The following is a 72089-nucleotide window of genomic DNA, read 5'->3' as shown; positions in this document are numbered from 1 at the left end:
CTGACAAACTCACAACACCTAACACTGCTTTCCTGGTATTTATCCATAGGGTAAGATGTGAGGTCACAACTGAAAACATGTAACTTATTGATACACACTTCTCACAGTGATTATGTATGAGTAATGTTTAAGGAATAAAGTAACTATATTGAAAATCATGCCTGTATGGTCCTGGAGTGAAAATGAGGTACTAGGAATCCTGTATCTGGGTGATGGCCCATTCCATTGGGAGGCAGTTGTCACCCTTCTCTGGCTAGCTGATTAAGTATGGTGTTGCTCAATTGTCTATCATTGTAACAACCCAAAAAAGTCAATGGAAAACCATCAAGGACAAATTCTAAACATCAAAACCATCTGGGAGTGCAAAGGAACACTGACAGTGAGAGGCTTGTCCTATATGTGAATAAAGACAAGACTCCACCAGTATAGTACAGGGTGGAGACTGGGGAGAGACATTTTGGTTCCATTCAATGAGGAGGTACCTTCAAACAGCAAGAGGGCGTCATGACAGAGTGGGTGCTGACTCCTCGGAGCTAGCATACATTGCAAAAGACTGAACTTTGGGGTGAGAATCTGCTTTAGTAGATAGGAAAGGTAACTTAAGTGTAGGCCCTAGTTCATGTGCTATGATTTTGTTTTGTATGTAACCATTTGTTTCCATCACTCACCCTTGTTTCTATCTGAATCTCTATTCTTTCTTAAATAAACTTCCTTTTGTTTTATTACAGTTGAACTCAAGTGGTGTATAGGATACAGCAGCAGTGGACTAAGGTAACACTGGTGAAGTGGGGTACACTCCTCCTTTGGAATGGCAAATCTAGGATTTCTCTAAGTATCCGTCGACCAGGGCTGGATATTACAGGGGGACACTTTAAAGGAACTTGGGGGCTGGGATTCATCCATTGCAACCAGCAGGGCTGGTATAGCCCAGAGGAGAGTGCTTACATGGCTGATTAACTGGTTGTGTCAGGGAGCCAACACCCAGCTGACACAGGCAAGACTTCCTCATGCTGGAGGCAGGTGGCAAGAAGGAGCCTTGCTACCCTGGGTGCCCTGAGGACCGTCACAATTACACTGCACAGTAAGCCCAAGATCTGACTTGTTTCTGCCTCAGGCCTCCCTTCTGTTCAGACACTCGGTCAGCAGATATTCAGGACCCAGGCCTTGAGAAGACTCTGGTCCCAGCCTTGTCATTTTTTGCAGTGGAGATGGAGGTCAAGCGCAGACCTGAGTCAGAATGTGTGCAATATGGATGTATTAGCACAGCTGAGACACCTGGGTCCAGCAATTAAGGCTAGGCTTACAATGCAGTGTGGACGCTCAAGTACTGGAAATAAAGCCCACAAGCTGGGTCCCCGGGGCCTGGGCATAGTCTGCAGTGTAGTCATACCCTGGATCACTTCCTAGGCCCATTTTCTCTGACCCAAATGTTTCAGCTATGGAGCAGTGTCTCTGTTGGGTACCCAGACAAAACACAAGGGGAAAATAGGAAATGTGTCCACAACTAGCGTCGGGGGGCGGGGAGGGCAGGGAATTAGGGAAATAGTGGATTAAAGTTTGTTTGCTTCCCCCTTCTCCTGCATAACAGAAATGTGCCCCACCCAGGGTTATGAGGAAAGGGTGTCACTGAAATTCTTTCTCTGCTGTTCGTAGCACTGAAGCGCTAGTATGGACCAACCTGTTCTGAGCAGGTTTAGGCAGCATTGAAAAACACTGGCTGATGGTGCATGCTGCCCTCCCACTGTTCCTAGCAGTGAAGGGGAGTTGCACTGAACCAGAGGTTCTCAAACTGGGGGTCGGGACCCCTCAGGGGGTTGCGAGATTATTAAATGGGTGGGTTGTGAGCTGTCAGCCTCCACCCCAAACCCCGCTTTGCCTCCAGCATTTATAATGTGTTAAATAAATTTAAAATATGTTTTTATATATAGGGGGGGGGGTTGCACTCAGAGGCTTGCTACGTGAAAGGGGTCACCAGTACAAAAGTTTGAGCACCACTGAACTAAAGCAACATTGGACAAATTTCACAGAACCCCTGCATGTAGAAATGGCCATCCTGCTTCCAGGGCCGGCTCTGGCTTTTTTGCCGCCCCAGGCAAAAAAGCATCTCACCGCCCCCTGGCGGGGAGCGCGGCAGGGGAGGGCGCTGAGCCCGGCCACGGCCCCGCTCTCCCCGGCCGGCGAGCCCGGCTGCGGCCCCGCTCTTCCCGGCCGGCCAGAGTGCCGGGGGGAGGGCACAGAGAGCCCGGCCGCAGCCCCGCTCTCCCCAGGTGAGCACCGCCCCCCTCCAGGTGCCGCCCCAAGCATATACTTGGAGGGCTGGTGCCTGGAGCTGGCCCTGCCTGCTTCCTTGCAAAGCAGTTACCACCTCATGCCACACAGTACACGATCATGAGCAGTAAATGTAACACTGTGCCTGGTATGATAGGAGCCAGGGTCCCCCTGGGAGTGCAGGCTTGGCAATGCTTCTTCATCAACCAAGAAACAGGCATCAAGCCAAGAGCTGAAGCCAGGAATGGGGTGTGGAAACAGGGATTTGCAACAAAGCAGAAGAGCAGCCAACCAAGAACCCACCTAGTTGCTCACACAACTTTGTGTGCCTTCTTCAGGCTCAGACTCACTATTTATGCCAATCAGAGCGGCCAGACATCTCCTCCAATTGGGAGCTTTGTGGGCAGTGCCTATGGTGAGCTCGGGTTCACCAGCCCACACTCCCTGCTGGTACCAGTGAGCTGCCAGCTGGTGGATGCAGTCTGAAGATTGCCTACAGACCCAGGCTCAAGATCCATGATCCCTCACACCAAGGGCAAATCACTTTGTTTCTCCCCCCGCCCCCTTCTATCTTTTATTGGTCTTATCTAGACTGTGAGTTTTGCAGGGTGGAGACTGTTTTAGACTGTCTGAGCACCTAGTATAATCCAGTGCTTCTATTATCGCAATACAAATAAGCCAGCGAGGAGGTGAAAATGAAGCTATGTGGTAGCTCCCATTTGGACAAGACTTTCCTACTCATGCTGCAGCAGAACTAAGCTGTGACACTGCTGGATCTGCAGTAACCGCGCGCCGCTGGTCCCCCTCCCTCCCAGGCTCTCAAACCCGGGAGGGAGGGGGAGATCTGAGCCGCTGCGGCACGCGAATCAGCTATTTCGCGCGCCGCGGCCGCTCGGGATCTCCCCCTCCCTCCCGGGTTTGAGAGCCTGGGATGGAGGGGGAGCAGCAGCAGCGGAGGTGAGTTAGGGCAGCCAGGGCACATTTTTAGGGGCGCGTCAGAATGCCGCCCCTAAAAATGTGCCGCCTCAAGCACCAGCTTGTTTTGCTGGTGCCTAGAGCCGGCCCTGGCTCTAGCAGATGCCTCTGAGCAGATCCAGTTATCTATTGAGAATAAATCACAGAAAGAAGCCTTTAAAGAGGCCTGATGGGAAGCAGGGTCCCCGTTTTTCCCCTGGGAAGAAGGTAAGAGGCTGGGAGACTAGACACTCACCTTTCCACCCTGGGAGGGAGAGCGCGCTGGGAGGGAGAGCGCGCTGCGGCACTGCTGCAGCTTCCTCAGCCTGGGAGCACTGGGAGAGAGTGTGTGTGGCGCCGCCGCAAACTGTTCCGCTGGTAGTTTCTCTCCTGAAAGGGGTGAGGAGACTAAGAGGTGTTATAAGTGTAACTCCACTGAACATCTGAGAAATCACTGCCCTAAATTAAAGGAAACCAAGCCCCAACATGCTCATGTAAATTCAGCTGCTATTAGCCCAGACACCTCTGGTGCAGGCGCCTCAGAGGCACCTACAACTTACCTGGCGAGTTTTATACAGGTTGGTTCTGCACCTGGAATTAACAATATTGGTTTTGTTAGGGGTTGGCTCTCTAGAGCCAGATAAGGGACATGTTGAGACTGTTAAAATGAATGACCGGGTGGCAGGTCCTTCCCTCCAAGAGGGACTGAGGGACCCACTGCCGAATTGCTGCTGAAGAGCCGGACGTGCCAGCCCTTCCCCTTGGCCGCCCCAAGTACCTGCTTGCTGTGCTGGTGTCTGGAGCCGGCCCTGAAGGGCACGCATTTCTTTGCTTAAACAGAGTGTAATTCAAGAAGCTGATGAGTTACCTGATGACCCAGCAGAGCTTATAGTAGTGGGTGGATCCAGGGTTCCTGTGCCTTTTGCTAAAATTCATGCGGAGTTGAGGGCCTGGAAAGCACTTGGTTGTGGGGGTAATAGGTCTCCCTGCTGACATGCTTGTTGGAAATTATTTTTTTCCATTGTGCTAAAGCTGTCTCTGTAGTAATTTGCAGCACAGGGGATGATGGTGTTCAAATCCCAGAGAAAGATCATAAAACCTTAGAATCTGCTGAGGAAGTGAGTAAAGGTCCCTCTGACTTCTCTGCAGCAAGGAGAAGCAGCATGCTTCCAGGAAGGGAGGGAGAGAGAAACAGACAGACAGACTGACTGTCTCCAGCATTGCAGAGCCAAGGGGAGGAGGCTGCCTGTTATTGGAAAGGCTGTTCAATTGCTAACTGCCAGAGTTTTGCAATTGAGCGAGGTCACACAGAGCCCATGCTAGAGAGCATGGAGAGATGTGTCTGAGAGGGGGCTCCAGAGAAGAAAAATTGAAAGTAATGTTAACTCATGAATGTCCCCACGCTGATCACTTGGGAGGGAATGCCCAGGATAGAGGGGCTGATTCAGCATCTGTCTGCCCAGGAAAGCAGACTGTGACTCAAACACAGAGAGGGAACTCTGTAACTGACCTTTCGGAGGGAAGCAGACACACTGCTAACTTCTCCAATATGCCAGTGCCATGCTGCTTTTGTTTTTCCTGCATACTTTACTTGAAAAGATAACTCCCACGGTATTTGACACACAATGCCAAATTTACATTAAAGGTGGGGGAGATACCTATCTCCACTCCTTGCTGGAAGAAACCAAGTTTCTCCCTGTGTTTGGTTTCAGACTTGAAAGCATAATATCAGTAAATATCCATAAGACCTCAGATAGCATTAATACATACATTTCACAATGGTATTCATGACCAGCATGTCACCAGCTTTTATTTGATACTGCACATGACATTTCTTATATATAAATACTATGACAGCTATGTGTTAGGTATAGTGAGTTTGTCAGGCCTGATAGGAGTTGCTGAAACACAATAATGAATGACCAATGGGGCCTCTGTCACAGAGAAATTATAAGATTCTAAACAAAGTGGTTGGTAACCTGTTACAAGGTCATAAGTTTCCTACATATAGAACAGAAGGCAACTAACCATTGTCTTTCTTGGGGACCTCCATAATGCAGCTGTCAGTGCCCCTGTGCTGACAGCAGTAACACATGTCCCACCAGACACCGTCAATGGAAAAGCAGCAGGAATATCACGTATAACTCCAGGTTTCAGATTCATCTCAATGGCTAAACAAGTAAGCCCCTGCAGATGGAACAGTTTGAGAACAAGTGGCTAGGTGCTCAGAGCCATTACAGTTTAGACACAGTAACTGGTAGTAACTTGAGTTGATTATGCTTCCTTGCTGTTGTCTTTAAAAAAAAAAAAAAAAAAAAAAAGAATCAAATGAGTAACTTCTGGATTGTTGACTGTGGACACTATCTGTCATGTGACTAAGGTAATTACTTCTGTCACCCTGTGCCCGATCAGATAGACTGGTTTACTCTTAGCAGCACTCCTGTGTATCTGTCTCCTATTACAGACATGAATTCCTGGGAGAGAGTAAGATGCATCACCTGACCTGAACTTGCCTCAGTTAAGGCGGCAAGATAATTCCCCTGGCAGTGTGAAACTTTGATCAAGCTTGGCTTACTACACTACTCCTTTTTCATGAGTCATCACCCTATGTTCACCCTATATCTATCCCATCACATAATTCTCTTGATTGTATCTTGTGCTTTCTAGCCTTCTTGGTTATTTTCTAATATATTATTCCCCACATCCCTGCACTGAATAAATAGATGTTTTCAATTTTTCCCTGTGTCAAGATTTTTCCTAGCATGTTGAGGGGGCAGATAACAGGCTTGTTTCTCTTCCTTATCTCCAGTAGGAAACCAAACATACCAAAAACCTAACTCAGTGGGTAAACCCAAGTTCCCAGGGCCGGCTCCAGGCACCAGGCACCCAAGCACATGCTTGGGGCGGCACCTGGTAAGGGGCGGCGGGGGGAGTGCGGCGTGGCATTCCGGGGGGGGGGGGGGGGGGGGGGCCGCGGCGCTCGGCGGGGGGCGGCACTTTTTTTTGCTGCTTGGGGCAGCAAAAAAGTTAGAGCCGGCCCTGCAAGTTCCCACCTGTCCTGTTATTAGCACAGCAGGTGCACAGATCAGAACTTGTTATCCAAAAAACAAGGAGAATGCCTAGCACAAGATGCCCAGCAAAAATACTAGAGAGAGAACACTTGCAATGTTCTTCCTCTTTTGCTTAGTACTATTAATTCATATTATAATTCTAAAAGCACTGGTGGTTCTGAGATCATGAAGTTCCTAAAGCCTCCAGTTTCTACTGATCCCAGCACTTGTGCTTTCAGCTTCAGCCACCATCCCAGAGTCTTGCCTTTGAAGTACCTATGAGTTGAGTTAATGCCAACTTCAGTGGAGGAAATCTGCTGACTTGTAAAGACAGCATTGCAGGTAAGCTCAAAGGGAAAACTTTTAAAACCTGCTGGTTTCTCTTACTGAAAGCATTTCCTGTGGCTACTTCAAAGGTTTCACTGGTGCCCCCTGCCACTGAAGTACACACAGGAAATGCTCTCAGCAAGGAGAAAGTGGCAATGCAAAAGAGCAGTCTTCAAAGTTAAGTACCCATAGGCAGACTTAATAGTCTTATCAGTGGATTATTAAAATGTGCCCACACATGCTTTAATGCGCCAGGCAACACAACTTTTGGTGTAACAGTTCACATGTAGGTGCATCGCCTAATTGATTGAACATGGCCTTTCTGATTTTTCACTGAAACACTCACAAATCCAAACATCTCTCCTCATCATTTTTCTTTTCCCCTAATGCCACTGACCTGGGGGAGGGGTGTATTTATATTTAAAAATTGGGAAACCTCAAAATGTTTTATGAAATATCTGTGTTTTGAACTGAAGTGCCCATATTCTGTCTTCCTCCTGAATAAACCTAGCTTCCAGCTAGTGTAGCTGCTTCTGCTGTGTCACTGTCCTAGTGAAGAGCTGTAGCCTAGTGAAGAACTGTAGTGTAGTGGTAGCCATGTCGTTCCCACCTTGTCTCTCTAGTGAAGAGCTGTCCTGTTATCTTATGCTGTGATGTAGTATTGTATTTGGGGCTTAAAAATTGCCTTCCATCCAAGAGTCTTAGAACACTCCACACATGTTAATGAATTAACCTGCACAATGCTTCTGTCAATCAAGTAGTAGTATCCCCATTTTAGATGAGGAAACTGAGGCAAAATTAAGTGATTTCCCTAAGATTACATAACAAAGGGGAGCTGAAGTGAGTTATTTTTCTGAGATAATTCATTAGATTTTGTGTAATTAGGTTAATAAACATTTATAAAGGTTCTGTTTGAAGAAGGAAGAACAAAACGCACTTTTCCAGTTTAGTTTGTTAATTTAATATCTTTCAGAGATCACAGTGGATTAGAAGATGGTGGCCTCAGAGTAGATATAAAACCTTTATTTAAAATGTCAGAATTACTTAGACATTGTCAGTGTCACGTTTTTTTATTTTATTATTTTTTTTACTAAAAATGTTCAGCTTTTGTTGGGCACTGTTTAACTACTAAGTCCTAAAATTTCTAAAAAAATCTTCAAAAAATAAGTATACCTGTTTTGTTGCTGTTGCCATATTGATGTCTCTAAGAGCCTCTTCAGAATGTGGGAAACTGACTAATTAACGTCTTGATCATGCAAACATGAGTAGTTCCACTTAATTTAATAGGAATCTTTGTGCTTAAAGTTATACACTCTCATTGGATCAGAGGCCTAGCTGTTTAGAAAGGGAAAACAGAAAAGCTGACTAGGCACAGTGCTGTCAAATGCACACAGCACAAATAAGATTAAATAGGGTTTACTTCAATTATAGTAGTTTTAATTGTTACTAGCTGTAACCATAGCTGGGGTGACATTTAAGATAGAAATTTGATTTTTTCCCCCCCGAGCTTTATGCTATTCCTTCAAATAGCTCTAGCTGGAAACTATCAAGTCTTGCAATTAGGACAGGGGATAGACTTTTTGTGGCCCTAGCAGTAGCAAGACTTGAGACAAATGGAGGAAAAGGGAAGTTGATAGTAATTAATGTAAATCAGAAGCTAAAAATTGTAGAAAATTGATAAGGGAAGCAAAGGGACACAAGGCGAAACCTATTGCCCGCAGAGATAAGGACAATAAGAGGATTTTTTAAAGTATATTAAGACCCAAAATAATCCTGGCAATGGTATTGATCCATGTCACGAAGGGCTGCTGCTTCTCCTTAGCTCCAATCATCCGCTGACACACTCAGTGTCAGTCAAGAAGGTTTATTTTTATAGCAAAGGTTAACAAACAAACAGAATGCAATCTTAACTCAATACCTGCCCCCCCAGGCTTCAGGGTCACCCCTCCCAGGGGTCTGTGGCACTCCAGCTCCTGGTAGCTTCCTTACCTCTGCCAGCTTTGGTCCCCTTGGAGCCACAGCCATGGGGTTGCTTCCTTGAGTCCCTGCCCCCCTTGCTCCAGAAACCTACCACAGGAGTTAGCTCCACTCCAGCATGGCTTTGCTCCCCAGGGCTCAGCTTGTCTCAGTCCTTCCTCCCCCAGATGCTTACTAGGTATGGGGATCATAGGCCGGGGGAGGCTAAGCCTCCCCTATCCCAGGCTGTGGCTCTGCCCATGCGTCCCCTCTCCCCTGAAGCCAGTGAGGGCTCAGCTCAGGCCAGCCGGAGTGTCAGCGGGGCGGCTGGGGTGGGCGGACTGGGGCTCCAGCTGCCAGGGGTGGGGCTCAGGGCATTGAGCAGAAGGGGTGGGGTGGGGGAGGCTAGCCTTCCCAAAGGGGGAGTTCATGCTCTGCCCATGCTAGCAGCCCTTTATAGGCCCAGGTGTAGCCCAGGCCTGGATTAGGCTCAGGCAGCTCCAGTTCAGGGGAGCTGGGCTCAGTCGAAACACAGAGACCAGCTACCCTGTGACAGTCCATTACTAGATGGAAGTGGTAGAATTATCAGTAACCGTGTAGAAAAGGCAGAAGTTTTCAATCTCTGTTCTGTAGTTGGGGGAAGGGGGAACAGATGAAGTCTCATCATTGGGTGATACCTGTGGAATAGAAAGAGTGTTATCTCAGAAGGGGTAAAGAGTAGCTACTAAAGTCGGATGGTTTTTAAATCAGCCGGTCTGGATAATTTACTTCCGAGAGTTTTATAACAGGTGGCTATGGAACTCGCTGAACCATTAATGTTGCCTTTCAGTAAATCTTGGAACACTGGGGAAGTTCCAGAAGACTGGAAGAAAGCTAATGTTGTGCTAGTATTTAAAAAGGGTAAACAGGATGACCTGGGTAACAACAGGTCTGTCAGTCTGACATTGATCCTAGGCAAGATATTGGAGCAGCTGATATGGGACTCAATTAATAAAGAATGAAAGCAGAGCAACATAACTAATGCTAGTCAACGTGGGTTTATGGAAGATAAATCCTGTCCAGTGGTGTAGCCAGATGGAGCGAACGGGGGGGGCAGACATAAAAAAAGGCGCTACCCGCTGCGGTGCTTGTACTCACCGGGCGGTGCTCTGGTTCTTCGGCAGCACTTTGGCGGCAGGTCCTTCACTCAGTCCGGGTCTTCGGCGGCACTGAAGGACCCGCCTCCGAAATGCCACCGAAGACCCGGAGCGAGTGAAGGACGTGCCGCCGAAGACCTGGAGCGCCGCCCGGTGAGTACAAGCGCCACAGTGGGTGGCGCCTTTTCTTATGTCCGCCCCCTCATTCAGAGTAAAAATTTAAAAGGCGCCAAAAAATTAAAAAGGCGCCACTTGTGCTCAGTGGGGGAGCGGCCGCTCCCCCTGCTCCCTCCCAGCTACGCTACTGATCCTGTCAAGCTAACTTAATATGTTTCTTTTATGAGATTACAAGTTACATTGATAAAGGTAATAGTGTTGATGTAATATGCGTAGACACCTCTAAGGTATTTGACTTGATACCACCTGACATTTTGATTAAAAAAATAGAATAGTATTTGTCAATTAGTGGTCCCACACAGCGACCTGGGGAGCTACACCAATCTGGCTCCATCTCTGTATTTAAATCCTTAATAGTCGCTGTCCCCTTCAGGAAAATGGGGAGTTGGAAGTTCTGGTGCCTGGGTTTAGGACCTCCTTCTCCAAAAGTCTCTGGCTGGCGTAGCTAGGAGGAACCTAGGCCTGCCCAATCCACTGGGTTCCAGCTCAGGTTTCTTGTTTGGAACAGCCGGAGCTAGTCCTTATCCATCCCTTGGTACTTCCTGAGCTCCTTGCTACTGCTCCTTCTCTGTAGACTTCCCCAGCCTCTTGTCCTGCTTCTCTCTTTCTGGAGTATGGATTTGTCTGGCAGCTTCTCACCAGTGTTCTGGAGGGATCGTCTCTCTACAATACCTCTGCTTCTCTAGCAGCTGTGCCCCCTCACCTGCCTTGCAGCCCTTTTATCCTCTAAACTGCAGTTGGGCTGCCAGTCAGTTCTGGCTGAGTAGACAGGAAGTTGCTTCTTTAACCGTTTGGCTGCCAAATCAGCCTGGGGTATAAGGATCCCATGGCAGACCTCCTCTCTTTGGATATTTGTCCTTCATATGGTTCAGCCATTTCAGCGGAGCATGTTTGGTCACTAATCCACAGCGGTTGCCTAGTTGATAGTAGAATAGTGTCTGAGTGGCTTACTTTATCGTGAGATACTCCTTTTGGAATATCGCATAGGCTCGTTAATGAGGAAGTAACTTGCAGTTCAAGTATAACACCGGATGTTCCTCCTTGTCATGTTCTTGGGACAGTAGCACCCCTGGGATGATGTCTGGAGTATAAAGGGCTTCTCAAAATCTAGAGTTCATAAAACCAGTTGACTACATAGAATCTCTTTAATTTTTTATAATGCTATTTGGGCATTTGGCGGTCTGATGTATCTTTCAGGGGCTGGAGGCCTTAGTTCTGTAAGGGGTGCCACTAGTGCGGAAAACATCAGTACCAATTTTCTAGAATAATTTGCTAGGCCTATAAAAGCCCATACCTGTTTTTTGGTCATGGGTGTGTGTGGACAGTCTCTCAAGGCCTGCACTTTATCAATTATGGGTTTGATTGCCCCATCTCCCAGGAAGTACCCTAGGTATTGGGTCTCTTTCTTGATGATAGCACATTTGTCTGGGTTCACTGTCAGTCTAGAAGCCTGGCTGAAGAGGACTTCATTCTCTAAATAGGCAGCCACATAATTGGTATGTGGTCATAGGCTCTTATGCATTAAGCGTTGGAAAGGGGCTGCTGTACCATGTAGGCTGAAGGGCATGACTGTAAATTCATAGTCCCCGGGGTGTCTTCTCCCAGAGTGCTCTTGTCAGGGGGATTTGCTGATATCTATGGTCAGATCTAATGTCGTTATATACCAGGCTTGCTCCAGGTGAGACATAGGGTAGGCATTAGACTTAGATTTGTTCACTTAACAGAAGTCTATGCAGAATCTGACTAAGTGGTTGGGTTTGGGGACCAGAACTGTTGGACTGCACCAAGCACTTTGAGATTCCACAACAACCCCTAACCTTCACATCTTCTCAACTTGTCTTTCAAGGACCTGGTTCCCACACCACTTTCTCTGGTTTGGGCTCAGTAAAACATCAGACTTGTTTGTCACAGCCTCTCTGAGAAGATGGTATTGAACTTGCTTACCAAGAGCCCAGCCTGCCTTCGTTGCCTGGGGGTCAAGCATTCACGTAGTTGGACCTCTGAGCATGTAACAGACATTGGTATTTATGGTCCTAGTTCTGGTTCATAGGAATATGGGGCTGTAAGGAACCATTCTTTGGCTGTCCAGGCTTTTAACAGATTGATATGATTTGTTTTTCCTTCTTACAGTCTGACTGCTGAAACTCAGCACTGGCCTGACCTTCCGGGTCAAATGGGCCTTGCTATTTTGCTAATAACTTAGATTCCCAGGTGAGTGACAGCACTAGTACCTGCTCACCAGGCTTGAACTCGCATAGTCTTTCTCCTTTGGTATAGGATCCTGTTCTTGGATTACCTGGGCTCTTTATAGGTTCTGCCGCACAAAGTCGTCAAGCGGTCCCTAAGTTGTAGAAAATACTGTACCACATTAAGAGTTGTATTGGCCTGTTCCTCTCAGCCCTCTTTCACTAAGCTCATCACATCTCTCAGCTGGGGACCACAGAGGAGCTTGAAGGAGGTGAAACTCATTGAGGCCCTTGAGTCTTATTATATCGTGGACAGACGGTGAGGGGAGAAAAGCAGCTCTCAGCAGTGGAGGTCAATCTTAATGAAGTGCTTGATCATTCCTTTTAGGGTCTGATTGAACCTCTCAACTAGGCCATTGGTCTGGGGATGATATATAGAGGTGTGGAAGCTCTTAGTTCACAGTAAGTTGCATACTTTTTTCATCAGTCTGGAGGTAAAATTCACACCCTGGTCAACTAAAATCTCCTTAGGTAGTCCTACCTTCACAAATATCTTAAATTCCAATGCTATCACCTGGATTGTGGTTTGAAGGGAAATAGCTTCTAGGTAATGAGTGGCATAGTCTATCATGACCAGAATGTATTACTATGCAGCAAACATTTTTCTGTTGGGCCTCTTAGGTCTATTCCTACTCATGGAAGTACCATTCGAACCAACAGAAGGGAAGCAAATGGGGCTGGTTTTACCCAGTTAGGGGCCACTAATTGGAAGTCAGACAGGATGCACAGTAGCCTCTTACATCCTTATGGATCCTCAGCCAAAAGAAGTAAGGCAACAGACAAGTGAGTATTTTTTCATGGCCAGGTATCCCACCACTGGTATCTCATGGGACAGCCTCAGTAACTCTTTTCTGAATATATGGGGTATGGGTACTGGGCATACCTTCCAGCACCCACTGGAGGTCTCATAGTTCAAACCATGGCAGTCAGGTAGACAATTCTGGTCTCATTACCTCTCAGTCTACAAGAGCTATCCCTTTCTTCATAAACATAGAAGGCATACTCATTTTGTTGCTCAAGACATAAATTAGAGGACCCCAATGGTTTCCCACCATCAGTGGGAGTTGGCTCAGGAGGTGGAACTCTGGGGATGTAGGCCACTGTGGCTCTTCCAATTCACCCACACAACTGTCTCAGTTCCTCTTGCACAAGTCTTGCCCCTCATGTCCTGTAGCACTTTTTGACCATTCGGTTTATCGGGTCTTTGTCTAGAGCCGGAACAGGTCTTTGTTCTCAAAAGGAAAGAGATCCCTAACATCTGTTCTTTTTCCTCAGCCCCTCTGTCACCCCGTTAACAAAGTCTGTCATGGGGTGCTCCACGCACCGCTTGTCTGCTGCCTCCTCCCTGTCACTCTGGAGATTAGCTCTCAAGGTCGCCGTCCCTTCCCATGGTTGCATGCCAGTGCACCGACTCTCTCTCTCTCTCAGGTCTGCAGCTCCTTTCATCCCTGGAACTGCAGCGTCCTCTTCGTGACTAAGTCCTCCAGCTAGGTCACTCAGCATTTCCCCCCTTTTGGGGTACAGTCCTTCAATTCTCTGTCACTCCCACAGTGACCCAGGCAGTCTTCCTGTTCAAAGCCCTGCTGGTCTATGCCACACCCTTGGTGGCTAGTAGGGGAACCCAGGGCCGTCTACTACTTTGGATTCAGGTCCAGGGACCCTACACCCAGCAGTTCTGGGCTTTCCTCTCCTAGCCTTAACTGCTCCTTCCATGGACTGCTTCCTACACTTCTGGTTTCCTTGATTTCTATGGGAGTACCAGCTCCAAACCTCCTCCCAGAGAGTGACTGCAGCCTACAAGTCTCTGCAGCCTCCAAACACTCCTCCCTCTTCCCACGGAGTGACTGCTCTTTCCCAGGAACAGCCCTTATCTCATGCCAGCTACCTGGTTTTATAGGCCTCACCTATTCCTGCCCAGCTGAACCTGCTTGCAATTAATTCTCAGGCTCTCCCTTCAGGTGCAGCCTGTGGAGTTAATAGGTCTACCTGAACTCCTTAACTCCTTCCAGTCCTATGTGGAGTGGACACCCCATCACAGTCTGTAACAACATCTTGAAGTGGGACCAATCCCAACCCAGATGGCCTGGGTAGGGCAAGTTTTGTGACATGGTCCTCTTGTCCACCAGCAGTTAAATGGACCTTAGTTCATGGACCACAGAAATGTAGACCTTGAAGGGACCTCAAACTCACCAAGTCCAGCTCCCTGTGCTGAGGCAAGACCAAGTAAACGTAAATCATCCCTAACAGATGTTTGTTTAACTTGTTCAAAAAAACTTCCAATGATGGGGATTCCACAACCTCCCTTGGAAGCCTGTTCCAGATCTTAACTACCCTTAGGGTATGTCTACACTATGGGATTACTCCGAATTTACAGAATTCAATTTTTGGCAACCGATTGTATAAAGTCGAGTGCATGAGGCCACACTAAGCACATTAATTCGGCAGTATGAGTCCATGTACCGAGGCTAGCGTCGACTTCCGGAGCGTTGCACTGTGGGTAGCTATCCCATAGCTATCCCATAGTTCCAGCAGTTTCCCCCGCCCATTGGAATTATGGGTTGAGATCCCAATGCCTGATGGGGCACAAAACATTGTCACTGGTGGTTCTGGGTACAGCCTCACCCCTCCCTCCATGAAAGCAACGGCAGACAACCGTTTCGCACCTTTTTTCCTGGGTGAACACTGCAGATGCCATACCATGGCAAGCATGGAGCCCGCTCAGCTCAAGACAGCAGTCATGAACATTGTAAACACCTCACGCATTATCGTGCAGTTTATGCTGAACCAGAACCTGAAAAACCAGACGAGGAGGAGGCTGCGATTGCAGCGAGGTGACGAGAGAGATGAGGACATGGACACAGAATTGTCTCAAACCGCGGGCCCCAGCGCTTTGGAGATCATGTTGTTAATGGGGCAGGTTCTAGATGTGGAACGCCGATTCTGGGCCTGGGAAACAAGCACAGACTGGTGGGACCGCATAGTGTTGCAGGTGTGGGACGATTCCCAGTGGCTGTGAAACTTTCGCATGCGTAAGGGCATTTTCATGGAACTTTGTGACTTGCTTTCCCCTGCCCTGAAGCGCTAGAATACCAAGATGAGAGCAGCCCTCAAAGTTGAGAAGCGAGTGGCAATAGCCATGTGGAAGCTTGCAACGCCAGACAGCTACCGATCAGTCGTGAATCAATTTGGAGTGGGCAAATCTACTGTTGGGACTGCTATGACGCAAGTAGCCAAAGCAATCAAAGCGGGAGGGAGGGAAAAAAAGGAGAGAAGTATTTAAAAATATTCATTTTACAGAACAATGCTTATTCTCTTTCACGGTGAACAACACTATTCACATTACATAGCACATGTGATTTTGGTACAAGGTCGCTTTTTGCATCTTAATATTGAGTGCCTGCGGCTTTGGTGTTAGAGATCACAGACGCAGGTCTGGGCAACAGAATTCGGCTTGCATGCGGCCATGATAAGCCATTGTCTTTCGGCTTCTGCAGCCTTCATAAAAGCAGCGCCCTCCTTTCCCACATACCAAGCAAAGCCTGTTTAGTGCTGCGGTTTTTCTGTTAATGTGCAGCAGCAGCAGAAACCAAACTAACACCCCCCCATCCAATTCTCTGGGATGATCGCTTTATCCCTCCCCCCACCGCGTGGCTAGTATCAGGGAAGATTCCGGCAGAAATCAAACTACCCCCCACATCCAATTCTCTGGGATGATCGCTTTACCCCTCCCCCCACCACATGGCTGGTATCTGGGAAGATCCCTGCTAGCCAAACGCGAAAAGCTCAGCGCCAATGCCCCACCCCCCGCTTGGCTGACTGCAGGGAAGGATTTCTTTTCAGCCACAGGCAAACAGNCCCCACCCCCCGCTTGGCTGACTGCAGGGAAGGATTTCTTTTCAGCCACAGGCAAACAGCCCAGTAGGAACAGCCACCTCTGTCCCCTTAATTAAATTTCCGTATTTCAACCAGGTTACCATGAACGATATCACTCTCCTGAGGATAACACAGCGAGATAAAGAATGGATGTTGCTTGAATGCCAGCAAACACCGGGACCATACGCTGCCAGGCTTTGTCATGCAATGATACCAGATTACTTGCTACTAGCATGGCGTGGTTAAGTGTCCTACCATGGAGGACGGAATAAGGATGAACTGCCCAGAAACCTTCTGCAAAGGCTTTTGGAGTACCTCCAGGAGAGCTTCATGGAGATGTCCCTGGAGGATTTCCGCTCCATCCCCAGACACGCTAACAGACTTTTCCAGTAGCTGTATTGGCTGCGAATGCATCCCAAATCCTCAGGGCAAATTAATCATTAAAAAACACTTGCTTTTAAACCATGTTTTATATTTACAAAGGTACACTCACCAGAGGTCCCTTCCATGGCTTCATGGTCTGGTATACTGCCTTGGGAGGGTTGGGAGGGTACTTCAGTCAGGCTGAGAAAAAGATCCTGGCTGTTGGGGAGAACGGAGTGCTGTGTGCTCTCCGCAAGCTCGTCCTCATCCTCATCTTCCTCATCTTCCCCATCCGCAGAATCCTCAGGCATGGCTGAGAGTACCCCCTCCTCGGAATCCACAGTCAGGGGTCGGGTAGTGGTGGTGGCCCCCCCTAGAATTGCATGCAGCTCAGCGTAGAAGCGGCATGTCTGAGGCTCTGACCCGGACCTTCCGTTTGCTTCTTTGGTTTCTGGTAGGCTTGTCTGAACTCCTTAACTTTCACGCGGCACTGTAGTGAGTCCCTATTGTGGCCTCTCTCCATCATGCCCTTGGAGATTTTTTCAAATGTTTTGGCATTTCGTCTTTTGGAACATAGTTCTGCTAGCACGGAATCGTCTCCCCATATAGCGATCAGATCCAGTACCTCCTGTACGGTCCATGCTGGAGCTCTTTTTCAATTCTCAGACTGCATGGTTATCTGTGCTGATGAGCTCTGTGTGGTCACCTGTGCTCTCCACGCTGGGCAAACAGGAAATGAAATTCAAAAGTTCACGGGGCTTTTCCTGTCTACCTGGCCAGTGCATCCAAGTTCAGATTGCTGTCCAGAGCGGTCACAATGGTGCACTGTGGGATAGTTCCTGGAGGCCAATACCGTCGAATTGCGGCCACACTAACCCTAATTCGAAATGGCAATGTCGATTTCGGCGCTACTCCCCTCGTCGGGGAGGAGTACAGAAATCGATTTTAAGAGCCCTTTATGTCGAAGTAAAGGGCTTCGTTGTGTGGATGGGTGCAGGGTTAATTCGATTTAACGCTGCTAAATTCGACCTAAACTCATAGTGTAGACCAGGCCTTACAGTAAGAGTTTTTTCTAATATCTAACCTACATCTCCCTTGCTGCAGATTAAGCCCATTATTTTTGGTCCTACCTTCAGTGGACATGGAGAACAATTGATCACTATCCTCTTTATAAGAGCCCTTAACATTTTGAAGACTGTTATCAGGTTCCCCCTCAGTCTTCTTTTCTTAAGATTAAACATGTCCAGTTTTTAACTTTTCTTCATAGGTCAGGTTTTCTAAACCATTTAGCCCTTTTGTTGCTCTCCTCTGGACTCTCCAGTTTGTCCGTGACACCCGGACTTGGACACACTACTCTAGCTGAGGCCAGCCTCACTAATGCCATGCAGATCAGAACAGTTACCTCCCATGTCTTACATACGACACTCCTGTTAATACACCCTAGAATGATATTAGCCTTTTACCAACTGCATCACATTATTGACTCATATTCAATTTGTGATCCACTAAAATCCCCAGATCTTTTTCAGAGGTACTACCACCTAGCCAGCTATTCCCATTTTGGAGTTGTACATTTGATTTTTCCTTCCTATGTGTAGTACTTTGCACTTATCTATCTTGAATTTCATTTTGTTGATTTCAGACCAATTCTCCAATTTCTCAAGGTTGTTTTGCATTCTAATCCTGTCCTCCAAAAGTGCTTACAATCCCTCCCAGTTTGGTGTCATCCATACATTTTGTAAGCATTCTCCCCACTCCATTATTCAAGTAATTAGTAAAAATATTGAATAGTACTGGGCTCAGTACTGACCAATGTTAGACATCACTAGATACATCCTCTCAGTTTGACAGCAAACCATTGATAACTACTCTTTGATTATAGTCTTTCAACGAGTTGTGCATTCATCTTGTAGTAATTTCATCTAGACCACATTTCCCTAGTTTGTATATTAGAATGTCATGTAGAACTGTGTCAAAAAGCTTTACTAAAATCAAGATACATCTACTGCTTCCCCGCCATCCACTACACCAGTAATCCTGTCACAGAAGGAAATTAGGCTGGTTTGGCATAGTTGTTTTTGACAACTCCACGCTAGCTATTTCTTATAACTCTGTTATCCTCTAGGTGCTTACAAATTGATTTAATAATTTCTTCCAGTATCTTTCCAGGTACCAAAGTCATACCCTATGCCCTCTTCCCTCCCCCCCTTTTTTTAAACATAGGTACTATGTTTGCCCTTCTCCAGTCTTCTGGAACCTCACCCATCCTCCAGGAGTTCTCAAAGATAATGATTCTGAGATTGCTTCAGCTAGTTCATTAAGTACCCTAGGATGAATTTCATCAGGCCCTGCCAACTTGAATACATATAACTTATCTAAATATTTAATCTGTTCTTTCCTTATTTTGGTTTGCATTCCTTCCCCCTTGTTGTTATTAATAGTGTTGAGTATCTAGTCACCATGATCCCTTTTAGTGAAGACTGAAGCAAACTAGGCATTAAAACACCTCAGCCTTCTTGATATCATTGGTTATAAGCTTGCCTTCCAGGCTAATTAAAGGACCTACACTTTCCTTCATCTTTCCTTTGTTCCCAATGTATCTAAAGAACATGTTCTTACTGCCCTTTATGTCCCATGTTAGATGTACCTTTTTTGTGCCTTCACCTTTCTGATTTTGTCCCATGTACATGTGCTATCCTTTTGTACTCCTCCTTAGCAATTTGTCCGTCTGCACTTTTTATAAGATTCCTTTTTGATTTTCAGGTCATTAAAGACTTCCTGATAAAGCTATATTGGCCTCTTACTATTCTTCCTATCTTTCCTTTGCATCAGGATAGTTTGCCAGTTGGGCCTTTAATATTGTCTCTTTGAGAAACAGCCAGTTCTCGAACTCCTTTATCCCTTAGAAAAAAGAAGAACAGGAGTACTTGTGGCACCTTAGAGACTAACAAATTTATTAGAGCATAAGCTTTCGTGGACTACAGCCCACGAAGTGCGGATACAGACTAACATGGCTGTTACTCTGAAACCTGTCTTTATCCCTTAGATTTTTTTCCAACGGACCTTACCTGCCAGTTTTGAATTTGTCAAAGTCTGCTTTTATTTTAAAATCCATTGTCCTTATTCTGCTGTTCTCTTTTCTTCCTTTCCTTAGAATAACGAAATCTAACATTTCATGGTCACTTTCACCCAAATTGCCTTCCACTTTCAAATTCGCAACCAAATCCTTGCTGTTGGTCAGAATGAAGTCTACAATGGCTGTTTCCCTTGTTGCTTCATTGTCTTTCTGGAACAAAAAGTTATCCCCAATGCATTCCAAGAACTTATTGGAAACATGGTGTTGTGTTGTCATATAACTTTTCCAACAGATGTCTGTCTGGGTAATTAAAGTCTCCCATTACAACCACATCTTGTGTTTTGGATATTTCTGTTGTTTGTTCTAGAAATGCCTCAGCCAGTGCGTCTTTCTGATTTGGCGGTCTACAATAGTTCCCTACTAAATGTCACCCCTATTTTTCCCTTTTATGTTTACCCAGAGATTCTGAACTGGTCTGCCTTTCACCTTCTTCTGGACCTCAGAACAAGTATATATATTGTTGATGTATAAGGCAACCCCTTCTTCCCTTTTTTCCTGCCTGCCCTTCTGAACAAGCTATGCTCCTCTATACCAATATTCCAGTCATGAGATTTGTCCCACCAAGTCTCTGTGATGACAGTTAAGTTCAATTTCTTCCTGTTTATTCCTCATACTTCTTGCATTTGTGTATAGACATCTAAGATGCTGAGCAGACTCCCCTGCTGATTTCCCTCTTGTTGTTCTTTTGAACCTATTGTAATTTTCCATGTTGCCTTCTCTCACCACCACCTCCCAACATCTAACCTTCTATTAAGGTTGTCTCTTGTTAGGCTTAACTGTGGGCTTTTTGTCCACTGCCCCCTTTTGAACCTAGTTTAAAGCCCTCCTCACTAGGTTCCTAAGTCAATGAGAAGTGGTCAATGAGAAGTAGTCAGGTGGACCCCATGTCTTTTCAAAACACATCCTTCCTGGACCAGCATCCCATGGTTGAGGAAGCTGAAGCCCTTCCATCAATACCATTTGCACAGCCATACATTAATCTCCAGGATGTGCATGTCCCTGTCTGGACCCTTACCTTCAACCTGGAAAACAGACTAGAACACCACCTGAGCCCCTGACTCCTTCGCCCTCACTCCCAGAGCCCTGTAGTCACTACTGATCTGTTCAAGGTCATATCTGGCAGTATCATTAGTGCCCATGTGGATGAGCACCATGGAATAGTGGTCAGATGGACTGATGAGCCTCAGCAACCTTTCTGTGACCTCTTGGATGCAGGCTCAAGGCAGGCAGCACATCTCCTGGGACTTCATATCAAGTTGGCAGATGGATGCCTCGATTGCCCTTCAAAAGGGAGTCCCCAAGCACGAGCACCCTATGCCTCCTCCTCTTGCATGCAGTGATCATGAGGCTCCAAGTCTTGGAAACAGATGACCTCTCCTTCTCTGCAACTGGAGTTTGCTTTTCACCTCTTGTTGCCAGTACAGCTTACTGGTCCTTGACAGAGATGGACGGGGGACCCGGGTGACAGGTGGAGCACTCTCTACTGGCCAAGGTGACCAGCAACTAGTCTTCTCCCCATAGAGCAGAAGGTTTTCCTCTGTCTTCTAATGCCAGTGTAGTCCTCTGTAGTCAGCTAGCATCCTTCAACCCAGATGTTTCCATGTGCATCCTATTGAAGTCCTCATGCTCCTGGATGTTATGCAGATGAGCCCCCTCTTCCTGCAGCTCTCTTGCCTGTTGCCTGAGGAACTCCTCCAACAGACACTTCTCACTCTGTGTGGTTCCCCTTGCCTGGCTTTCGTCAGTGGGAACATGCAGGCCATATTCCCAGTAAGTCAAGACCAGGGCTTGGGTGGAAGCCTCCAGGGTCAGGATGCCTGTTTGGTGGGCATACCACAGATGCAGGCAGAGGAAGTGGCGCTGGCAACATGTTGTTTTCCTCCCACTGTGGGTTCTTCTTTGTCGGGTACCTGCAAGTTAAGGAAAGGGGGGGAAATAACACAACCCTACCTCCATGCCTTTCTCTACTGGCTAACTCCCTTATCTTCCAGCTGCCTTCGTCTCACCAGCCACTCAGAGCCTGCATGTTTTTTAAAGCCTGGGCCCTACGCACAGCTGGTATAAGGGACTGGGCATAGATAGTCTGACTAACCGTCAGAGGTGGGCTGGGGTCTGCACGTTAGGGGCAGTAGTCACTGGGCAGGAGTCGGAGGAATCACAAGAGCTGAGTTCAGTAAGCAAGATTCTGAGTCAGGCCATGGTCAGAGAGCAGAGGTCCAAGGTAGTACCAGGCTGGAATCAGGAGGCAAGAGTCAGGGTTGGAATCAGGCTAGGATCAGAGACCAGAAATCAGGAGACAAGGTGAAGTCTGGAATCTCAGCAGGCCAAAGTCTCTGTGGTTGCCCAAACAACTTCCCAGGGCAATCCCCAGGGTTAAATAGAGAGCTAATAACTAATGACACCAAGAAAACGGAGATGTTTAATGGTTAATGAAAAAGAGGACCTGGGAAATTATAGTCAGCCGAACTTTGATACCTGGAAGGATATTGGAACAAATTATTAATCAATTTGTAAGCATCTGGGGGATAATAGGGTTACAAGAAATAGCCAACATGGATTTGTCAAGAACAAATCGTGCCAACCCAACCTAATTTCCTTCTTTGACAGGGTTACTGGCCTAGAGGATAGGAGGGAGTCAGTATATGTGATTTTTAATATGGCTTTTGACACAGTCCCACATGACATTCTAATACCCAAACTAGGAAAATGTGGTATACGTGAAATTATTATACGGTTAGTGAACAGATGTGTGAAAGACTGTACTCAGAGTAGTTATCAATGGTTTGCTGTTGAACTGGGAGAGCATATCTAGTGGGTCCTGCAGGGGTCAGTCCTGGGTCTAGTACTATTCAATATTTTCAATAATATATACGTATGTTTTAAATGCATTAGAGGCATATATAATAATCCACATACTGTATATAGCTTATGATCCCTGCACATAAATAATTATATATGAAGATCAGTGACTTTTTTCCTCAGTTGAATTACAAAAATGTGAACTAGTTTTTTTATACCCAAGTGCATCTTATTGCATAATACTGTAGTAACACTACTGAAATATCATTGGAGACACAGAGAGATTCCCCTTATGATGGCATGGAACTCCCAAGGAAACTAATGCCAACAACTGTGGAGCGCTGCATTATAGTAGAAAATGTTTAAAGCTGGATCTGCCCTAAACTACTTTAATCCTTGAATAGAGAGCTAAGATCTTCTAAATTCATTCTATATTAACAGCTTTGCTTCTCTCATCGTATCATTCTGGTATGCTCTACTTTTCACTGACCACAGAATTCTTCTTTCTTTCCCACTACTACTTTCTCAGAGAAACATCAATAGCAAATATAATGAAAAACAGATGGATGAATAAGCTGAAAGCAATAAGTGATTTAAAAAATTCCTTAGCATAATTTATGGTCTCAATTTTGAATGGTTTCTCAAAAAGCCACATGCAGCCATTTTCTCTGTATCTGTAAAATAACGACCATCGCAGTGTCAATATTCCCTATTTTTCATCTCATTTCTAGCATTTAGATAATATGGTTGGCTAATATATCTAGCAATTGAAAAGTTGGTGAGCTACAGCAAAGAACTGGGTAATTCTCCAAAAGGAGGGGTGATGTAGTGAATATGTTTTGTGTGGTTATGAAAATAATTAGTTCCATAAATAACACAAAAATACAGCTTTATGAAACAGAAGGTGTGCACTGAGTAAGTAATCATACTTGGGTAAATCAAAAAACACTAATAATATATATGTGTATTGTAATTAATATCACAGGTGCAAAATTGCACTCTGATGTAGTAATAGATTTATGTTTCTGTCTGCTCTGACAGAAACTAGAGTGTCAAGAACACTTGTATAGAAGAAACAAGTGTGTGTGTAGATAATCATATACAGTAGCTTAATAGATTCTAAGGCCAGAAGGGACCACTGTGATCCTAGTTTGGCTTTCTGCTTAACACACGCTATAGGAACTAGTGCAGTGGTTCTCAAGCATTATTTGTCCACATTCCATCTGCTTAAAAAACTGATGTCTCCTTTTTGTGCACGTCCTTTTTAAACATCTCAGATGTTTAGATAGTGCCTCAAAGAGAAACAGGATGAAGCAACCGTTACTACTCTTCTACTACTTTTATGTTACTATAATGGCAAGGAGCAGATGGCGCTGTGATCTATTTTGATGAGCACAGCTGAACTACGTTCAGATTTGACTTTAACTTGTTTTTTAAGTTGGAAGTTCCTGCTATTTCGTATCCGGACCATTGCTGAACACAAGCCAGGCTTGGCTGGAAGGGGCGATTGTGGTGGGGAGGGGTCTTTACTGGGATCTTCACCACCCGGAGCCTCTTTGTTAGTATATAGGCTTGTTTGGCAGCCTGAGATAGAATTTTGGGTTTGATGTTTTGATACTCATATCTTATACTAGTATGTGTGAAGAACAATGAACAAAGAGACTGTATGTTGCATTTCCCACAATCAGATGGGGCTTTTAGTACAATGGGAAAAAATAAGGGTTACAGCTAAAGTGTTACTGGGCATGGTGGGAATGTAATATATGAGCGCACACTTAGACTACCTCAACTCCTTATCTCAAGGCAAGGTCAAGCAACCAGTTAGGAGGGGCAAGGAGGGTTGGGGGGAGGCATAAGAAACACTAAAAGCTGAAGAAAGGCTTGGCCTTGGCCAGAACACAATCTCACTCCTTACCCCTGCCAGGGTACAAAAAAAGGGTGGGACGAAGACCCCAACTCATGACCCTCAAAAATGGAACAGAACTGTAAGTTGTAAGGGGGCTGACTAGGGGTGTGTACTGCAGATAGGAGGAGGTGGGAATGGGGAACAGGGACACAGGCAAGGCTCAGAGCTGGGAAGAGGGACACGGGGTAAAGGCTCTGTGGCATCATAGCTGGGAATGGAACACTGGGAAACAGACTCTGCCGGCGTGTAGAACTATGAATATGCTTGCTTGGAACTAACCCCGATAAACATCGAATTGCCTGCACTTCAGACTTCTGGTCTTCTGCTTTCTGTCTGTGTGATAAGAACCGGGGGAGAGGGTCAAGGGAAAGCCCTCTAACATCTTGGTGCTGTAACTTGTGACAGGTAAGTAGCAGCCAGGTAAGTCCCCCTTCCCAACTGTCTGCACAGCTGGCAGGCTCTCATGATGGTAGTTATGGGTCCATGCAAGCTGGGGTCAATCTGGGATGAGATTAAAAAGGAAGTGGGGACGATGTTACAGGACCTGGAGGGGTGGGGGCTGGCTGAGGAGCCCACCCTCTTTGGTAAATGGGTAGCAGAACGAGGTCTGTGCCCATGGGGACAGGATGCCTTCCAGGGAAAGGAGGCACTTCAGTCCATTTGTAAGAGGTTTGAAGTAAATACCTCATTATGGGAGGCTGCAAGTAATCTTTCAAGTTCAGTGCTACTCCAGCAAAGGCAACTGGAGGATTGTAAATTAGAGTTAGGGGTGGCTAAAGAATAATTTTACAAAACAGTTTGGAGTCAGAAGCAGAGTTAACAGACCACCTTAAGAAAGGGGAGCTGTGACTTGGTTGTATGGAAGTGAAGAAAAAAAAATTTCAAAGTGAAAAGCAGATAGTGAGCCAGTTAACTCATGGAGGTGCTTGGAAGCAGTTAATTGCAATGGAGAAAGGCACTGCTGCAACTCATTTGGGGTGCAAACAAAAGAAACAGATACTGGGGGAACAAATTCAGGGTTTGCAGGAGTGGGTAACAACCCCCACTCTTCTCTCAGAGCCAGGATAAAAATCTAGGGATAAGGGTTCCCAACTGTTTTAGCTGTTAGCCTGTACTTTAAACTAACCTCACAGGGTTAACTGGTTGATTTCTACCCCACCCGCCCCTCTCACACTTTTGGTTTCATGAAATTTTAATGGAGGCTACTTTGGATACTTAGTAGAAAGTTCTTTTGGACAAAGCATGACAGAAGTCTGCTTGATTCCATTGAAATTTTTGGAGTAAAAGACCCAGGGGTGACCATGGAGACAAATGTTTTACTGCCTTTTTAAATAATCCCAAGGTAAAGGAAGCACAGGGTAAAGCAGCTGTGTCACACGGGTTACAGGCAAAATGTATCACCTTAAAGAATTGAATGCAGAAGTAAGTGATTTAAAGCGAGTGAAGAGTTACAAGTAGCTTTTGCAGAAATTAATGCTACAGAGTTTGGAGGGAATTTGAAGGAAAGTAAACAGTTGGGAGTTGTGGAAATGTTAAAAAGTAACGGTTGTGAAGATGTTAAAGAGTAACAGTTGTGGTGTCATAAGAAGGAAGTTTTTGGTTTGATAATAAAACCCAGTTATGGAAATATAAATATATGTTCCACTTGGTACAGTCATATTGGGTGGAACCCTGGTAGTTAAACAAATTATACAAGGGGGTCAGGTGGCTACTACAACCACAGTTTTTGTCCCCAGAAGCCTTTATAGCTATTCTGAAGGAAAACAGGCTCTTTTCCCACAGAAATAGTTTGTAAATATGATTTAATCAAAATCACTAAATAAGTATAAGGAGTTTCCACTGAAACTTGACTGTCTCCGATTGTACAAGATGGAAATGTAATCTGGATACAGTTGTGTAAAAAAAAAAAAATGAAAGCAGTGCAAGGGGTATTAGGCAAAAGAGAATTTGTGTGTGTGTGTAAATATTTTTGTATAATTATGTAAGGTTTTAAGGACCTAAACCAGCACTCATGGTTTGTAAAATCCTGTTTGTAGGTTTAAGATAAATTGGGTTGGTTTTGTTTTTCAAATTAAAAAAAAAAAAGCCAATGCCACTAAAACTCCATTTGAATCTCTCATTCAAAGTTGCAACACTGACAGACCCTTGTGCCAGACAAGTGTGATGTGGCTTTGGTATTTAGCATTTAACCCTTTGGGTACTTCCATGTTTTTATAAAGTTTAATATCTTTTAAAATAAAGACCAGAGAATGTGACCCTGGCTGGGGCAGCCAGAACTGGGAGAATGGGAGAATGAGATTCTGGATCCATATTTTGGCAATAAATAGCAGCTCAGAACTGCAGGAGGGGAACAAAAAGTTAAGACAGTGCACCTCTGAAGCAAAGGTAGGGGTGAAATGTACAAAGAAGCAATGTCATGACATGACATGCTGTTTCTAGGAACTTTATTAAATTGAGTGAAACCTCTGATTATACATATTTTACAAAGCAGGCATATCTATCAAATCTTAGTAATCAAAGAAGTTGGACAGGTGCTGGGCTTTTCTGAAGGTGAGTGTACTTTGAGTACTGAATAAATGATAACCAAATAGCAAAGTATCTATTTGTCCTCTGTCTATTTTGCTGGGTATGTAATTGGTGCATTAATTGTTCCATAACTACCTCTCATATTTTAAACATTCCTCTAGAGTTGGACTATTTGTTTTCCTGTGAGAGGCTACCAGTAGCCTAGCAGCCACTAACAGATAAGAGATTAAGTCTTCATTTTCTTTTATGTGACCATTTCTGCTAGGAATCCATAGGAGAATTACCCAAGGATGATGATAATAATATTTGGTTACAAATAGCATTCCAGTATTGTCTAATGATTCGACATGTCCACCATATATGCATAAAATCTCTTTCTCCTCTATTTCTCCAACACTTACCCCCATTCAATCTCTCTGTATATATATTTTAAGCTTATCATGCACTAGTGTAAGATACCATTGAAAGAGTATCTTAAATAAATTTTCTTCTTTTGTGCTACAGACTGAGATTGCCAGTCTTCTTTTCCAGATCATATCCTATACATCTGGGGTAACTTGTCTGTCCAGATCCTGTTGCCAGCATGTCACATATGGACGGGGGTGGTGGAAGAGGTTGCTTGTTTTGCTAAGAAAGTTGTCTTCAAAGATTGATATAAACTAGTAATAATTTTGTTTCTTAATTAATCTTAATCTTGGATACCATCACTTCTATTAAAGTTGGCTTTCTGTATAAAAAACTTTCCTTGAAAGTTGAGAAACATAATGTCTAACTTGAAAGTACAGGTGCCAAGGGAGATTGGGCCAGTTAAAGTTAGTTTTTATCTTTCAATAAGTTCAATAAGTTAGAAAAGTTTCTCAATGGCTGGTCAACTATTTGCATTCCATGGCTCTGCCAATCTTTAAAGTTGTCTGGTTTGTGCTTTGGGTTAAGGTCTGGATTATTTGCAATATGTGTCATGGGCAAGGGAAAAGAACTTGTCTCTAGTGCTAACCCAAACCCATAGAATAGACTTTGTTATGTGTATGAATATCTGGGTGTGTGATATATAATCAATCCATGGTAGCCTACCAAAGTTGTTTTGTTCAATAAAGACCCAATGTTTACCTGGGTTAGAGTACCCCAATCCACTACTGCTTTGAACTGGCAGTGCCATGTAATTAGAACAGCTAGTATACCCTGCACTTACTCTTGGCCTTTCATTATTCCATATAAAGTCTAACACCACCCTCTGTATTCCTGATAAGATTTTATCTGGGATGAATACAGATCAATTTTGAAACAAGAAAGATATCCTTGGCAAAATGTTCATTTGGACAGTGGCTGCTCTTCACAACCAAAAAACTGCATGCTTCCCCAAACACTCCAGATCTTTTTTCATTTGCTGAAGCAGTGGTTTGACATTTTAATCATAGAGCTCTTCTAGGTTGTTTTGAGATTTGAACTCTCAGGGATCGTATAGAACTTGTTGCCGATTTGCATCCAAAAGTTTTCTGCGAGAATGACTTCTCAGAGTTTGGCAAATTAATAGCTCGCATTTCAAATTTGGGATAATTTACTGTGAATCCAGATGTTTTCCCAAAGTCATGGATTTCTTTCGTTATTAATTTTAGGAAAATGTTTGCATTAGATAAAAATATTAGATGATAATACTATAAAGTTGTTTTCTGATGTGTTCCTGCAAGGTTTATTCTTTCAGTTTCATTGTTCCTTATCCTCTGGCCATGGAGCCTTTTGCACAATGTAAAAAGTAAACGAGACAGTGAACATTGCTGCCTAGTCCCTCTATGTAACTCAAAGAGGGGGAGCTGTAACCCCATTAACTTGCACAGCTGCTTTTGGTATAAAGAGACTCGCTGGACTCTTTACTGCCCTGAAAGAGGAGAGACTCTTAACAATCCATCCAGCAAGCTGGAGTCATAGTGAGCAACTACCAGACAAGGCGCTAGTTGGTGATTGGCTGAATGAAAAGAAAACTGAGGCAGACTTGCATTAACACTCACTCAGCTTTGGTGGCCATCTGCAGGTAAAAGCAATCCTGGACATGGGCCTTTGATCTTGGGACTCCTTGGGGCTGCAGGTTTTGCAGCTGTTCTGAACCAGCCTTGTATGCCAGGGGTGGGCAACCTGTGGCTCTGGAGCCACATGCGGCTCTTCGGAAGTTAATATGCAGCTCCTTGTATAGCACTGACACTGGGGCTGGAGCTATAGGTGCCAACTTTCCAATTTGCCAGGCGGTGCTCACTGCTCAACTCCTGGCTCTGCCATAGGTCCTGCCCCCTCTCCACCCCTTCCTGCCCCCTCCCCTGAGCCTGCCATGCCCTTGTTCCTCCCACTCCACCCCCCGAGCCTCCTGCACACCACAAAACCGCTGATCAGGAGATGCAGGGAGGGAGGGGGAGGGCTGATTGGCGGGGCTGCTGGTGGGTGGGAGGTGCTGGGGCTGGCGGAGCTGATGGGGGGCCTGCTGACATGTTACTGTGGCTCTTTGGCAATGTACATTGGTAAATTCTGGCTCCTTCTCAGGCTCAGGTTGGTCATTCCTGTTGTATGCACATATCTTCTGGAATGAGAGGAGCTCTGGCAGTGCGATACGGACTTCGCAAGTTCACCTCAGTATGTTGCACTGTGGAATTGAGCGCCCAGCTGCACAGCCATAGCACACAATACACTGCTAAATAAAACTACTATGACTATGGTCAGTGAGTGTTCACCGTTATGGCTGGAAGCAGTCAGGAAAGAGCATCGTACTTCTGGGGCATTTCCTGGTATGCTGCAGTGAGTGCAATGAGTGAAACTGAAATGTCTGGTTTTGGGTTTTTTTAGAGCTTTCGGCATGCTACTTCCAACAAACCCATGTACCAGCAATGGTGCACATGCCACAGTTTGGGAACCTCTGAACTAGAGCATATGATTTAGACAAACATCCAATTTTGATTTAAAAATTGCCACCACAACCCTTTGTAAACTGTCCGAATGATTCATTACCCTCATTGGTAAAAATTTACACCTTATTTCCAGTCAGATCAAAACAAGAATTGTAAGAGGAATCTGCAAAAATTGCAGTATTTCTAGGGAGATGGAAGGTTGCAGTTACTTCATGAAGGTGGCCATGTTTGTGTGAAAAGGATGATTTAAAAAACAAAACAGGAAAAACAGAAGATTTTGATTGCTACTTACTGGCTTGCTACTGCTCTCATTGAAGTCAGTGAGGATTTAACTGCTAACTTCAGGGGGAACAGGATCTAGCGTATTAACACTCAATCAGCCACTTCTTTAGCATGAAAGACCGTCTTCTCATCTAGGGTGACCAGATGTCCCGATTTTATAGGGACAGTCCGGATTTTTGGGTCTTTTTGTTATATATAACCCCCCACCCCGTCCCGATTTTTCACATTTGCTGACTGGTCACCCTATTCTCATCATACACACTTAAATATAGGTTGGAACTTACCTAAAAGTGCTCAAAGTTGATTGTCTTCCCCCACAGATGGTGTCTGCCTTAGTGGAATAAGTCAGCTTTCCTGGATTTCATTTTTTTTTAAGTGACTTTTTTAAAAAAAGGTTGGTTCCATTTGTCTGAACCTAATGTTAAAAGACAGCTCAAATGACTTTTTTAAATGTTTCCCTGTGACTGAGTGCTGGTACAGTAGGTCTTTAAAAACCCTGTTGAATTTCATTTTATTAGCCAACAAACACTTGCCAAAAAGCTGTTTCAAAAGTTTCTTTTTATATCCGTGTTAGAACAAAACTCTCCCCATGAAATCTGAAACCAGACAAGTTGAGTTCTGATACTTTGTTAGAAATCAAAATTCAGGGTAGTTTTCTGAAAGGTTTATGAACCTTCTGGAGAGTTCAGGTCCAAATTTTATTGGTCATGAGCAGATTTATCAAAGAGTTGGGCAAATAATAGATTTTTTTTTTCAGTTTGCTGGCTGAAGTGAAAAATTGGGGAAAAAAATACAAAAAACCCTTCCAAATTGACCCAAAACAAAAATTGTTTCCTTTTTCTTGGCAAAACAGAAAACTGAAAAGGTTCATGTTGGAGCAAATGACATTTTTTGTTTTGATTTTAGGCATTTTTAAACAAAGGAAAGGACATTTGGAAATAACATTGACAAAAGAGGAGGAAGAGGAGGTGGGTATATATCTGTCTATAGACCTACAGTTAGTGAACTCACCTAGGATATTTGAGACCTAGGTTCAAGTCCCCACTCTCCCTGATTTAGAGTAGAGTTTTTAACATGCATCTCCCATAAAGTCGTGAGCACCTAACCAGTGGGTTATACAGTAATCTGGGGTAGGTCTTTCTCAGTGTCTTCTATAGAACTTGTATATAACATACATAAATAGTCACTGAAGCAGGAACTGGAACTCAAGTGTCCACTCTCTCACATGAGTACCCTTAACTACCAGGCTCTAGAGTTATTCTAACTCTCTCTGGCCCAATAAGCCACCCACCACCACTTCCAGTGGTTTTGTGAATAGCACCTATGGTCACATCTATAATGCAAAGAAAAACCCACAGCAGAGAGTCTTAGAACCCACGTCAGTTAACTCAGGCTCTCAGGGCCAAGGCTGTAGACCTAAAAATAGTAGCGTAGATGTTCCCTGAGACCCTCCCCACTCGCTGGGTTTTAGAGCCTGAGCTCCAGCCTGAGTGAGAAGGATCTACACTACTATTTTTAGCTCTGCAGCCAGACCCCTGCAAGTCTGAGTCAATTGACCCAGGCTCTGAGACTTGGTGCTACAGGCTTTTCTTTGCAGTGCAGACATACCCCAAGTCCCCTTGTGAATCTATGCCCTCCTCCCCCAAATTTTTCTCTGAAGCTATTTGGCAGATTTATGTCAAATTTACAGTTTCAGTGGATCAGAAACTGCATTTTTTGGCAAATAAACTGTTCACTTGAAAAACTGTACCTAGGTCTGTTCATCTCTTCTGCCTCATAGGTAGGTGGAAGTCAGCACACCTATTTGAACTAAGGTCAAAAGTTCATGTGAACCAAATTAGCCACACTTTCCATAACTCTGAGTGCAGTGCTGGGGACCAGTGATTATCTCCTAATAAAAAGTCACATCTCTGAGAGACCTAGTTAAGCTGGATAAGCCACAATATAGATGGTGCTAGGTTGATGGAAGAATTCTTTTGTCAACCTAGCTACCACCTCTCAAAGAGGTGGAGTCAGGGCCGGATTATGACATTTTGAAGCCCTAAGCTATGCCAAGTGCAAGAGGCCCCATACCATAAAAAAAATGAATTTATTATTTTCACAGAAAGGACATTGGATATATAAAAACAAAAGCTTTATATCTGCTTATATACAAAGGCGAAGTTGTAAAAATAGAATAATAATCTTCATTTTCAGCAGCCCTCTCTGTAATGATGACATCATGACAGAAATAAATGTTAGACAAATTCTTTGAACTAATTGCCTATGTAAGTAAAGTAGAAGTAAACAATACAATATAAAAAAAATAAAAAATAAAGTAAATAATACAATTTACTAGAAGAGTTCTGAGGAAATTTTTCTTCTCTATTGGGGCATCTAAATTGTGGAATTTCTTGTCTAAATACGCAATGAGACTCTGAGAGGATATAAGATGGCAATAGAGGATACAAGAGGCAATAGAGGATATAGGATGCAGATAACCCACAAGCTTAAAGCTCAGCTATAACTTGTATAGATATGAATTACACCCAGGTAATAAGCAAACCATCAGAAAATTGTATGTGAATTGTATTTTTCTAATAAATTGATTTGTTTTGTTTTTATAGAAGGTTATGCTGAATTACCTAAAATTAGTAGCAGAAAGTGTTTATTGAAACCAGTAAAAAAAAAATTGTATATTATAAATATTGAGATGTATATATCTTACAACAAATAATATTTTATATATATATTATATGATTTAGATGCCCCAATAGAGAAGATACTCTAAATATACAATTATTTTTTATATATATATGCCAAAAACCTGTGTTATTTTACTAGGATATTTCTGTGAAAGTTAGTGCTATTTTGTCTGTGTTCTCACAGGAAAACAAGAGAGGATATATAATTTTTTTACACCATGAATAAGAAAAATCGTCCTTCTTTTCATATGAATAAATGAAAAAAGTTTGATTAATTTTGTTAGGGAAATACAAAATTTATCCAGACTATACATAAAATATATTTACAAATTTTTATTCCAATTTAATTTTTGCTACAAAACAATGAATTGTTTGGATTTTTCTTTTGCCATACTATACAAATATAATGTATTGTGCATATGGTATGTGATTTATAAGTCTATATAAGAATTTTTACTTAGCATACTACCTATAATAAAATATCTTGCGCACTCCAAACCCACCAAGCAGAAAATCCTAGTCTTTTTTCTAGGCAGACATCTCTCTTCGCATTTGTTTCTCTATCCTTTGTCTCCCTGTGACGGGGCAGGTATGGCCAGCCCTGGGACTGTGGGGATTAACCCCTCACTGTGGGCTAAGGAAGCCACACCCCCACAGCTCTACTGGGCATGCTCAAAGTGCAACACCAGTATAAGAGAGAGCAGCCTGGCTCAGTCTGGGCAGACTGCTGTAGGGGAAGGAGGTGTGCTGCTGGCCCCTGCTGAAGGGGTATGGGCACTTCACGATGTGGAGGCCAGCCAGTTGACAGCAACCCTCAACCCCCAGGGGCTAGATGCGACTGAGGGCGAAGGAACCGAGGGAACTAGGAAGCCACGAGATGTGGAGAAACGGGTAGGAAGTAACCCAGGGAGTCTTTGTGGGGAGCTGGTTGGACAACTGGAGGCCAGCTCAGCATGTTTCGACTGAATCCCCGCTAAGCTGGTGGCAGGCAATCCTGCCACCGACAGGGCCCTGGGTTGGGTCCCAGTGGAGAAGGAGGACCCAGGTCCCCCTATCCTGGCTGCTGGCCCCCCCACCCCCCGAGGTGATGGCCCATCCTGACTCTGGCCGCTGGGCCACATGACCCTGAGCCTGGGGGAAGCTATTGACTCTGACCACTCTACTGTGCAGCCCCGCCTGGGTGTGCGCAGGAATGACCGTGGGCCTGACCCATGACAACTTGGTGCAGAATGCGGGTAACAATTCGGGCCTGGGGGAGGCCCATTGAAAGAGAGGCCTGCTATAGCCATCCCTCTTCTTTCCCCTGTTTTTTTTTTTTCCTGTGGCCATTTTTCCTTTTGGCCATGAGGGCCCCCTAGTGACCTATGTGAAAGGAGGCCGAGAAGGTCCTAAAATGGCTGCTGGAGAGCCAGCAACAGCAGGCGGCCCCGCAGCAGCAAGTGCAGCCTTTGCAACAGCTGGCGGTTCAGCAGCAGCAGCAATTGGCCCAGCATCAGGAACAGCAGCAACAGCTACTATGGGAGATGTCTGCCCTGCACCAGGCCCAACAGGAGCACCTGATGCAACAGGTGGTGACATTATGGAGGCCACCCCCCACACACACACCGGATGCCCATGCTGGCGTGTTAGGAGCCGCAGGGGGCCTGACGAGACTACCCCTACACCTGACCAATATGGGGTCTGGTGATGACCCAGAGGCATTTCTGGTCACCTTTGAAAGGGTTGCCACCGCAGCGCACTGGCCAAGGGAACACTGGGCCACCTTCCTAGTGCCATATTTGACTGGCTCCATGCAGGCTGCCGATTGCAATCTAGACCTGCAGGATGCTTTAGATTACCAGAAGGTCAAAGCAGCTTTCCTGGATCAGACGGGCATCTCCCCCAGAACTTACCCACTGGGGGCTTGCTCCAGGGTGGGGGCCCAGAAGCTACGGGACTACTGTTGGCGCTGGCTGGAGCCAGAGAAGTACATAGGGGATCAGGTGGCTGAAGTGGTAGTGCTGGAGCAAATCACGCAGGTCCTCCCCTCCGGAGGGAGGGAGTGGGTGAAACGTCATCGCCTGACCTTGCTCTCGGAGGCTGCCACCCTCATGGAAGACTACCTGGCTGCTGAAGGGTTGGAGGTGCGAGGTAAAAGGTCCAAGACCCCCAGGGACTCAGGCCAACCTTCGGAGCGAGTCACCCCCCCGCATGAGCCAAGGGCTGTAAGCCCCCCACCCCGTCCGATGACTGCTGGGGGGCGCCTGCCAGAAAACAACAGGCATAGAAGCCCCGCCCAGTTATTGACTCCGTCCACCCTACTGCGCAGCCCCGCCTGGGGGTGCACAGGCATGACCGTGGGCCTGACCCACGACATTCCCCAAGGACCATTAATTAATCTTGAGTAAACACCTTGGACACAGAGTGACAACAAGTTATATGTGCGAAAGAGAGAGAAAGAATTTACCAAAAAAGACTTGTAATCTCCAGACAGGCATTGAGAGAGGCTAGTTTTTCCTCACTATATTCAAGCAAATATAATGAATATTATAGTCTTTAATAGCCTATCATATATGCACCTAGGTTGAAATAACTTGGTCACCAAGTACTCAGAATATTTTGATATATATGTGTCTCTTCCTTCACTTCTCTCAAAATCCTCTATTTATCCTTTTGTCAGCACTCTCTGATGTTTACTAAGAAGGTTCCCAAAACTGGTGGAGGGAAGCCAACACAAATTTATCCTCGTCAAGATCCACTCAACCCAAGTCCATAAGATGATCCCCTGCAAACTCAATCATGTGAAGCATGGATAGTGCATGAAGCAGAAAGTGGCATGCGCACTAAAATACACAATTGTATGTATGTACAGATCAAAAGAAAACAGAACACACTAACATACGAGTGTGAGTTTGGTTGGATTGCTTCACAACACAGCTGTCTCCGACCTCATGTTTTTCCCAAATTTATGGGCAGTCAGATTATTTATTTATTTAATAAGTTATGAAGGCATGGTCAGAATTTTACCAGTAGCAACTGATAGCTGACTTACTTGTAGAAATACTAATTTTACAAGTGCAATTATCATTTTTTTTCTCAGCCCTGGCCTCCTGCCTGTCAATAATGAACTATTAGTGAAGGGTAAGGGTAGGGTAAGGGTATTTGTGTAGCCAGATGTGTATATTTTTGTTGTATTTGAACGAAAATGTCTATATTTAGAGAGAACCTTATTTTTCCCATATCTCCTTTATTTATTAACTGATTTTGATAAAATTTGAAATGGAATCAGGTTTTTTTTCTTCTTTAGAGGCCCCTCATATTGTGAGGCCCTAAATTGTAGCTTAGTTAGTTTATATCTTAATCTGGCACTGGGTGGAGTTACTACAGCAATAGAAGAACCCTTCCCTTGTCTACACTACAGCAATGTATCCACAGTGCTGCAGCTCTGTCGCTGTAGTGTTTCTAATGTAAACATACCCTACGCTTTCTGCACATACATTGCAGTGTGTGAAAAGGGCAAGTGATACCCCAAAGAACCTTCTAGAAATTTCCCTGCAGATAAGATCTCCTGCACTATAGACATTACAATAGCTTCCTCCTCTGTGCTCGAGAACTTTGGGAGGCAGAGTCTACTTTTTGAGAAGTGTACAACAGCATCTACTGTGTCACTGAACTGAATAAATCAAAGCACTGCGACTCCCTGTATTTGCTGATCACCACTATTGATTAACCAGCATCATTCAGCTGAAGCAGTCAAACAGCAGAGCTTTGCATGCTAGTAGTTCCCTTATGAGTTATTTCAGCGTACTACGTGTCCCAGCTGTCAGGCCCAGCTGTTCATTATCCCAGGACAGAGCTCTCAGAGGAGCCATAGGAAGTGTGCTAAAAGCCCTGAGGCATATTATGGTGCGCTCATTTTCCCTCCAGAAAGCGCCTGTGTGTTGATATAGGTCTACATAGGCTTAAAAATGTTTTTTATTAAGATTTTTGTAGTGTATTTAAATTGAAGCCTCTGTAAAACCTGGATTGCTTGATACTTATAGTTAACTAATATTAGAAATGGGCTTAAGCTACACAATCTAGCTTTGGATTCATATGTCTAATACTCCAAGATTGGTGGGGAGACAAGAGGGAGAAGTTCTGATATTGAGGTTTTGCCTTGGCCAGTTATTTATAAATGTAGGGGTTCTGTTCAGAATCAGATCCAGATTTGGATAGGGATTTCACTCCCCCAGAATTTAGGCTCGTTTGCTAATTATTTTATGGTATTAAAATGGAATTTGAAACCATCATTGAGATTCCATTAATCTGGAGCAATTGAAAGTATCTCTTATTATATTTACCAGCTGATGTCATTTATTTTAAGAAGCTCTTTGCAAGCTGTATTTCTTTCTGTTTGCTTCTACCCCTCTTTGGCCCCAGTTCAGCAAAGCACTTAAGTATGTGCTTAACTTCAAGTCCATCTCTATTCAGGAAAACACTCAGGTCAGTGTTTAAGGTTAAGCCTTCATATTTCCTCTCCCTCCCTCCTTAACAAAGACAGAAACATTTTACTATTATGCTGTGACTCTGCTCTAGGAGTTTCCTGCTGGAAGGCCTAAGGAGAAGGTAGGGCTTTATAAAACCCACTTCTTTCTGTCCTGAGGGACTCTTCCCTAGGCATTACGATGTCCTCAAAATTTCATGAGCTGCTGCTCATATACTGAAAATTGATTCAGGCTTCAAAGTGGTACAAGTTGGAGGGGGCGAATGGTACAAATTCCTTTCATGAATCCCGGCCACATAGTAAGCAGAGTTACTCTTTGACACTGAACGCGAAAGGACCTTTGGTTTAAACCTCCTTATCCTGACCTATGTGTTAGTGCTACAATCAAAATGAATTGGAGGTTTCCAAAGTGCAAGTTCAATGAACTATACCTTACTGGAGTAAAAGTGAAACTTCTAATCTTTGCTCCTGTCCAGGTAGGAGGGGGGAAGCTCTTACCAAGTATCTAAATCTTAAGGAACAGAGATAATTGTGGAGCAGTGTGGGGAGTTTACCCTGATAGCTGCTGGAAAAACTAGGTCAGCAAAAGATAAAGCAAACATTGAATTGCATGCATCATAACTGTTTGTTTCAGAGGATGTGGAAGCAACTGAGAGTGCATGTGTTACATGTGATAATGATCACATTCAATTTAAGGGCTTGTGTGCATGAGAAAGTTGCACCAGTTTGACTCTGGTATGATTTTTTTTTTAAGCGATTTAGTGTGGACACTTACTTTAGTTGGAGTAGTTTATTTTTGGTTACCTTAACCTGCTCCTGATTGATTTAAGCTAAACTGAAATAAGTTTCTTTAAACTGCTCTAAGTTCAGTATATTTAAACTAAACACTGCCTTGACTAAATTGGCTTAAAATCGTTTCCTTTAATTAAGCCAGTGCAACTCTGCAGGTAGACAAGCCCAATTTTCCTAAAGATATTTCCCTCTGTCATGTCACTGAAGTTCATATTTTATACCATGAACAGTCTTGTACTTTAGCTAAAGTTATGTTGCCCTCTGGCCATGGAGATCAGTTAAAATCTGTTCATATTAGGTGCTCACTAGTATTTTTCTGGAGAGATGGCCAGGTTTTTCCTGGTGAGCGTAGTCTGGTTAAGTTCTCCATTGTTCTGCTTCTCTTATGACAGTATTTGTATTGTATTGTGTAGCACCTGTGAGTCACCGTCCTGCAGCAGAACCCCATTGTGCTAGGTGCTGTGTGCACACAGTAAAAAGACAGTGTCTGCCCTAAAGTGCTTACAATCTAAGGACAGGACAAAAGACAACAGGTGGAAAGAGAGAGAGAGAGACCAGTGTGGGAATACATGGAAACAATAAGATAATATTGGTCAACATGCTAGACAGTAGTATTAGCACACCAGCAGCCTAACAGGATTTGTAGGCAACACAGCAAAGGAGGGATTTAAAGAGGGAATCTTCTCTGCATTAGATGTTTACATGGAATGTAACTTAGTCAGTTTTTCTTCTCTACTTCCAGACCCTTGTGCACCCTGTGTTATGTTTAGCTGTCAATACAATGGTTATTTTTTCTACCACTTTTACCTATGCTCAATACAGAGGTAACTGGGTGAAATATAATGGCCTGTGATTATCAAGACCTCAGATTAGATGGTGTAATGGTCAGTGCTTCCAGTGGGCTGAAAAAAAAGTGGGAGGTCTCTCATTTTCTACAGAAATGAAAGTGACATCAAATCTGCCTGCCCATTGCAACCCCCACATCTGTTCTGCCTGCCCCACCCCCAGTCTTTGAGTATCAAAGTAGCACAGGAGATTTAGACACACATCTCACATTCATTATAATGAAAAATGTGTGACTAAATTTCCTGCACTGTTTTAAAAACCTCAGCATTTAACTGTTGGTGACTAGCTTCCTTCTAAGAGAGAATGTAATTCTTTCGTCTAAGAGAATCTCATTACTAAATGCTGAAACAAATAAACCCCTTATTAAAGTATCCCCCCTGCATATGTTCATTTTCAAAGTCCTTCAGGTTTTGTTTGATTATTTTGTTTTGTCCATCTTCTTATCTGATACCTTTTGGATCCCCTTCTAATTTGAGCACAAAGTCTCAAGTCCAGTAAGGGAAGCCTGGCATCTACTCATTGCAAGTCACATGTGTGGTAGAATTGGCAGAGAAGTGGTTTTATCATTGCTCTCTTATCAATTCTGAACATTCTCCTCTTAACATGACCCAAGCTGAGGGAAGCAGAAAAACGTTTACTGTACATTATGCATTTGTTAACGCAGCATAACGGACACAGTGGGGAGTGTGTCTCATTGTTTGTTCCTGTAAAGCAGTAATACACAGACTGTGGATCTCAAACTGCAAGTGGCTCTTTAATGTGTCTCCTGTGGCTCATTGCAGCACATGATATTAAAACACGGTGGGATTGGTTAATAAATAAATCAGGATGATTTTACTATATTAACCAATTGTAGTTGACAAAATAATACTTGGCCAATCATTTTGCTGTGAGAATAATAGATAAACTAAATATTTTGCCTGTCATACTGTTTAAATATGAATATATAGTACTATAGTAAATGAAACAATGCATTCACAGTACTGTGGCTCTTTGGGGTAATGTTGATTGCTGATTTGGCTCCTGAACCACTGAGGTCTGAGTATCACTGCTGTAAAGTATGGAAATAAGAAAAACAAAGGAAAACATTTCAAATCAGAGGACTAAGCATACCCCACCTATTATATTGTGTCCACATTGCCTGGCTTTAAAATACAATATTCAGATTGTGGAGAGAGCAAAGAGGTGAAAAACAAAGTTAATTCATGGTTTAGAAAGCTCTGGCTTAGGATAGGTTAAGCAGGGGATAGACTGGAAGACAGAAGACTGAGGTGATCCCATTATAGTTTTCAGGCACCTAAAGGGGACATACTAGTGTCCTGGGTGTTCCTTGTTCTATCAACAAGCCAGAACTTAATGCATGATAATGTTTGGAAGCTAGCTGTGGAAGGAAGGAGTTAGTCCAGATATGGTGGTGGGAGGAGCTTGTTCTCACAGCATTTGATTGGACTTCGGAACATTCTGTAAAGCAAGGAACAGCAGTGAGTCTGCCACCTCTTAGTTTAGTGTGAACAGACATGAGCGTGCATGAGAATGAAGAATGGAATATCTGATAATAGCAGCATATCAGATTGTCCTACAATGGTGGTCATTAAAATATTTACAATTATTTCAAAGTAATTAGCAGGTTATTCATGAGATTCCCTATTAGTAGAGGGAATAGCATAGTAATGTTAATTAGAAGGCTAAATAGTAAAGAGGTTGATGTCAACTACTTTAATCATAGAAATTAGAAAGCATGAAAAAATATTGTATTAGGTCATTTCACCCATCCCCGGGACATTGTACTACAGCAGAATTGTTCTCTCCTGTAAATTTCTCCACTAATGTATCCACTCTAGATTTAAATGATGCAAGTGACTAGGTTTCCATCACTTCTCTTGAGAGCCTTAAGAAAAGACCTGAGCTCTGACCTCAGAACAGGAGACTGTTTTTGAAAAAGGCATGGCTTTCAGAAAAACAGGCTAACACCTTTGAGTACCTAAGCAGTCTGAACTCCACATTAAAGCAGACAGTGGTCATTGTTTTACAGAAAACCTACCAGTGAAGTCAATGGTGTGTGGGGGTTGGGATCAACTTCTACCCGCTTCACCAAATGTTTAGCACGGCATCCATCAGTCATCTGCTTTGAATGCAATAAGAGATAAACTGCAATGAATGCAATAAGAGTGAACTGAATAAAACTGAAGAAGCATTTCACAGACCTGAAAAGAGCAAGTTTTGCAAAGAAATATCTAAGCCACTGGGGTCCAACACCTGCTCCCTGGGCCAGATCTTGCTATCTAATAGTATTTATCTCACCCCCAGGGCAAATCCAGGTTCTACAGAATGCAAGTTTTGGCTTTTAAAAGATAAGGGCCAGCTCTCCAATTGGTGTAAATTGGCATAGCTCCATTAAATCTATGGTGCTACACTCCCTAACACCAGTTGAGGATCTGGCTGTCAGTTTCTAGCCAGGAGGGGAGTGAAGAAAACGTTCCCAATGTAAATGAAGAGCAATCAGTGCAAAACCTGATGTGGCCTTCCAGAGTCTGCAAACAAAGCTATTCCAGGTTGTGATGTGATTTGCTCACATTCTTTTCAGTGGTATATTAACTCTTAAGTCTAGTGTTGGCACCTTATGAACTTGACTTTCAAATAATTAGGTGCACCTAATTTCTACTGTTACTGCGATGGCATGTGAAAATGCTTTAGCAAACAAAGAACAGAGATAACAGTAGGCCTAAAAGTTCCTTGTCACTTTTTCCCACTGAAGTAATCTGAATGTGACATTACTAACTAAAACTTTAGTTACCACAAGGGGCCAAATTCAACCCACAGTTACTGCATGAACTTCCCATTAATGTCAGTGGAAGATCTGTTGTGGACTAAAGAGTAGTGAGTAGTCCCTAACTTTGTAGATCTTGCCCAAAAAGCATATTTGATGTAATTTATACTTCACCAAATGTGTTTTACAACCTCAGTTTAGACCGTGTATTAAAGAGACTTCAGTGTACAATTTGGACTCACAGATTTTTTTTGTCCTAGATTGTCTAAAACAATGCTCTGACTGGCCTGTTGGGCTGTTGATGATGTTCCAGCCATATGCCATCTCTCCATGGCGCATAGATGGGACCCTTAAGCCCGTAATCCCCATGCCTAGACACCACTGTGATGGGGTCTTTGTACATAACTAGATAGAGTAACATAACCAGTACAGTAAATAAATATCAAAAAGAGGGGGAAATTAATATTTAGTATCTTTCTGTTTCCTTTTAAGATTTGCAAGGATTTTCCTTGGTAAATATTTTACAATCATTGGCTGCCTTCATATTAGTGGTGGGTTTAGTCTGAGTGAATACATGCGCACAGGAAAAATCTCTAGCATAATGTTCTTCTAAGATTAGCTAACAATTGGTGGAGAAACTCTCTTATGGGACTGCAGAAGGGAACAGTTTTCCCTTCCCACTTCGGAGTTCATGGGAAGAGTCAGAAATGAGAACTCAGTCCCACACCCCTCCCCCAATCCATTCCAAGGAATTTATCATATTCCTCAATATAAAGGAACTAATTGCTTATTTTTCAGGCTATTAACCCCTGTGCAATGTGTAGATGACCTTCTAGTGTGTTCTCTAGTTGTTGCTGCTGCAAACACAGCAGGAAAGTATTTTGCTGCTGCTGCTGCTAAATCTCTTGCCATATTTTCCGTGGCACAATATTTAGACAAAGCTCTCTCTTGTTCTTGTTTTTTTTTAATAAAAGAGAGAACTTCTGCTTTGGCTGCTTTGCCAGTTTTCTCTTCAGAGCCCCCCTCAACTGAGCCATCTCCTTCAATGAATGACTCTTTGCTGTTTCTCAATCGTTCTTCTTTTCCAGAAAAGGTTTGCTCCACAAAACAAGCAACCACCCAGAAAAGCCCTCTCACCATTGTTTCTGTTCAACCCAAGCTTCCCTCAGCCCTTCTCAGGAACTTCTGCATTAGAACAATCACTACCTGTCCTACAGCCACAGCCTGCTGCAGGGCAACCATGCCAGTGCTAAAGCACTAGTGGAGGTCTCTGGGGGAGAGCATGTTTGCATGCTGCTGTGGTAAAAGCCCCTAGGCAATGCTGGCTCAAAAAAATGTGACGTTCTGAAGTTGTTCCCATTTCACAGGGTTCAGAGTGGAACAATTTTGATTTTTTTTTCTAATTTTTTGAAAACTATTTTTAAAACAGTTTCAGCATTTCAGATTTTATATTTCTTCCGCCTCCTGCCCCCCTTTTTCACTTTTTGCAATACATTGAATATTATCCAGGGTTGTTGTGTGGGTATTTTGTTGGGTTATTTTGTGGGGGCAGAGGGAGGGCTTTTCCTTTTTCCACCCTAATTTTTGAAAACTTCCTCAACTTAGAAAAGCTACAGAGTGGCAAAGTTACAGGGTTTTAGTTTTCCTCTTGCCTCACTAATATTTCCAAAGTCAAATGTCTTTGTCTCCATATCACAAGTTCTGCCTGGGCTGCATTTCCATTATAGCCACCCAGCATCTGTTCTCAACCTCTCTCATGCACAACAGTTATCACTGCTTCAGAAAGTGGTGAAAAAGCAACCCTCCCAAGTCTCACTCATGTAGAAGAAAACACCTCATTTTGGATTCCCTTTTAGGCAGTTTTAAGTAATCTTGCTGGTTTGAATATTTGGGCCATGATCATTTTAATTCTCTCGGAGCAGCGTTGCAGACCATGAAGAAGGAAGCGCATCTTATTGCTGGAGCTCAGATGGAGCACGATTGTCAATGACCTGGTGATAATTATAAAATTTAGTCTGGGCATAACAAAGAGCACATAGGCTGCACACACTATTGAAGGCAATGCTCCTGGCCAAGGATTAAATGTAGCTGGACCAATACAGTTAGCCAGCACCACTGTCTGAGTACAATTAATTACTAGTTAATATATTAGTTAGTTAATATATATGAGACAAACTGCTCTCTTAAAACCTGTTCCTTCTGTTTTGTTGATGGTTGGGCTTTGGGGCACTATTGCTGCTGCTGTTCATCACACAGCTCTTTTCATCAGCGTTTCTAATGGAGCAACAGTGCCAACTAGTGTCTGCTTAGCTGAGTCTGAAAGCAGTGTAAAAACCCAGCCCCAATGACACTTTCATGAAAGATAGAGGGACTCTTGTGTTGCCTGGGCAAACTTGGAATGGGGTAACAAAATACTCTGGTACTTGCTGGTTTTTAGAAGCCACTTCTCTTTTTGGGTGGGGGGTGGGATTATCAACTCTTTCCCTAAGAAAAGTTGAGCCCCTTTCCTGGGCAGATTTCACAAAGCAACATAACACCTGGTACTTGTTATTTCATGGCGCTCTGCCTCCACTTGCTGTAATGACTCCTCTGCTCTCCCTCTCTCAACAGTTGCTTGGAGGCAAGAAAGTCTCCTCCTTTTCTAGCCTACTGCTGTCTCGAAGAGAGGGGAAAATGGCTCTGGGTATAACCTCCAGCCGAAAAGGAAAGTGGCTGTTGGATGGCATGGGGGTGACTCCAATGGCACAAAACTCTGCGTTGGAGGCAAATCTCACACTAACAAGTGGGAGAGAAGACAGCTTGCATCTACACCCAGCAGGAGAGAGAAGCTTGGTCTGGGTTTTACTTTTCAGAAGAATCCATTTCAAAGCTTTACTGGTCTATAATGACAGGGGGGCAGAACCTCAAGTGACAAGCAATTGAATCAACTGATTGTATACAATATTACTGTATTATCAAAGTGAATAAAGTGAGGTCTTTTCTGAAAGCTAACAACACACTGCTGATTAATATCATTGTGAAATGTATGTATTAGCACTATATAAAGAATTATGAATACTCATTGGTATTAGGCGGTACAGTTTGCCCAGATAGGAGGGAATGTCTCCAATGTAAAACTAAGCATGGTGGAATCAGAAACAATGGAAGCCCCATTTACATAGAAATCATACAGGGGGATGGGAAGCCCACAGGAAGGGGAAAACATCATGAGGTCACCAAAGTTCATTGGATTCTGGGAGATATACACTAGGACAGAAGCCATCTTTGGCATCCATTTCTAGACAGACACAAGAGAACAGAACCCTTGCAAGCCGAGAAAGAGGATCATTCAACTAAGTGGGGGGTTTGAAGTCTCTAAAACTGAATATAGGTGAGAAACCTACTTAGGCAAGGATCTTTCATCTGAGAAGACAAAGGAAGGCAGCACTCTGTGCTTTTGTGGAAGGTTCTGACTGAAAGAAAGTCAGCCACGGCTGGGAAGAATGACTGGTGAGAGAAATGATCTTGAACAAAGCTTGTATCTTGCTAGATTAAATTTTAGATTTTTAGAAGCGTGTTTTGTTTTGTTTTACTTGTGACTCTCCCTACCTTTGTTCCTTATACCTGAACTCACTTAATCTGATGTATCTTTTGTTAATAAATTTATTTCATTTTTACCACAAACCAACTCAGTGCTGGGGTTTTTGTATTTGCCGCGCATTAAGTTAATAAGCTGTGACATGTTTGTGTGTCTTTAAAGGAGCAAATGAACCTTTTTATTTCTCTGAACTGGCCCGGAGAAGGCTGGACATTGCAAAGCACAGTGTTTGGGGAAAATACCAGATTGGGAATGTGTTGGGGTCACCCGGCAATTAGTAACCGACTCTGGTGGAAACCAGAGAGGGGCTTCAGGGCTGTACACTGGCTGCTGGGGTCAGAGTTGCTGAACCAGAGCTATCTAGCACACTAGACACTCAGGGTGTGCCTGCATATTGTTAGGCTATTTGTGAGCAGCCCAGGTTGGGAGCTACAGCAGTAAAGCATTGTGAAGCACTCAAAGTTACAGGGCAGGCAATGACGCAAGCCCTCACTGGTCTGGATTGCCCCCGCCAGAATGTGACAATGTGACTCTTCGTTTTATAGCTCACCTGCTTCAGATGTTGTTGGTAGGTAAGGCTTGAAATCGATGGTGACTCCTAGTTGGGGGGGGGGGGGGGTTAGGATCATCACTACAGAAGTTTACATTCAGCATCCTCTTAGCTTCAAAATTGCTAAGATGGAAAGCTGTTGACAGTTTTTCATGGGTCTGAGCTGCCAATACCAAAAGTAGTTTAATGCTTTCCCTGATGACCCCTTTGTCAAACCACCTGGTTTCTTTCTCCACTGAAGATGGTGGACAACCATCAACAATATTAAGATCTTATGTGGAAGATGCACGCAGCTGATGCACATATGGAAAATCAAGGATTCTCCATCATGTAAATGCAGAGACCTCCAAACCATCAAACACATTGTGAATAAGTGCCCCATCTTTTCATTTCCAGGAAGCATAGCAAAGGTCCATTCTGCATCTCCTGAAGTCCTCAAATAGATTTCAAACCTTTCTATTCACATGTAAAATGTTGCTATTTCCATATGAAAGCAGCAGCAGAAGAATATTTTCCTTACAACGATGATCATTTACTCTTATCTGCTAGGCCTATTGCATGGTTTAGGCCAGAGTTGTTCCTGGAAGCTACTCAGGTACCCCAACAGAGGTAAACAGGGCATAACTAGGTGGAGGCACTGCCAACTGTCATTCTTCCCATGAGAAGAGAGCTGCTGCAGATGGGTGGATAGAAGAGTCCCACCTATCCAACACCATTGCTGGGACTTCCCCAGGATCTTCATTATCCTCAAGAACATCAGGCACCCAGTCAAGAGGTGAACAGTTGCCTGCTCCTAGGTGATTGGAGAGAAGAGCGGGTTACAATAACTATGGATTTATTCACCCTCTTTAGTTCTTGTTCCACAGCTGCTGAATTTGGAGGAGTTTCTGAGATACCAAATTCCATGTGGCTCCCTCATCCAGCCATGTGGACTCAGAGGAGGAAAAGTAAGAACTTCCAGGGGTGTAGAAAGCTCCAGGAACTAGATAGTTTACCTGAGCTCTTGTGTCCTGCTGATGTCAGACTGGCTTTCAATTTGCTGATTGGCTGGTTCCTCTGAGTTCCTTCCCTTTCTCCCAATGTACCTTACCCATGCTCTTTGCTCTTCATGCTCTTCTCCACCTTCACGCTCCTCTTTTCTCTCTCACCTTCCCTTCCCTTCCTGTGCAAGGTCCCTCTCCTCCTTCTTTTGCCTTTTCTACTCCCTTGCTCCTAATTAACTCCTCCCTTCCCACCTCCCCCTCCAAACCCCATAACCCATTAGCCAAATAATTTGAATCACAAACAAAAAACGGAAGTAGAGAAGACAAAACATTAGGGCTGATCAAAAAATGAGAATTATTTTTCATGGAATCGTTTTAATGACGCAAAACATTGTTTTCTCATTCACGATTTTTTGTGAAATTTTCATTTTCCAAATTAAATTAAAATCTTTGATTTAAATTTTCTAGTCAAAACCATTACCGAGACTTTCTTTAGTTCTCCATTTCTCTTCCTTTTTTCCTAGCAAAAAGGGAGGAAAGCACACAGTAAAAATCTGCAAAGCCACCATCTTGTTCTCCTCAAGTCCCACCTCAAAACCCATCTCTGCTGTAATGCATACAGGAAATTGAAATTTGGGAATGGTTTAGGCAGCTGGCATGTTGTGGTGCCTACTGTTGAATGGCTGAGAATCATGCACACCTTATTACATCTGTTACCCTGTCTTTTCTACACAACAACTTAGCACACTTGTTTGTCTCATCTACCTGTTACATCTTGACTTTTAGATTGTCAGCTCTTGGACAGTGACTGCTATTTGTTTTTACAGAGTCTAACACAATGGGAGCCACACTGGTTGTGGCTTTGGGTGCTACATACAGTATAAATAGTAAATAATGAGATAATGAGCTATTTGGAGCTGGGACCATCTCTTATGTGTTTGTACTGTGCCTAGCATACTAGGGCCCCAATCTCCAGTGGGTGCTACTCTCTGATTAGGTAATGGATTTAAGAGGTTGCAGGTGAAGGGGGTACATACTTTTCTAGATTTGGGGAACTCTATAGACCTGAATAGACAGTCTGAGATCTAAGACTGCAGTGTTGCCAACTCTTGTGATTTTGGGTACATTACTTAAATCTCCAGCTCCTGAAATCAAGAGATTGCAAGAGAATCTTAGCTTTCATTTAAAAAAAAAAGTAAGTCTTTAGTGGCCTTGGTTGCACAGAATAGTTTGAAAATGTGAAGCAAGTGAAATCTAAAGGCTCAGAAACCAGAAAGCAAATAAAAAGAAACCAAAATGTATTTTTTTAAAAAAAACCTCATAATTTGGGGGGGTCCTTGTGACAAACCGCAAGGGAGAATAGGGGGCCTGCACCCCCAAAGAATAAGCAGTTGAATCAACTGTTTGTATACAATGTTACTATGTATGAAAATATGTCAGGTAAGGTCTTTTATGAACTCATGTAATGCCCTGAACATGCTGGTCATTAGGAGATGTATATCCAGGTTATGGTTATGAATGTATGTGGGTATATATAGAACATTGTAATTGCAGCTATGGTGCAACTGCAGCAGCATCTCAAAACGGGGTTGGGGAAGCAAGCAGGTAGCGAGGGGCATCTCCCAAGCCAGCTGTTTACATGACATTGGCTCCACGTAACGACCCATTGTCCAGCCAGAAAGAGACAATGGTGGACTATTATAGTTAATAGAAAGATGTTGGCATTGAAAAGAAAGCCCCAAGTTTGGAAAACTACAAAGATGGGAGTTTTCCCCACTCTGAGTCACATGAGTCATCAGGCCAAGAATAAGGGAGTGAAAAAAGGGAGGAAAAGCCTTGTAAAAGCAGGCTTGTGTCTGAGGCTTGGCATCCAGAACTGAAAGCAGAGGTCTGTCTGTGAATATTGGATCCTCTCTGGTAAACTGGGAAACTGTTCAGAGGAGAATTTATCTCCTATAGAAGTGTAAAGCCTGAAGTTACATCTTCATGTTTATGTGCTGTGTAACTTGTACATGTTTCCTTTCCCTACACTTTCATCTTTGAATCTGTGAGTTTTTTATTAAATAATTTTTTAAATTAATTTTTACCCCAAGCAGGTCTCTGGTGTGCAAATGGTGTGGAATGTGCCCCCAAGGTGAACTGCTAACGGGGGAGGGGTGCTTCGGGAGGGCAGGCTTCACACCCTCAGAAGCAACGAACCAGAAGGGAAACATCCCAGCATCTGGTAGTTAGGAACTCGGGGTGGATGGATTTGGGGAGACTCAACCCATGAAAAGATGGGAGTTGCCTTACCAAGTTGGGCGTCAGTGCTAACGAGGCCAATTCAGTCAAGGTGGAAGCAGCCTATTCTCAACAGTTGACTAGAAGGGGTGAATATCAACAGAGGGAAAATTACTTTTTCTAGTGCTAACGAGGCCAATTCAATCAAGGTGGACATTGCCCATTCCCAACAGAAGGTATGAGTATCAACAAAGGGAAAATTACTTTTTGTAGTGATCCAGCCACTCCCAGTCTTTATTCAGGCCTAATTTGATGGTGTCCAGTTTGCAAATTAATTCCAGTTCTGCATTTTCTCATTGAAGTCTGTTTTTGAAGATTTTTTGTTGAAGAATTGCCACTTTTAAGTTTGTTATTGAGTGTCCAGGGAGATTGAAGTGCTCTCCTACTGGTTTTTAAATGTTACAATTCTTGATGTCTGATTTGTGTCCATTTATTCTTTTGCATAGAGACTGGTTTGGCCAATGTACATGGCAGAGGGGCATTGCTGGCACATGATGGCATATATAGAGCAGGTTCAGACTGACACAGCGGTAGTTGGTAACAATCCTCGTTATCAAACAAAACCACCAGCACTAAGGTTTTCTTACAAGCTCACTGGTCTTCACCTTGGCTAGCCCGCGATGAGACATTGTCCCGAGTGCCAAGACTTGCACACCAGCCCACCAAGGGGACTGACAGGGTCACCCCAAACAAGGAGGACAATCGTTGGGTACTCACACTTTCCACAGTTGTCTGTGGGCACAGCTCAGAATCCACCAGTGCAAGTTCAACCAGCACATTCTGGCTGCAGCTTTCAGTGGCTGGTTGCTGAGAAGGAGTCAATGGGCTGAAGCTTGGGGCTAGCAGGCCTGTAGGTGCAGCCTGGCCTGCACCAATCAGGTGGTCTCAGCAAGGGCAGCTTGACAGCAGAGCCTCTCAAATCTCCAGCTCCCAGCAAGGGCAACTGCCTCTAGCTCCAGTCCCACCAGACACTCAGTCTTGTCAAGGCAGCACCACAGAGCTCTAAGCTCAGCTTCCTTTCTCTCCTCCAGCTTCCCTTAGCCAGCCCTGCCCTTCTGCCTCCCAGCCTATCAGTGCAATCCCTGTAGGATCTCCTGATTTTCCACTTCAGCATAGATACAGGATCCTGGAGAAAAGTTCAAAGTGTCCCTCCTCCAGAGGATGCCAAACATTATGGAGTTGTAGTCCTTGCAGTGTCTAGCCTAGTGGTGGGCAACCTGCAGCCCATGGGCCACATGCGGCCCATCAGGGTAATCCGTTGGCGGGCCATGAGACAATTTGTTTACATTGATCATCCACAGACATGGCCGTCCACAGCTCCCAGTGGCCGCGGTTCACCATTCCCGGCCAATGGGAGCTGCAGGAAGCAGCGTAGGCCACAGGGATGTGCTGGCTGCTGCTTCCCACAGCTCCCATTGGCCGGGAATGGTGAACCACGGCCACTGGGAGTTACGGGCGGCCATGCCTGCGGACAATCAATGTAAATAAATTACAGGTTGCCAACCACTGGGCTAGCCCATCCAATTCAATTGGAAATAGTTGTAATCCTTTGGAGCCAATACATGGTACATAAAGGCCTAATCAAAGCATCCCATCAAGGTTCAGAGGCCCCCATAACAGGAGGAGCCTGCGCTAACAACAGTTAACCAGTCCACACCATATCACAGGTGGATTGCAGTCATGTGCAGTCTGTACTACAAATCAAAGTCAAGAAACTTTGGCCACCTAGCAAGTTGGAGTTAATCAAAGGAGTCTGACTAGGTGTTACTCTTTTACTCACGAGGTTTCTTCCCCCAAGGCTTTCAGAGTGAAATCTAAAGCCAGCAGCTTGAAGTTGCAGCACAACTTGTATTTTATTAGGCTCAGGAGCATCAAACTCATTCCATGAACCTGAAACCTCAAACTTCAGGGAGTGTTTTGACAAGTGAAACCCCCATGATGGAAAAAAATATCCCAAACAGTCTTTCCATAGATCAGCACTGCAACTTTATCTGGCAGCCACAAGATGGCATTTGTATAGACAGATTCAGGAGAGGCAGCACACTGATTATTACCTGGAAAGATCTCAAGCAATGTTGTAAACGCAGTGTTGCAAATTCTCACAATTTTATCATGAGTCTTGAGATAAGTTGTTGGTGGTGGTTTTTTCAACTCCCATCCCCTGAAGTCAAGTGGTTTTGTGAGTATCTTTCTTTCTTTCTTGTAAATTCTAGCCCATATTGTGTGATGCTGTATGATTGAATATGACCATTTATATAATTGACATTGCCACTGTTACACAATTGCAACAAATCTTGTACTAAGTATGTCATGGAAGGTGTCAATGGAAAAGTTCTGAATTTCTAAGTGTGATTACCCTGTTTATGCATGAATCATCGTTGTATCGGAAGTTATGAAAATTGGCAATATCCTGGTATCTTACACGTGTGTTGTATTCCTGGGTGACACCCACCAGATAGAATTTACATTAGGGCCAGATAGCTATGTGTTGATAGCCCATTAAGGCCTCTCAACTCACAATGGGCCATTGAAATTATCCATCCTGCCCAGTAAACCTTTCCTGTGGATGCCTCAGAAAGAATATGGGCAATGGCTGCCCCTGTGAGTCATCAAAGCATATAAGGGCATGTGATATGCTCATGTGACCCTAGACTCCATCTTGGGCCAGTAATTTTCCATGAACCTGGGCTTTGTTTGGGACAGTAAAATTCCATGCACATGGGGAGAGGCTATAAAAAGGCACCTGAGACATCTACATTTTTTCTTCATTTGCTGCTTCTTTTCTCTGGACTGTATTTCCAACAAGGAAGCTTTGAACCAGGACTGATGACTCCCAGTCTGTTTGGGTAGTTCCAGAGAGACTTTTGCAAGCTTTCAGTTTCTTCCATAACTGCTTCAAACCTGGTATAAGGACTTTGCAATCACTTGTATGTATAGGTCTATTAACCATTTATAACTCTCTTCTTTTATTTTATTATTAAACCTTTAGTGTTTAGTTACTAAAGGATTGGCATCAGCATGATTATTGGGTATGATCTGAGTTATATATCGACCTGGCTATGTGGCTGATCTCTTGGGTTTGGAAGGACTTTATATATGATGAAATTGGTTTTCAGTAATCACTCATCATAAAATTCAGTGTCTGGGTGGTGAGCCAAGGGCTGGAATGCCTAAGGAGATCATGTTTTTGGCTTGTTGGTAACCAATGTGGTGCTATAGAAGTTCACTTTGTTACTGGCTTTAAGTAGAGTCTAATGATAGAATCTCCACCAGTTTGGGGCGAGTATGCCCCATTTCTCAGCAGTCTGTCCTGAATTTGGCATCCCCAGCTGTGACTCACTGGGGCATGGTGGCTCACGGTTTCAGAGAAAAGCTTGAAACTGTGACCCAAATGCACTCTAAAGGCTCAGAAATCAGAAGGCAAATTAAAAGAGAGCCTACGTTTTTGTTCATAAATCTTCTGATTTTTTTTTAAGCAAATCTCATGCTGTTTGAATGCCCCAGGTTGACAATATTGTAACTCTGATTATACCCTCCAATTCCCTATGTATAAAATCTTCATATACATACACAGTGATATATAACACAGTCACCCAACCCCATCACATAAACTAATCCAAGATACCGTACTTCTCCAACAAAGGGAGAGGCAGTTGTTTCTATTTTTGAATACTTGGGAGGTGTTCAGATCCTATGCTGATGGTGGCTATATAAGCACCTTCATGGTACTTTGGGCTAAAGCTATTTCTTGCTGAAACTAACTGACTTTTGCCCCAAATTCTACTGCCTAAACAGAATACCAGTACAGCTGCCCTGAATCCAGAGGCTTGCAGTGCAGTTGCATGGGGAAGGTTTGCATTCCAGATTTCTTAGTAAACTCTGTTGAAAATTCTCATCTATCAGAACCCCTCTGGTAGACTTAGTTGTTAGAACACTACTGCTGTGGGCAGTCAAATAAAGCTATGACAGATCCAGCCATCTACAAGTTTCACTCAGCTTTCACAAAGCACCAGAAGATGGAAACAGTGCCCGCTAATCCAGTAATCCCCTTACAATATCGGGCAGCCTTATGATCTCTGGTAGCACACTAAAGCACAAAGAGGGCTTCACAGTGGTGGCTGGCAGTCAATGGCCCAGGGAAATTATGCTGCTGCATTGATACTCTGATAACAATTTTGCTGATGATGGGTGAGCCAGAATAAAAAACTGCTTCCTCCTCAGAAGATCTAATTAGTTCTGCAGGGCTAAAGGGAGCACAGTTTAGCCTGAACTTACCTGAAACAGTAAAGTAGCCTTTCACAACCTGCAGGGAGGGAAACCCGGTTTGTTTGGAAAGCCACAGAGCAATGGGAGATATACAAAACAGCATGTCCCTTTTCAGAGGACAACTGCCCCCAGCAATGTTAATAGCTGGGTCTGAAATACAATGACGTGAATCATCTGAATCAAGGTGTTATTTACTACTTCTAAGCACCTTCCATCTGAAGATCTCAATGTAATTTTGCAAATGCTAATGAACCTCCACAGCTCCCTATGGGGTAGTTAAATACCCACAATTTACAAATGGGGAAACAGACATAAAGAGAGGAGGTGACTTTTCCACTGGCAGATTCAGGAACCCAATTCAGGAGTCGTAACGCTCACTTCAGTGCTCTAATATCTGTAAAAAAAAAAAAAAAGGAGTCCTTGTGGCACCTTAGAGACTAACAAATTTATTTGGGCATAAGCTTTTGTGGGCTAGAACCCACTTCATCTGATGTATGAAGTAAAAGATAGAGGAGCAGGTATTAATACATGAAAGGATGTGGGTTGCTTTACCAAGTGTGAGGTCAGTCTAATGAGATAAATCAATTAACAGCAGGATACCAAGGGAGGAGAAATAACTTTTGAAGTGGCAAGAGAGTGGCCCATTACAGACAGTTGACAAGAAATATCTGTGCCACGCTTCCTTTCAACACAATAAACAAGTAAAACATAAAGGTTGAAGCTCGGATCCCAAACAATGGCCAGGTCTACACTACAGACCTGTATCGGTATAACTACATCGCTCAGGGGGGTGAAAAATCCACACCCCTGAATGACACAGTTATACAGACTTAATCCCATATGTAGACAGAGCTATGTTGACATAGCTACCACCTCTCAGGGAGCTGGATTAACTACACCAATGAGAGAAGCTCTCCAGTCAGCGTCTTCACTAAAGCGCTACAGCGGTGCGGCTGTGCCACTGTTGCATTGTACATGAAGACCTGCCCTAAATTCGTTTTTAAACTAAGCTAAATTCAACTGGTGCAACTCGTGTGTGTAGGCAAGCCCACAAACTTGCATCACATTAACCCACAAACTTGCATCACATTAACCCAATTAGTTTAAATAAAATACCACTTTTAATTAAAATGGTGTGTGTTCGTGTGGGGAACCAGGCCTAAATCCTGGAGAAAATAGTTTGCTGACTGCATTGGTTTTCCTGGTAAATCATTCACCTGGCCTCCAGAAGATGTGTGCTTAAAAGAACAAGTTCTAAAAATTAATTTGTTTCACCTGTTTTGTTTTTGTAAATTTTGTATTGATTTTTTGCTGTGCGTGCCTCTGTCACCCTCTCCCCTTTCCTTACAACCTAACTGCTCCAATTTGGATTTCCTGCCTTGCTGACATCTGAGAAAAGCCCCTTAAGAGGCAATGTGATCTAGTGGATAGAGCACTAGACTAGGACTGGGGAGACCAGGGTTCTTTTCCTGACCTGTTTTGTGACTGTGGGCAAGTCACGTCTCTCCTCCGTGCCTCTGTTTCCCCACCTAGAAATAGAGCTAATGATGCTGACCTCCTTTGTAAAGCTCTTTGAAATCTACTTATGAAGAGATAAGTATAAGTATTATATCATATCATTAAGATTATAGCTATGTATTATTATTATTATACCCCACCTCAACAGCCACCCAGCCTTGGAGCACAGAAGTCTCACTACCTTGTCCTTTCTTTGCCAGCTGCTGGTGAGCCAGGGCCCAGGCCCATATTTCTCAATATGCCAAGGCCCAGATTTGGGACATAGTGTGTGACAAAGTCATAAATATTATTCACAGAGGAAATATGAATGTTGTGAGACTAATACCCTCAGCTATAATCTCTCTATAACCTCAGAGTCCTGATTCTTTATTTCTGATGTAACTAATAGAGCTGTTTAAAAAAAAAATTGTCAAAACATTTTGTTTTGTTTTTTTACCAACATGTACATTTCTGCAGGAAATTTCATTGCAATTTTCAGTGTTGGTATTTAAGAAAAACCATTTTGTTTTGCTTTTCAATAAAAGCCTTCTGTCTTTGTTTTCTGAAAACAAAAAATGCTTGCCGACAACTAAAATATTTTACTGGATTTTTTTTTTAAAACTGAATCTTTCTTCAGTTAAAAAAAAAATTAAAAATGCATGTGGGAACTTTGGGGAAAAAAACAAATGTTTGACAACATTTCCAATGGAAAAATAACTGGCATTTGTGACCAGCTCTAGTAAATAACATTCAAGAGGAGAAGTGAGAAAACACCAAATTTGTGTGGAATGCAGGTAACTTTGGGACTAAAATGCGTGAAATCCCTAAAAATGAGGGACACTTCAGAGTTATATGTCCATTTCACATCTTAAATAACTTTGCTCATGTGCTGTCATCTTTACTAGAGTAGTCATATGCACAGCCTTCTGGGCTTCAGGCACTCTGAATTATAAAAATCTAAGCTTGTCTAGGACAGGTAACTTTGGTTTCCTGTTCTTCAACATCAGCATGTAGGGTGAGTGGGAAAAGGGCTACAGGTCCAAACTACAGTACTTATTGAGGAGGAATGAGCAGAAGAGATCTAACGAGGAATCCTGACTCGTTGCTGTGTGCGTGTGCTGTGGATGAGGGGGTGAAAATGCTCTCTCTTCCTCTTTCTCTAGTGCATTTGAGCAACATAGGTAGGGCCCTACCAAATTCAGGGTCCATTTTGGTCAATTTCATAGTCATAGACATTTTTAAATGGTAAATTTCATGATTCCAGCTATTTAAATCTGAAATTTTAAGGTGTTGTAATTGTAGGGGTCCTGACCCAGAAAGGAGTTATGGAGTGGGAGGGGTCGCAAGTTTATTGTAGGGGGGGCGGGTTGTGGCACTGTTCCCCTTACTTCTGAGCTGCTGCTGGCGGCGGCGCTGCCTTCAGACCTGAGCAGCTGGAGAGCGGTGGCTGCTGGCCAGGAGCCCAGCTTCGAAGGTGGTGCCGCCGCCAGCAGAAATGCAGAAGTAAGGATGGCATGGTATGGTATTGCCACCATTACTTGTGCACTGCTGCCTGCATAGGTGGGCCCTCAGTGAGCAGCCGCCACTCTCCAGCTGCCCAACTCTGAAGGCAGCAATGCAGAACTAAGGGTAGCATGGTATGGTATTGCCACCCATACTTTTGCACTGCTGCTGGCGGAGAGCTGCCTTCAAATCTGGGTATCCGTCCAACAGCTGCTGCTCTCTGGCCACCCAGCTCTGAAGGCAGCACCGAAGTAAGAGTGGCAATACTATGACCCCCCCTAAAATAACCTTGTGAACCCTCTGCAATTCCCTTTTGGGTCAGGACCTCCAATTTGAGAAATGCTGGTCTCCCCCCATGAAATCTGTATAGTAAAAGCACACAAAAGACCAGATTTCATGGGGGAAGACCAGATTTCACAGTCCATGATGTGTTTTTCATGGCCGTGAATTTGGTAGGGCCCTAAACATAGGGCAAGATTTGGTCCCTGTGCAGGTTAAAGTCACATTTTTTTTTAAAGCATCCCTTTTGGTGGAAAACTCAACTTTTCAGTGTCCAATTTAAGGCCTAGTCTACAATGATGTCAGAGGGGAGGGAGGGTAGGAATCCTCAGAGTTGGGACTTGGGAGCAGACTAGTTACCAGTGGTTCATCTAGCAGTTTTAAAGAATTTTTGCCGCCCAGTGTAATATCAAGCATATTTTTAGGCAGAGTAGATTCTGATTTTTACCTCTACACATGTGTGAACTCCTAATGTATGTATTTCTCTGAATAAAAGGCTTCATTGTCCATTACCATGAATGGCATTAAGAAACCACTCAGTCCTTTAATGTGTGGGTGGTTTTATTAATTTTGAGGAAGGGTTAATAGAATTGAGCATTTCCAATCTTGAGAAAAGGAGAAGAGGAGACATAGCTATCTGGATATAGGCCTGGGCCTAATAAAGAGGGGGGCGAGTCATTATTTCAGTCCTCAGTGAGGACTGAACAAGAAGTAATAAGTCCTCCCTGATGCAATGTAAATTTAACTTTACCATGAGGAAAATCTTGCTTGCTAAACCAATCGTTCAGGAGGTTGTCTAATTACATTAATTGGAGTTTTAGGACTAGAGCTGAATCTGTTGGGTTGGTTTAGGATTAGTAAAATCTGCCCTGCTGTGATGCAGGGACTAGAAGAACCACTAGATGGCACTTTTAATCCAAAGGATTTAAATGTTTTTCTTTTTTGTCAGATTTTTTTTCTCCAGTCTCTTAATATGGTATTTTAGGAATATATAATGTAGCCCTCAAATAATTGTCAACAATATACTGAGCAGCATAAAGAAAACAGTGTAGAAATGAACCATTAGATTTAGAAGAATTGCTGTAGGGGGAAAATGCTGTATATTTTGGTTTTAAAGTGTAGAGAAATTTCTTGTATAGTGACGAGTAATTTTCATCTAACTTTCTAGTGAAGGAGGAATCCCCTTTGTTATCCCCATACAGTGAATATGTTTCTGTGTCCACATCATTAATAAATACTATAGCCCATAAGATTCTATCATACCTCAGCAACTGATTCTGTGGCCGGTGGATCTGCAGCAGAAAATTGAAAAGTCTGTGGCCTATTTTTCCAGAACTTGCTAACAGTTAATAACAAAAGAGCACAGACAGAAATAATAAGGTAACATTTTTTGCTTTACTTCTACTAAAACTTTGTCCCTTATTCCTACCCTTTGCATGATGTGACTGTCTTAGTCTGCAAGCTGTCTTGGAAGGGACCATGTCTTCCCTGTTTGGACAACACCTAGCATGTTGTGGGTGTTACTATAATGCAAATCATAATTGAACTTGTGTATCCTGTTGCTCACTGTGTTTCTGTTGTGGTAAGTGACTGTATAAAATAATGGTATTATCTTACTCAACAGGTCTTTGTGTATTCAGAGTTGTGTCTGCTAGCTTGAATGACAAAAATGAGGTTTTGCTGCATTTTAATCCTTTTAAAATTACAGGTGCCAGTGACTAGGATTCTGTTCCTTCTTGTCCATCAACAGAATTGCATTCTACATTCCAATCTAAGGCCTGGTCTCCACTAAAAAATTAGGTTGACCCCAATATGTCACTCAGGGATGTAAAAAATCCACAGCCAACCTAACCCCTGGTGTGGAGAGTGTGAGGTCAACAGAAGAATTCTTCCATCCACCTAGCTATCGCCTCTTGGGGAGCTGGATTACCTACTTCAGTGGAAGAACCCCTCTCATTAGCATAAGTAGTGTCTACACTGAAGCGCCACAACAACGCAGCTGCAGCTGTGCCACTGTAGCATTGCAAGTGTTGACAAGCCCTAAGAATTCTTTATAAAATTACATTTGTGCAAATCTACTGCAGACAGAGGGTTTGCACAGGCATTACTGGCATGGCAATTTGACATCATGGGAATCTTTATTATTGGTGATGATGCATGAGAAGGAAAACCCAGCTTGATTCTCAGATCCCAGGCTGAATGGCATTAAGAAAAAAAAAGTACTTGTTAGCTAAGCATATTTGATACTGAGCCTTCCTAAAATACAAACATGGAACCCTCCCAACACCATTGTTATATGCATTAGTGTTAATGGGCCATTCTACCTTGAATGGTCCCTTACAATATGTGCTAACTATTTATGCTAAACAATCTGTTCCACCTTACATTTAGCTGTGATGCTGGGAGTACCTTGAGCTCTGTGTGTGGCGCCTAAGCTCCTCTCTCTCCCCAACAGTAGTTGTTCCAATAAAAAATATTACCTCACCCACCCTGTCTCTCTAATACCATTTTCAGTCATTTTTCAGAATAGAGCCTCACCTTCAAGTAGCCTTTATTGTTTTCTGCTATAAAATTAGTGCTGTGTTATTGACTGAGTAGGATTTTCATAAAAAATTGACAGTGGCCTATCTGTTTTCACTGAAATCAATATGTGCTGCCCTTCTGGGTCATGTCTTCAGAGAATTTTCTTTTCAGTTTACTGATTTAAAAATGAATTTTTATTAACATATTGCAGTGACAATGATGTTGTCACAAAAGTGTGAGCTGAATTACAGTAAAATCTGTCTATAGTGGTAACTTGAGGGACCAAAACAAATTTCCTTAACAGAAGTGGTGTAATAAAGCTGGAGCCAAACTGTAGTCTGTTTGGATGGGCTCTTTACACAGAACATTGTCTAACAGGGGTTCTCTTTTGAACAGATTACATTGTTTGCTCACCTTCGTGCATCAGCAGAACTACCAAGTGAATTTTGATTATAGAACCTTCTCGTCTGGTGATGTGATAGCTGGGAATGATATTTTATCATGTGAAACAGAGAAAGCAGTTACATTGTAGACCCGGAATTAGCTTGCAATGCTAACTATTCACAAGCATCATTTTACGAATTATCAGCCTAAACTGAGCTAATCTGATAGAAAAGTCAGTGGTGAATAAAAGAGACACTGTGAGAGTTTTAATTTGGTCTCCTCTCTTTCTTTAACTTTAAAAAATACCCTTGACAGAGTGTAAGTTCATAACCACATTTTAATTATAGATGTAAAAAAGAACCTAACTTACTACCATACTAATTAAAGTGTGTGTCACATGTGCCTCTGTGGTGAATTTCCCATGCTTTCCAGTGTGTATGGGAGGAAGACAAAGCAGTGCTCACTTTAAACTGGAATTTTTTTCCCACTACCTTGCAAAAAGGATTCATTGTATTTTGATTAATCCATGCTTGGTCCACCTCAAATGTTTCCATGGAGATACGACTTTTTTTCTGGATGGCAACTGTTAGGCTCAGGAAAGTTAGCTCAGCTCCGCACAAAACCACTCAAGCTCCCAAAGAACCATTTGTCTGAAATGTAATGTGCATAAACAGAACTCCCAAATTCCTTCTCAGTATTATTGTTGTCAGTGCTAATAGAGTACTGTTTTCTTAATGATCCACAATGATGACCTTTCACTTCTCTCAGCGAAGAGGAGAATAATCTGAATATTCTGTTCCATTGGAAGGAATCGCTTTGTCTTGGTTCAGAAATACTAGGCTCCAAAGCTACAAAAACTGAATGGTAATAGTTCTGAAGTGAGAATCTCAACTAGTCTAGGGCCAAAATATGGCTGGCTCATAGACTGTTATAATTTAGTTGACATTATCCTGCTGATTGCCAGTGACCAAAAAATTGTCATTTTAGTGTCACTAAATATTTTTGTTTAACGAAAAAAAAAATCTCTTATTTCATGCGTCTTTTGAGTGGCTTCTGAAGAGCAGAAGCCCACACTGACATTGAACATTTCACCAATATTATTTATTCATTTATTTACTTGAGTGGGCAAAAACATGCCAATCCTTTGCATGGACATTTTTGGGAAAAGTAGCGTTTCGTCAAAATTCACCACAATTTTGGTTGGTTTGTTTGTTTTTTAAAAAAAAACTGATTTCTTTTTCACTTTTTCAAAAACAGTTCTCAATTTTAAAAACATTAAGGTTTTTAGGAAGTTAGTTTTCAAAATCCACAAAACAACTTTTTTTTTTTTTTTTACAGAAAACTGAAAACATTGACAGAAAACAATATTATTCTGTAAAAATAATTTTGGCTTTGGTTTCCATTATGTTACTGAGAAAGGGACACATTTTAATTTTGGACAAGACGCTGTTTTTTGTCAACAAATATTTTGTTGACAAAATTTCAGCTGGCTGTATTTAACATACTTATTATTTGTGTTTCTGTAGCACTTGAGAGGTACCGTCATGAACAGAACCCCATTGTGCTAGACACTGTACAAACCAAACAAAAATATTTATATTACAGTAATGCCTAAAGGCCAATGCTTATGAAAGCCAGGAGGACATTGACTGGAAAATGTATACTAAGTTGTGCTTCATAAGAAATGTTTGTGATGATGGGGATACTGTTTGTCAAATGGAAAAAGAAAAATCACCTTGGGAAGGAAATATTTTCAAGCTTCTAAGTACATATTATGAGTAGGAAAGTGTGTGCATATAATATAAGAACAGAGAAAGTAGGAACAGGATATGGCAATATTTCTTTAATATATTCAGAGTTACAGTCCATCCATATTTTAAATAATAATAATACTTGGTACTCTTGCTGTATACTTTAATCTTTTCTAATAGGTTCTAATGTTAGCTACTGTAATTAAATTTTATACCACATCTCTAAAGTAGGTAAGGAATATGAAGGAATTGTTTCTCTCACAACTGAGAATGTAGCTACCCAGAGTTGAAACCTTACAGCTGTTTTTAAAAGACACAGTTTAGGACTGGAATGAAGAGACAAAAGAATACCATGCAAAACTGAGATAACAGGACAAATTTAGAGAGAGAGAATATAATTACCTTAATGGAATTTGGCCAGGACTCTGGTGTTAACATCTCATCTCATCTCTCAGGAGAATTTTTGTGGAGGTTTTAGTGGCACACGTAGTCAGGAGTGGACCTGGCTGACATGTATGATTAGGTTGTCCTAGAGAGATTTGATGACCAAAGTTCATGTCTTTTGGAAGTCAGCTAGATTTTGCAATGATAGGTAGAGCTGCTTTTCTGATAAATGGAAATGTTGAGCCTGTAACAGGATTCAGGGGATGGGGCCTCCATGTAAGTAATGTCCTAAAAGAGTTTTCCAACACTGGGTATAAATTCCTCATGTTGCATTTCCTGCTTGCCAAATTGGGAACACTGCATTGGATCCTTTCCTTGTTGATCGTCTCTACCTCATATTATGAGAAGCGCAATCAGCAATTGAATGTTTCAGGCTTGAGGATAGGAAGGGATGGAAAAATGTTAGCAGCCTTTGCAACCTCTTAAAGTACATAGGAAATCATACAATCTGTGACACTACCATTTCCAGTGGAGTGGCAGCCCTAATTATATTCCAGTAGGCTATGCTAAGCATGTTAATTCTGAGAGTCTGCAGCTGTGAGATAATCAGAGAATAAATGAGAGTACACTGAGAACTGAAAAGTTGCTTACACATACCATAGTACCACCTATGATTTCTGAGTACGATGGCCAATTTCATTACTGTGGTGACATAAGTTAACTTCCAAGTTACCTAGTGAACTTTCACAAAATGTAATGCCACAAAGAACTCCATAGTAATCCTCTGAAATGCAATCGCTGATTCGTTCTGACCCACACAATGTGCAATAGACAGTCTTGTGGCTGCTACAAAAGCTCAGACTCAAATGCTTTCTTAAGTCAAGTTGGTCCCAGGATATGAGAGAGACATGGTGGATGAGGTAATATCTTTTCTTGGACCAACTTCTGTTGGTGAGAGAGAAAAGCTTTTGAGCTACACAGAGCTCTTCCTGGGAAAGATACTCAGTGAAAGTCTACATTACAAAATTACGTTGACCTAAGTTACGTCGCAGTACAGCCACTGCAGTAATTGAATTGGTTTTTTACACATCCACACTACAGTCCTTGTGTCGGCAATGTATGTCCTCACTAGGAGCTCTTATACCAATTTAACTACCAGTGTGGAGCATTGTGGGATGACGAGGAGTCTGGTGACATCTTATAGACTAACAGATTTATTTGGGTATAACCTTTCATGGGTAAAAAACCCCACTTCTTCAGATGCATGGAGTGAAAATTACAGATACAGGCACATCTACTAATGTGATATATGCCATCATGTGCCAGCAATGCCCCTCTGCTATGTACATTGGCCAAACCGGACAGTCTCTATGTAAAAGAATAAATGGACACAAATCAGACATGAGGAACGGTAACATACAAAACCCAATAGGAGAACACTTCAATCTCCCTAAACATTCAATAACAGATTTAAAAGTAGCCATCCTTCAACAAAAAAAACTTCAAAAACAGACTTCAAAGAGAAACTGCAGAGCTGCAATTCATTTGCAAACTTAACACCATTAATTTGGGCTTGAATAGGGACTGGGAGTGCCTGGCTCACTACAAAAGCAATTTTCTCTCTCTTAGTATTGACACCTCCTCATCAATTACAGGGAGTGGACCACATCCACCCTGATTGAATTGGCCTTGTCAACACTGGTTCTCCACTTGTGAGGTAACTCCCTTCTCTTCATGTGCCAGTATATTTATGCCTGTATTTGTAATTTTCACTCCATGCATCTGAAGAGGTGGGGTTTTTTACCCACAAAAGCTTATGCCCAAATAAATCTGTTAGTCTTTAAGGTGCCACCAGACTCCTCGTTGTTTTTGTGGATACAGACTAACATGGCTAGCACCTCTGATGATTGTGGGACGGTTTCTGAAAGGCAGCAACAGGTGATGTAAGCAATGCAGTGTCTACACTGACACTGTCGATGTAACTACATCAGCCAAAGTGCTATGTCTCTCATGGAGGTGAAGTTATAAAATCGGTATAGTGGGCAAGTTACGTAAGTGAGAGCTATATTTTAGTGTAGACACTTACAGAGTTAGGTTGACATAAGCTAACTTACGACAACCTAACTCTGTAGTGTAGACCAGGGCTCAGAATGTCACAGCTAAATACAAGGTGGAACAGATTGTTTAGCATAAGTAGTTAACACACATTCTAAGGGACCATTCAAGGTGAAGTGGGGTTAGTGGGTTACAGATTATTGTAATAAACTATAAATCCAGTGTGTCTGTTCAGTCCATCATTTTTAAAGTCTAGCAAAGTTAAGAATTTAAGTTCCCAGGCTCATCTTTTGAAAGTGTTGTGGAGGGTTCTGTGACACCCTGACACCCCTATATTCACCAATGTCATATAATTAGGATATGTTTTGTACAAAGTATGCCTTGTGATGTATCATTCTAAAAGTCTTGATCGGCTAAACAATCTCGTTGGATTGTATGTGCTATCATTGTATGTGAAGTTATGAAGTTTGGCTATGTATGTGCTACTGAAACATGTGAGGTTGAGAACCCCCACAAGCAGGCTTTCAGGGATGACAATAAAAAAGGCCAAACAATGTTAATGGCTTATTGAGGAAATGCACACAAGCTCAAGGATTACCCCAGGAAGTGTGTACAATAGAAACCTCTCAGAGATAGGTCCTACACAATGGGAACTGTTTGATCCAGGTCACAGCAAAAGAGCTTTCCAGAAAATTGGAATAAGCTATAAAAGGAGGAAATGACATCATGACTGGACCTCACTCTCCCTATAAAAACACACCTGAAAAGTACCAGAGGAAAAAGATTGAACTGGGGGTGGGGAGGTGGGAGAGGGCGTGGAGTGCTGGTCCCAGGCAGGAAAGAAGGAAGCCTACCTATATATGAAAAGATAACCTGCTTGTGTTACCCGGGGTTCTTTCAACCCAAAGCTCTTGGTAACTTTTACTCTGTGCGAGGTGGTGTCAGGAAATAAATCAGGGGAGACACGGCCGTCCGACCGCTAGATGACTGGCACAAACAGGACAACACAAGAGTGCTTTCACTTAAAGCTAAACTTTTCTTAGGCTCAATCACTTACACACGTCCGCAACAGGTTAGTGAAACATCCCCAACCCTTGATCATTACCAAAGCTGAGTGTGGCTCTCGAGTGGCACAGCAGCAGGCTTCCGGTGGCCAAATCTTCTGTCTGTCAGTGGGGACCACAAGATGTATCCAGAGGGAGAGTCCAGAAGAGTCCAACTACTTCAAACTTTTTCCCCTTATTTATACATTAGTAATAGAATGACATGTTCCTTAAAGAAAACTTGTCAAGCAAGCAGTTTCAATGGTCAAGCAAGAGGTTCCTTCTGATTATTGATTAACCAGGTGTGGGTTTTTCCAGAATTTGCAGCTTTGAGGCCCCAGTAGACAATCCTGGGGCACATCCTGCTCTTCTAAAATGCATGTATCAGCAACTTCAACGCAATTCTTATCAGGAAGGACGCGGGGTCAAGCTGCCCTTTCTGTATCACCCAAAACCCCCTCCCCTCCTGCCTTGGTCAAACTGAGGCTGTGACATGGCCCATTTGCAGCCTGCTGACTTGGCTGCTTTTAGCAATAAGCAACAGTGGTTTCAGGCACTTTACTGGTTTGCTGACATCTCCCTAAAACAACAAGGAGTCTGGTGGCACCTTAAAGACTAACAGATTTATTTGGGCATAAGCTTTCGTGAGTAAAAACCTCACTTCTTCGGATGCATAGAGTGAAAGTTACAGATGCAGGCATTATATACTGACACATGGAGAGCAGGGAGTTACTTCGCAAGTGGAGAACCAGTGTTGACAGGGCCAATTCAATCAGGGTGGATATAGTCCACTCCCAATAATAGATGAGGAGGTGTCAATTCCAGGAGAGGAAAAGCTGCTTCTGTGATGAGCCAGCCACTCCCAGTCCCTATTCAAGCCCAGATTAATGGTGTTGAATTTGCAAATGAATTTTAGTTCTGCTGTTTCTCTTTGAAGTCTGTTTCTGAAGTTTTTTTGTTCAATGATAGTGACTTTTAAATCTGTAATAGAATGACCAGGGAGATTGAAGTGTTCACTTACTGGCTTATGTATGTTACCATTCCTGATGTCCGATTTGTGTCCATTTATTCTTTTGCGGAGGGACTGTCCAGTTTGGCCAATGTACATGGCAGAGGGGCATTGCTACCCCCTGATACTTGACATCTCCCTGTACAGCTTGTACTATCGAACTGGGTGAGACATGGCTTGATTCAAATCCTAACTAATACTTTAAGCATAGATTATGGTTTTGTTTTATTTCTTATGGTAATCTACTTTGCTCTGTTAGCTATCACTTATAATCACTTAAAAGCTATATTTCTATAGTTAATTAACCTATTTTATATTGTACCTAAAACACTGTTTTTTAAGTGCAAAGGTGATCAATCTCAACTCATGAACAAGAATTGGTGCATGTCCACTTTCCTTTGTAGAAGTGACAGACTGGGTAATAAAGACATACTGGTCGGGTTTTGACCAGGGCAAGACAATACAGCTCTGGGATCTTAGGCTGGGGAGCTGGGAGTATTTTGGCTGTAGGCTCTCTGTTGTGGGTTCATGAGTGGCTGACCAGAGCATTCATGAATACAGCTGGGTGTGGTCCCTGCCTGTGGCTGTTGGTGTGAGTACAAACTTGGAGGGCTTTGCAGCTTGTCACAAGGTCACAGTGCAAGAGGGAACCTAGACTGGTGAGACAGAGGGCTCAGCTGTACCCCAGTTCCAGGTGGCACTTGGGGGGGACCCGTCACAGATTCTTTTCAGGATGAGCTCTGATAGGTCAGCTACAGAGTGATCACTTTGTGAAAAGTTTCAGTGGTAGCCGTGTTAGTCTGTATCAGCAAAAAAAATGAGGAGTTCTTGTGGCACCTTAGAGACTAACAAATTTATTTGGGCATAAGCTTTCGTGGACTAGAACCCACTTCATCAGGTGTATGAAGTAAAAAAATCAGGAGCAGGTATAAATACATGAAAGGATGGGGGTGCTTTACCAAGTGTTAGGTAGGTCTAATGAGATAAATCAATTAATCAGGGTACCAAGAAAGGAAAAATAACTTTTGAAGTGGTAAGAGAGTGGCCTATTACAGACAGTTGACAAAAAGGTGTGAGTAACAGTAGGGAGAAATTAGTATTGGGGAAATTAAGTTTAGGTTTCGTACTGACTCCCAGTCTTTATTCAGACCTAATCTGATGGTATCTAGTTTGCAAATTAATTCCAGTTCTGCAGCTGTACATTGGAGTCTGTTTATAGTAGTTTTATGTTTTATCATTTTCCTGTGAGAGTTAATTCAAGAGCATAGTGATTGTGGGTGAAACCAGGCAGAGTTGTTATTGGGGCAGTTAGTGCACTGGATGAGGTACACCACATGTTGTGATAGGCATGTGTAGGATCCATGGATGTTGCAAGGTGTGTTGTGGGGGGTGTCGATTATTGTAGTGGTTGAGATATGTCTGCAGGTTTTGTATCGGTGGTTCTGGCAGGGTTTGATGCTGCTTTGAGTTGGTGTGTCCGGGTCTGTGGCGAGCATTTAAGCATGTTAGGCACCTAAGCCTCATTGATTGCTGACAATATGCTTCTCAATGAATTACCAGTTACTCATCTTTCTCTCATCTCCCACCCGACGCAGGAAAGCATATAGGTCTATGTTTAACATTGTGCACATGAGTTGTCTCATTGACTCTGGCTGGAGAGAATTGGCAACCCTAACACAGGGAGAACGTCAATGGGACTAAACATATGGCTAAAGTTGGGCATGTGCTTAAGTACTCTGCTAGAGAGGGGCCCAAATTTGGAGAATTCTGTGACTTCTGCATTTATTTTGATTGACTTTTTATTTGGGAACATTCTCTTCCTGTGTATAAAGCCGCTGACCATAGAACCTTGAAGTGGAGCCCAGACATTGTGCAAACGGGTCATCCAAGACTCCTGTGTAATGTAATGGCTCAGCATTAGACTGAGAAGCCTTTCCTCCTGGTGATGTGCTAAGAGCATGGATCCAGGAGTAGTGATCCCTAGAGATGTGTCTTCAGAGAACAACATTACAGGTAAGTAATTTTGTTGTTTGCTATAAATATGCATAGTATGCTTTGAATGTGTTTCACAAGACAACTGTTAGCTTTCTCAATGCTAATTCCTTAGGGAAAATGCATAATTATATGTTAAATATTTTATGCATATGCATGTTTTATTGAATGTACTCTTTTTAGGACTAATCAGGTAGATCAGTAGGCTGACTTGAATGTCACTAGAACAGACAAGATAAGGGAGGCCTCACAAGTCACCAGGCATTACAAGTCGGAACCATATTTCTGAACTTTAATGGAAACAATTTTAAAAGGCCAAAAGTGGAATTTTTAAGAGTTCTTATATGATTTAGGAGCACTCATTGACTTGTGCTCCTAAGTCACTCAAAGGTATTTTAGACACCTAGTTCCCATTTTGGGAGATAGGTGTCTAAATACCTTTAAGGATGTGGGTCTTAGGCACTTCTGAAAAGCCCACCCAGGAGTTTCAAAAGCAGCTAGTGATTTTAGGAGCATCTATTTTTGGGGAGGGGCCCAACTTGAGATTCCATAAAAGTGACTGATTTTCAAAAAGAGCAGCACACCTGCCCTTTGAAAATCAAGCTTTTTCAGAGTCATAAGCACCCCAAATCATTAGTCATTCTTGAAAATCTTGGCCACACCTGTTAGAGAAGAATAATTTAAAGAATCTTTGACTGTGATATTGTTTGAAGATGACGTGCACAGGGATGGAGGAGAAGTTCTCCCCTTAAAAGGAGAAATTAGAAAAGAAAATAGAAATTGTAAATGTATAATTTGAGTCTGTCACCCTCTGAGTCTTGAATCCTCACTACAAATAGTGTTCTTAGATGTTAATTTATAGTTTCAATAATATATAATTATCTAATAAAAGAATCAGGGATATAAAATCTGATATTTCTTATAGCATATTCATCTACCTGAAACTGAAATGTACTTCGACACATTGTGTAGGCAGTGGTAATCTTAATTTGCTGATTGTGCCTACTTACAGGATCCTGGAAAAGTTAAAAAATCAGAGGGCCAAATTCTTGACGGTGTAAGTGAGTGCCGCTCCATTGACTTCTATATAGCTGTGCCTAATTACAGGAGCATGGCATTGGGCCACAGTGTGGGCCACCTTTATGTCTTCATGGCCTGTCATATTCTTAAGAACAATACCTGAAAGACTCTCACTAATCTCCAATCAGTTTCTCTCCAGGATGGGAATCTGGTGGTTATACACATGATTTCTCTGCATGTAGGTCAGTCATTTATAAATCCAACAAGTCATAGATTTTTAAGGCCAGAAGGGACTATTATGATAATCTAGCCTGACCTTCAAATCAAGTCATTCCTAGCTTCATTTATGTTTAATTCAGGTAGTATGTCCTCTTGTGATTTAATTCTTAATAGCCGATTTATATATGTCAGCACCTTGTTAGCTAGCAAGCATCTCAGTCTTTCCATTATTCTATGTAGCCATGTTGGTCCCAGGATATTAGAGAGACAAGGTAGGTAAGATAATATCTTTGACTGGTGTGACGGGTTGGATTACAGAAACCCCCTTGGGAACTGACACCCGATGTGCCAAGACTACTTCTATCCCTGTTTTCCCTGCCAGCTCAGGACTCAGTACCCTGTCTTGCTGATCCAGACACTCCCGTCTGCTTCAACACAGACCCAGGGTCTGAATTACTTGCCCCAAAGCTCCAGGTTTACTTGAAAACAGTCCATAGAAGTGTGCTTGTCTTTAGCACTCAGATGCCCAACTCCCAATGGGGTCTAAACCCAAATAAATCCATTTTACCCTGTATAAAGCTTATGCAGGGTAAACTCATAAATTGTTTTCCCTCTATAACACTGATAGAGAGATATGCACAGTTGTTTGCTCCTCCAGGTATTAATATATACTCTTAGTTAATTAATAAGTAAAAAGTTATTTTATTAAATACAAAAAGTAGGATTTAAGTGGTTCCAAGTAGTAACAGACAGAACAAAGTAAGTTACCAAGCAAAATAAAATAAAATGCGCAAATCTATGTCTAATCAAACTAAATACAGATAATCTCACCCTTAGAGATGCTTCAGTAAGCTTTTTCCTCAGACTGGACACCTTCCAGGTCTGGGCACAATTCTTTCCCCTGGTACAGCTCTTGTTCCAGCTTTGGTGGTGGCTAGGCGATTCTTCGTGATGACTCCTCTCTCTCTCTTTGTTCTGTTCCACCCCTTTATGTATCTTTTGCATAAGGCAGGAACCCTTTGTCCCTCTGGGTTTCCACCCCCCCTCACTGCAAAAGCACCCAGGTTAAAGATGGATTACAGTTCAGGTGACATGATCACATGTCACTGCAAGACGTCATTACCCACTTGACAGCACACACATATACAGGAAGACTCACAGGTAAAACACAGCCATCTGCAGACAATGGTCCTGGTTAATGGGAGTCATCAAGATTCCAAACCACCATTAATGGCCCACACTTTGCATAATTACAATAGGCCCTCAGAGTTATATTTTATATTTCTAGTTTTAGATACAAGAGTGGTACATTTATACAAATAGGATGATCACACTCAGTAGATTATAAGCTTTTTAATGATACCTTACAAGAGACCTTTTGCATGAAGCATATCCCAGTTACATTATATTCACTTATCATATTTTTATAAAACCATATAGACTGCAACGTCACAATTGGATCTTCAAGTCTGAAGAAGAACTCTGTGTAAGCTCAAAAGCACCTCTTTTTCACCAAGAAAATTTGGTCCAATAAAAGAGACTGCTTCACCCTCCTAATCTTTCCATTGACTCTAATGGATGCAGGGATCAGGCCCTGAATTTTTTCCCCATATCTAAAGAGCAGGGGCTGTTCTGTTTCCCTCATTATAAGGAATCTTTTCATCTGTAGATATTTAAATTAATTTCTTTGGAGATTTGCACTAGCCACAATACTTCAAAATTAGTTTGGGGTTTTATTTTGTTTTTAATATTCAGAACACATCGATCCTGCTTGAATGCAGCCTGTAATTTCCATCATTTTTAACATTTCTGTACTTAACTCTGCTTTCAGAAATATTCTATAGTTGGGATACTGTAACCTGGATTCCTGGCTTTAGTCTCTCAGTATTGTTATGATGACAGGTGCTAGTGGTTGCATTCAAGCGAGTCTTTGATCTAAAGACAATCTTAGACCAAATGAAAGCCTATGGGTGTGCCAGGCATTCTTGTTCAAGCTCAATAGAAGGGGCAATCAAGCTGCTTTATATAGAAAACAATTGCTACAAAAAAGGAGGGAGTCCCCAAGGCAGATGGCAGGTCAGAGATAAGCCGTCTGGGCTGAGGGGTTTCCCTGACTGCAAATGCAGGGGCTAGATTCTAGGATATTGGTTTTGCAGTCTGTGTGCTTTAGAGGCAGAAGAGAAGCCATCAGAAATTCTGAAGAAGCAGTTATGAGTGAGACCTTGAGGTTTGGTTTTCACTTGAAAGTTATATCAGGGATGTGAAAAAACTACATAATCCCAAGTGTAGACACAACTATGTTGATGGAAGAATGCTTTCATTGATGTAGTTAGGCCTGGTCTACACTAAAAAGTTAGGTTGACCCATCTACATCCACACCCCTGAGCAACGTAGTTAAGCTGACCTAACCCCCAGAGTAGATAGCGCTAGGTCAACAGAAGAATTCTTCCATCAGCTTAGCTACTGCATTTTGGGGAGGAGGATTACCTACACCGATGGGAGAACCCCTCCCACTGGCATTAGGATCGGCAACTTTCTAATTGCTGACAACCGGACCTTCCTGCCCTGCACTTTGCTCTGCCTCTTCCTCCAGACTCCGCCCCATACTTGCTCCTCTCCCCGCCCTTCTCCTGTCACTCGCTGATCTCCCCGCTCTCCCTTCCTCATAGCTGGATCCTCTCCACCTCTCTCCCAACTCCTACTGGGCTCCTTCTGCTCTGGAGCAGCAGCCTGATGTGGTGGCTGCTGCCTGCCGGAGGCAGGTAGGAGGCAGCCCTTGGATGAGCAGGGGCTGGTGTGGGTTGATGGCACGGCACTTCCCCTCCCCTCCCCACGCCCATGGTAACCAGCCTTTTGGAGGGTCCAGTCAGTACAGCTGACCAGACACTGCCAGGTTTTTGACTTTCTGGTTGAAAACAGGGCACCTGGCAACCCTAATTGGCATAGGTAGTGTTTACACTACCCATAGGCACAGACTTCTCCTCTGCCCTGTGGGTGCTTGACTACCCCCCCGGCCTTGCCCCTGTCCTGCCTCTTCCCACCCCTGCACCACCCTTGCCACACCCCATTCCACCCTGTTCCCCCAAATCCCCGCCCCTTCTCCGTCTCCTCCCCTGAGCGGACCACGTCCCCACTCCTCTCCCTCCCCCCGGGAGAGTCCTAAGCACCGCCAAACAGCTGTTAGGCAGCAGGGGGGTGGGAAGCACTGGGAGGGAGGGGAAGAAGTGGGGACGCAGCGCACTTGGGAGTGGGGGAGGAGGCGAGGCGGGGAGAGCTTGGCTGCCGGTGGGTGCCAAGCACCCGCTAATTTTTCCCTGTGGGTGCTCCAACCCT

At 43.2% G+C, this 72089-nt stretch overlaps 1 long non-coding RNA gene across 1 annotated transcript; it reads left to right on the top strand.

The window, feature by feature from the left end:
• Positions 1–25377: 25377 nt before the first annotated feature.
• On the top strand, positions 25378–45096 carry LOC117881632. Its single transcript, XR_004646832.1, has 4 exons — positions 25378–25613; positions 30794–30855; positions 35231–35408; positions 44052–45096. It is a non-coding gene; the product is annotated as an uncharacterized LOC117881632 (long non-coding RNA).
• Positions 45097–72089: the final 26993 nt, after the last annotated feature.

Source organism: Trachemys scripta, chromosome 1, assembly GCF_013100865.1.
Source record: "Trachemys scripta elegans isolate TJP31775 chromosome 1, CAS_Tse_1.0, whole genome shotgun sequence".
NCBI classification, from domain to species: domain Eukaryota; kingdom Metazoa; phylum Chordata; order Testudines; family Emydidae; genus Trachemys; species Trachemys scripta.
This window is presented reverse-complemented; position numbering and strand designations above follow the sequence as displayed.